This window comes from Patella vulgata, chromosome 8 (genome assembly GCF_932274485.2).
Source record: "Patella vulgata chromosome 8, xgPatVulg1.2, whole genome shotgun sequence".
Classification (NCBI taxonomy): Eukaryota; Metazoa; Mollusca; class Gastropoda; family Patellidae; genus Patella; species Patella vulgata.
In genome coordinates, this window is record NC_065886.2 from 15,259,658 (window position 1) to 15,317,806 (window position 58,149).

Sequence of the window (58,149 nt, forward strand, 5' to 3'; positions counted from 1 at the left end):
TCTAAATGACATCTTGATCATCAATAACTTCACACTTCATCAATTTATAGAGTCATATTATACCATCGGCTATCAATAAAAGATATATGGTGACGCTCGTGACAAACTTGTCTTTTGTGTGTTTATTTTTATTGGTTAATAAAATAAAACCCAGTACGAACATTCCAAACCATTAGACAAAATTCGAAGTCCTAAAAAAACGGTATAGGCAATATAGTGTAATCAGCAAATGGACTGTTCACCATGTATAAAATACACGACAAACGGTGGTAACAGGTGTCCGAAAGAGTAAGATTACCCGGCCTGGCGCCACACCCGCCATAGCTGCATCCAAACTATTAGACGAAATCTCGGTAAAATAGCGTGATTGGCCAATGGACTACCGGTATGCAAAATGCACGTGATGAACGCAACAACTGTCGACTTTACCAGATGCCTAGGTTGTGGAAATAACTGCGCTTCGACTTTCTTGTTGAACCCTGAAATGGCCAGAAGGTGTGGTTATCGAGGAAAGTTGATAAGCGTAGCCAGCCAAGATTAATCTCAACTTTCTGAACCCCATTACCAAACCTCCTCACCGAAGGTAGTCCACTTTCAGTCGTGCAAATCCTGTATTCAAATATAGTTCATTTGTATTTTCGGATTATCTTTATCAAATGCGTTCTTTTAGCCTGAATTCATCGATTAAACTGGCAGAAAATGGCGTATTTATAGCCATAGAACTCCCTTTACTACCCCAAAGATAGCATTTAACCCCACAAATGTATAAAATACGCATAATTTCCATTATTCTAATTATAATATGATTTAAATCGTTTGTTTTAATGTGGTTTAGAATAGATTGGCCTATTTACAAGTAAGTCTGAATATTGTATAATGACAGAAATGAAATGGGGTTACTGTTCTGCTCCGACTGGGCTAATGCAGACGGACATAAGCTGTGAGGGAAAGTTTGCCCGGACAGCGGCCGTATGGCCTACTCTTATATCGAATTCCAACTGCCAAGGGATCTTTTATGTGCACGTCAATGTGTACACGGGTCCTCGGGTTTTCGTCCCATCCGAACTACCAGACAGATGTACTTGTCATGCCCTCCGTCCTGCACCACTGACAAGGGGAAACCACGTAATACGTTAACACACTAACTTATAATATTTTAATTTGTTAGCAAATAGTTTATCATGTCTTAATTAGACACACAGCTACTCGTAGAATTGAAGGGACCAATGTCTTGTAAAATCTTTAGTATGAAATCTGAAGTCGAGTATATCTAAATGTCTAGGTAGATAATGTAAACTGTAATTTTGTAGTACCAAAGATGTATGTCATGCGCTTAAAAAGTTATGTCTGGATGGAACCGTAAGATAGTGTCGTAATGGGTATGTACAGACATTTAGCGTAAATACATGTACTCGTCTCCAAAATATGTTCATAAATCTAAAAGATAAAGAACTTTTAATATAAATGAATAAAACAATATATGATTCGTACAAATAACAATACATGATTCGTATGAATAACAATACCAGATATGCATTAATGACTCACATAAAACAATGTATGTTTAAACAAAATGATGTCTTTACTTTAATTTCGGAGAATGGCAGATATGGGTTATATTTAACGTAACAAAACATAATAACTTTAGACCGACATTATCCACATTAAGAAATTAAAAAAACATTTATAAGATGCCAGTTCTGGCCTGTTCGAAAATATGAACAATATAGCCCAACGAACAGTATAAAAATTGTAATAATAAGATTTTATCTGGGGATTGTTTCTCCATTCAATTTTGCCATTAACGTTTATCTATTTATACAGGTATTATAAAAGAGACATGGTATTTGTTAGCTAGACGGTTTACGAGAGTTTACAAAATAATTAATGGTGCTATTTATTTTACATATTTAGTTATTATGGGTGTTCGAAAAACAAACCCGGGCATCTGAAGTGGTTTATTATATTCTAACTTAATTTAGCAGATGTAGCAAATGATATGAGAGCGCAGTTAGGGCTAACGTAGGGTTAGGTTTAAGAATTTGGGGTAATCCTATATCATAAATAATGGGTTAAGGATAGTAGTCATAAATACGGTATTTAAGAGGTAATTATTATTCGTAATCACTGTGGTTACGTTTAAACGCTGTTCGAACCTAGGCAGTACCCAAAGGACAAATTAAAATGGACGGTGTTTCTTATTTCTAAGATCAAAAGAGTGGTTGTTTTGTAGTTAACAATAAAGAGAGGAAATGATAAAACAAAGAAATACAATAAGTAAACACAGTGAACAATAATGATATCATAATATATTTTATATAGCCACCATGAAGGACATGTTTGTCGTCTTCGTACTGTTTTCTATCATTGGTTTCTATCCTAACTCAGGTCGGTAACTATAAATATATTCTGTAAAAATAATACAAGAGCTTATTGAATCTGTACTTCATTGGAAATGAAGTGGGGTTTAACGCACTACTGTTCTGCCCGGACAGCGGTGCTACGGTCAACTCTTTTATCGAATTCCAACTGCCAAGGAATGTTTTACGTGAACACCAATGTGTACACATGGCTTCGGTTCTTTTTTGTCCCTGGTCTTTGCCAGCTCCTCTACCCTGCACCACTGATAACGGTGGAGGAGGGGGGGGGGCGTGGACCACGCCGGAAAATCCATTTGAAACTCACACCGGGATCGTACTTGGGGCTCCCTGGTTAGCGAGTTAGCGAATGGACACCTTACCAACTGAGCTCCGTACTTCATTGGTGGTATAGTTAGTAAAATACTGACGATCTTCTTAGATCTTTGCTCGGGGATCACGTGGCTAAGTGGGTAAGACGCTGCATTGGCCGAGAAAGTTCATTCAGATTTTCCGGCGTGGTTCTCCCTTGTCAGTGATGCAGGACGGAGGGGCTGACAAGGAAAGCTGTCTAGTCGTTCGGATGGGACGAAAAACCGAGGTCCCGTGTACACATTGGCGTGCACGTAAAAGATCCCTTGGCAGTTGGAATTCGATATAAGAGTAGGCCGTAGTGCCGCTGTCCGGGCAAAATTTCCCTCATAGCACACTGTATGGCGTATGCCCGTCTTCATTAGCCCAGGTTAGGAGCATAACAGTAGGACGTTAAACTCCATTTCATTTCATTTCATTTCATTTCAGATCTTTGCTCCAAGCTGGGTAATTTAGTAAAAATAAAAACCTTTAAGTTTATAAATTGTTCCTTTAGGTTATACAAGATATCAGATCGAATCGATGTTGAATTTCGGGCACTCTATGATATTATATTAGTGTTATATTACCTCTACCTATAATAAAGTTTCATTTATTTATTTTGTCCACCCAACTCTTTGTTTCCTCTATGGATGTATGTGCAGTATAATTGGTAAATCCACAGTGGAATGTATATCTCTATTATTTGGAACTCTAAAATAGACGTAAATTGATCTAAACACAATTGATGTAATTATGAGTGTATATAAAATGATTTACATTCAGTTTTTAAAAGAAATTACAATACTATTTTAAACATTGAATATAAACCACTTTGATTGATTCATATTATATTAATATCTACTTTTAGACCCACTTTCGTCTATTTCAAAGTCCCAAAGATTAGAGTTATACGCCCTTGAATGCTCATGCAATTGAATTTTTAAAAAATCTGTGAGTTACATGGCATAGGCTAAATCTATTTGTTAAGGCCAGCTCAATTTTTGCCAAGGTCGCTGAGATGTAAATAAGGTTAGGGCACGTGAGTGTTGGCGAGATTGTAGGGTTAGGGTAAGCATTGGGGCTAGGTCCAGGGTTAGGTTTAAGAATTTGGGGGAGAGATTGAGCCTCCACATAAGCAATGACCTAATGAAAATTCAGTTCGTGATATTTTCTGGTTTTATAAAAATACATAAAATACATTGAATTTTATATACAAAGTATTTCCCACTGTTTTTGGTGCTGGTGTCGCTGATGGTGCTTGTGGTATTCTGGTATTTTTGTTTCTGAAAAAAGGAATAAATTTGAGGCTCCCGGGTAAGAGCCATATTAGTGTGTTTTCTACTAAGAATTGGATTTTCTAAAAAAAATATGTTTGTTTCACTATCACCGGGTTAGGGCTAGGGATTCTTATAACAAGTTGATTTTATTTACTAAGGGTTAGGGCTAGGGTTTGATATATTGTTTATATTGGGTTAAGGCGAGGATTGGTCTTATTTGGTCCAATTTACTATGCACCGAGATGTCGTTCAGGCTTTTACTTTTAGAATATACAAATATAAGTTTATGTGTGAAGATTTTGGGGTGATTTTCCTGGGGATCAGTATAGTGTTTTCTGATGATTTTGGTCGCACTTGCTGCTGTTACGCTAAATGAGACTACAAAGGGGGTTATGGCGCTAGCCGTATGACTATTCAAACCGGGGAGGGGAGGGGGGGGGTGGTCTTTTCAATTTGTCAATCCAGAATTTTTCTCTTGTTAGTCGTGTCTGTGGAGTTTAATGATGATTTATGCAGTGCGAGCTATAGTTCTCCCCCTTCGGTCAATGTAAGTTGTAGTTCTTCTCTGTCGGCATTACGGCGCTTTGTCAAAATTTTAATTACCCCGACAAAGAGATATAAGACAATAAAATACAGTCATGCGGAACGACTATATTTAATCATTGATTAATGTTTGATTTTTAATCAAAGTTTGAAATTCATTTTTTCATCCTTGAATAAGCCAAATTCGAGTCAAATATTAACTAATCGAACTTTTGACAATGTCAAACTTAGTCAACTACTAACCTCTAACTAGCTAGTCACAGATTATTTTAGACACTAGTATAATAGTATAACATGGGAAGCCCAAAATAGACCTGCAAAAGACAGATTTATTTCCTACATAATGGATATTAATTCTACATCTAGATATTTTCTCTGTTTTGTTTTTCTTTTAGGGTATTTTATTTCTTTATTCTCTTTTCAGTGCTTTGTTGTAATAATACAGTATTAGAGGTGAAAGTTGCAGGTGAAGTCAAAATAACATTTGACTTAGATGCCACTGATAATTTGATTCAAATTAAACATGGAAAGAGTATATTAGTTACTGGAGCGAATGGAAGCTTTGACAAACTCAACAATACAAGATTTCAGATCGCAGAAAACAACAATGACAGATTTAGTTTTACGATAAGGAATGTGGGTACAAATGATCTTGGACCATATTGTCTAGAGCAAAAAAGTACAGTAAGATGCTGCACCAACCTGACAATAGGTAATACATCAATACTATATACGTAATAAAACTTACATGGATATATATGTTGATGGATTATATTTTATCATAACGACTTTAGAATTGCTCTAGAACCGAGGTGGCTCAGTGAGTAACACACTAGCTTGCTAACCAGGAGGTTTCGATTTTGCTTCCAGTGTCGGCCGAAAAAAATCCTCGAGATTACCCCCTTGGCAATGGTGCAAAACTGGCAAGGACAGTGTCTAGTCGTTCGGATGGGACGAAAAACCGAGGTACCGTGTACACATTAGCTTGAATGTAAAAGGACCCTCGACAGCTGTAATTCGAAATAAGAGTAGGTCGTAGCGCTACTATTCGGGAAAACTTTCGGTGTGTCAGTGCAGAAAATTGGGACGTTAAAACTCATTTCAATTCCTTTAGAATTGTTCAAGATTTCTACATTGCTAGAGATAATGTCTTTGTACTTAGTCTATACGCCAATGACTACGCTCGTGAAACATGTTGTACTAAGAAGGCTAGTGATTTGATTTTCGATGTTTAAGGATGTGTTATAGGAAAGCTATATCTGCCCATAATGGGGAGTTTTCTGTCTTTAATTGTTATTTAAATTCTTATTGAGACACGTATTTACATGACAAGCCTACAATCAACCGGTTAGCATAGACATTATGTGGAATAGACAATATCCGCCATATCTTCGTTAAACACTAATATTGCTGTCCAAGTCAAAATTTTCCGAAAATTTGTGACGCCAGTAGAACCATACACAGCTTTCTATTCTTCTATATAAAATTTTTATTTGGATTAAAAGTAATACAAATTTAGTTAAAATATAATTACGTCCGCTTTCTGAAACCCGATAAAAAAAAATGTCATTCATACCTTCGTTCTGAATAAATTAATGTTCAACATATTCATTTTTTTCATTTTCTATATTTGAACTATTATTTGAAGAAAGGGCATCTATTTCTCTCTTATACATGAGACTAGAACTATATGAGTGTTTAAAATACAGATGTGACGTCATCCTTTGATGTTGGAGTACCATTATTTCAAATAATCGTACGGGCAATGTGCCAAGCGTAACTTGGTAAAATATTGAACTCGAGTGACGTATTTCATTGCAAAGCACGTGCAAGTGTCTGTATTTTAAGTTGTTTAATGGTCTCGAGCTTAAGACATTGCGTAATATATTGTAAAAACATTCGGGCCTCACGGCCCTCATGTTGTTACAATATATTACTTAATGTCTCGCTCTCGACCATTAAACAATACATATTGAATATGATAAAAAAAACTGAATTACAATCATTCTCCTGGTGAAAGTGATAAAGGCTCTTTATGTATTTTACTACAAAGTTAGGAGCAGAACAGTAGGACGTTAAACCCCATTTCATTTCACTACAAAGTTTAAACTAGAATTTTTAAAGCCAAATAACCCTTCAGGCATCGCAGTCACTTACAACGAACAAGTCAATAGAAATGAAATGAAATGGGATTTAACGTGCTACTTTTCTGTACCAACTGAGTAAATGAAGACTGACAAACGCTAGGCAATGTGCTATAAGGGATATTTGTGCTATATCGAATTCCAACTGTCAATGGTTCTTTCACGACCTATCCGAACGACTTGACAGCTGCCCTCCGTCTGTGCCACTAACAAGGAGAAACCACGGCGGAAAATCCCGAGGACCTATCTCGGCCAACAATAGAAGCAAACCTGAGACCTCCAGACTAGCGAGCCCGCAGTCATACCCACTCACTTTATGCCGTATTACCAACAACTTATTTGATATTGCTATCACTGCTATTTAAAGAGACATTGTGACGAAAATCCAATTAATATTTGTCGTTATTATCATCTAATTATTGAACAGCACTCATTGATTCGTTATTTCAAATCAAGTTCGAGACCCACTGGTTTGGTTAGTGAGGAAGCGTCTTAACCACTAGGCCACAGTGGCTCCCCTGGTTGATACAAATCAAATACATGTATATTTAAAGTAACTACAGAGGCATAAAGAGTGTACCGTCAAATCAACTGAAGTAAATGTAAACTTCAAATTTATTCTGTTTTGATTTATATTTAACTCTATATTAATTTTTATAATTCCCTTATAAAAGGCCCCGATCAACTTTCCAATCTGGATATTTTAACTTTATGTTGTGAATCATGTGTTATCACCAATTGTTATTCCGTTTCCTGGTCGAATGCACGAAATAAAGAATAACGGACCTTTGTGAGTTAATATAGATGTATACTTATTAAACAGTTTGGCTTTAAAGTTTTTCTTTTCTGTATTAAGATAACAACACTCAAACTGTCACCAAGTCTTCGGAGCCTTCACGTGAGTCAAATTTTTATATCAATGAATTGCTATAGCGCGAGATGGAGGGGGTGGGGGTACCAGGACAAACCCCACGAGATTGTGCAGCCCGACCTAATCCCTGTCAAAAACAAACCTAATGATATAAAGTGTAAACACCTATACAACCATAAACCATCGTCTAGAGGACTAAATACTGGTGACAGATTTTAACTTTCATTTAACGTTTTGAAATGCACTTCATATATAAAAGTCTTACATCAAGTTTGACGTATGATTTCAATTTCATATCCAGTGCCATCGATCCCCTTGTTGAATTGGATTTCTTTTACGAATATATAATATTGATGCTGTTGATGGTAATCATATTTAACGTGTTTCCATTAGATTTGTTTTAGAGTCTTTCGGTTTTCGGTTATATTTTCTCTTTCAGCAACGTCAAAGTCACCTGTGAAGAATAAAAATGATAGTAAGACAACAAGACCTAGTGATGGTAACACTGGTAGAAATCAAACAAGATCTGGTGATAGTAAGAGCGGGAGTATGCCAGTAAGGCCTGTTGGTGGTAGCAATGGTAATAAGCCAATAGTTCCTGGTGATGGTAACAGTGGTAGTAAGCAAACAGGTTCTGGTGATGGTAAGGGTGGTAGTATGCAAACAGGTTCTGGTGATGGTAAGGGTGGTAGTAAGCAAACAGGTTCTGGTGATGGTAAGGGTGGTAGTATGCAAACAGGTTCTGGTGATGGTAAGGGTGGTAGTATGCAAACAGGTTCTGGTGATGGTAAGGGTGGTAGTAAGCAAACAGGCTCTGGTGATGGTAACAGTGGTATTATACCAGGTGTGGTGATTATGATGTTGACAGTCATAATAGTGATCATATCTATCGTCTTCTACAAGAAATATAGTAAGTTGTTTAAGTGAAACCATTGGTCAGATCATTAACAAAAGATTATGTGAATATACTAGAAAATATCTAGAATTTATGTCACCCGCCATTTTGATTTCACTCATTTGGCGGGTCCGAAAGCTATGTTCGATCACTTCCCTAGCAATTGGAATACAACTTCCGGTTACATCAACAGGCAAAATAGAGTTTTAACCCCTTTAGGTGCCCGTAGTTTATTAACTAAAATATATATATCTGGGACTGTCCCGTGATATGTAATCTGATGTCATATAATATTATTGTTTCAGAGTCAAGTTTTCTTTACAGGGTTAAGCTTTCTGATTTCACCGTTAAGTATTTTTATTTCTGAATCAAGTATTCTTATTCTAGATTCAGGTATTCTTATTGCAGAGTCACGTATTCTTATATCAGAGTCTCAGAGTCAAGTATTCGTATTTCAGAGTATCAGGGTTGAGTATTCGTATTTCAGAGTCAAGTATTCTTATTTCAGAGTCAAGAAAGAAAAAGAACACCGAGCCGTTAAACACAAAAACTGACGACCGAAATGGTATTTATATTACCTACAAAAAACAGATCAATTATCTTCCTGAATCAGCACGGCGTCATTTGGTTGGTTCTTTTTAAAACTAATATTCTAATTGTTAGGATTGATATCAGGGGTGTTCTATCGATCATTTCTTTGCTAGTAATGAAATGAAATGAAATGGGGTTTAAAGTCCAACTTGTTTGCACAGACTGGGCTAATGTAAACGGGCATACACTATCTAGTTTCCAATGAGGGGCATATTCGCCGGACACTGGCACTACGGTCTATTTTTATTTCGAATTCCATCTGTCAGGGGTTATTTTACGTGCGCGCCAGTGTGTACACGGGACCTAGGTTTGTCGCCCCACCCGAACGACTAGACACTGTTCTTTGCCAGGCCCGCGCCCTGCACCACTGACAGGGTGGAACCACGCCGGAAATTACCGAAGAACTTTCTCGTCCAAGATGCGGAACGAACCCGAGACCTCCTGGTCAACGAGCCAGCCGACGTTTTACTCACTGGGCCACCGCGGCCTCCCATTGCTAGTAATATGCTTATTATAGTGTATAGCATCTTATGCTATTAATACATATAGTATTTAGAATGATAACCCACCATCTTTAAACTTTCTATACAAATACGAGAAGTGTGTTCGATTTCCGCCAACTGAGTACACCGTATTTTCCGGAATGGCGTTATATGTTTTCCGGTAATGTAGATTTTAAAGGGTGTGCTACCAAAATAGATGTATATTGCTATACCCATATCGATAGCCTCTATGTTTAATTGGGCAAAGATTATAGTGAGTGTTCGAAAATAAGTAACGCTATCCTGGCTATAAATTAATGATTTACACTTGCTTTAGATCAAAATATCTAAAACAGTACGGCATTTATTTTCGAAAAAACACCATTGATTCTATCGCCCAATCAATTTATTTCTAGACTATTTCGTCGGTAGAATGTTATGGACATATTTATTCTACCTTACAGAATGTAGAGGAACTGATTTACTCCGATTTGTCATTGAGTGAAGCTAGTGCTATAATACACAGTAAAAGAGAGAGTGTGGAGTATGGTGAGATAGATTTTACAAATGTTCAGTACGATACTGATGATAGTTCTGAATCTGAATAAGTGGGAAATACGTTATTTCCCGATTTTATTATTTTTTTGTATATGACAATATCAAAGGCGGAAAGTTGGAAATGTTAAAGATGCATTATGTAAGATTTAGATAAAGAGCTTACCTCTCTTGTTTTAATAGTTCATAAACAGATAATGAAAAATGAATATATTGAAAATATCATTCAACCTACTTTATTCTGGACGAAGTTATAACTAGTTGAAGATGAAGCGAGTATCATTTATTATCGTAGCAACTGAACTTGACAACCGAGTTTCGATTATCCAACTGATCATTAAATTTCTAATATCTCCGCTCCAATAGTCTAGTGAGTTGATTACAGGCTTGCCATGTTAATGAATACCTAAATTATCATTTATGCAAGATTTGAAGTCAGACAGAAAAAAAACCCTGCACTAGACAGATTTAGCTCTTACATAATGCACAGTGAGCTAGTTCAAAAGTCAAACACATGCATGCAGTGTTCCAATGTAAAGATGTTTGCTATTATCTTGTTAGCTTATCTTGTATGAAAGAGAAACCAATTCAAACTTTGAAATTACCCGATTTAAATAATTTTTATTGTTTAAATACAATTATTTTAAATTTAACCTTAGTTCTGGCATGTTGGGGTTTCCGATCTAATGTGATGGCTTTAGGACAATGTTGATGAGTTTAGTCTCAAATAGTATTTTAAAATCCAACCTGGGTTTTTTTTATAATATAGTTTTAAATATTATTTGTTTCATGATATATTAACTTTTATTTTAATTGTCAATTATTAATTTTTTACAATTATTTTACCATAGTGAACTAATGTGATAATAATTATTAATATATTTTGTTTTTTGTTGTTTAAACTTATACAGCCTTCTTCAGAAATGTCAAATATTGCTCACTATTATCAATAAAGTTTATCCGCTAGCTTTCCGGTGGATTCGCTGTATTCTTTTTGTTTGATTTCTTTTGATATCCTTTCTATAAACTTGATTTCTATGTATCACTTTTCCGGCGTGATTCGCCCTTGTCAGTGATGCAGGACGGAGGGACTGACAAGGACAGCTGTTTTGTTGTTCGGATGGGACGGAAACCGAGGTCCCGTGTACACATTGGCGTACACGTTATAGATCCCTTGACAGTTGTAATTCGACATAAGAGTAGGCCGTAGTGCAGCTGTGCGGGCACAATTTCCCTCATAGCACACTGTATGGTGTAAGTCCGTCTTCATTATCCCAGTCGGTGCAGAACAGTAGGACGTTAAACCCCATTTCATTTCATTTCATTTATATGTATCACTAAAGGTGTTGAATCGTACAAATGTCGATTACGATTAGGTTTTGTAAATATGTTCATCACCAGGCTATGTATACAAAGCTTTGATTATCATTTTTAATAAATTAAAGTCGATGTAACTCATTGTATTTGATTTGGGGTGATGTGGTGTAGATATGTCTACATTCTAAGTCTAGTCGTTTGTAGGCGTGCAAAGGGAAGCTATTCTCTTTTAAGCACCTTAATAATAAGGTCTCAGACTAGTAATCCTCTTTGACTGCAATATGAAAGCCATGTCATTTCTTGGCCTAATAGATATTATTTGAACATGTCGATGATCTTAATCTGTATAACCATTAAGAGCCCAATTTTCATCTAATAAAAACATAGGAGTGTGATGACAATCTCGATTTTTTTCTACGACCTGTCAAGGAATCTTAGGCCCTGCACCAATTCCAGAGCAACAAAAAAGGCATTCAAAAGGGGACAAAGAGAGAATTGTATGAATAAGGGGTTACTGGTAAGACATTGAGTGACTGGGACTTCTGGTCTCTGATATAAATGTGGTTCTGAGTAGTTTTGTTCTTATCGTCATTTTATGGACACACTATGGAATAGAGGAATCAATATCGAACACTGCTTATTTGATTGTAGGTTATGAGGTTTTCCGAAGTAGCCAGGATAAAATTATACGACTGCGTATATAGTCAATGACAAATAGCGTCGGAAGTCTTATTTTGTTTTAAGCGCGGCGACCTAATTTCTGGACACGTAGAAAAATATTGTTCATAGAATTATTTAATTTTCTGCATACTGTACTTTCGTTGGAAATAGCGATCATTACTCCTCTAGTGTCCATTCTTAAATAGGAAATAACCTTCCGTTCACCATCAACGGCAGTGCATCCATCTGCATGGGGTCCAAGTCTATTTCGAACTCCTCGATTATTACCGGAATATATGAAACACGATTGATTATACGTCTCACGGCTCGCCCACCTACAATAGCAAGAGCTCGGTCCTCACTACTATTATTTCATCACAATGCAGAGGAATCTGCGAACAGGTAAGAGACCAGTTGACCTGTTCAAAAGTTATATAAATAGCTGGTGTGGGGGTCAAAAATGCAAATGTGGCGCCTGCCGTATCCATCCCGTGCTGCCTCACAGCTGATATGTTTTACTTTTCTCTTGGCTTTACCTACATATATGCATATTGTAATGCTTAATATATTGTAGTACTGCTTATTATTTCATGTTATGGGCTTATATGTGTCTTATCTACCTATGCATGGTGCTTGCTATTATGTTTATGTCTGTATATACTGTTTTATGTTTGTCGGTTTAAGAGCTCCTTAGAGCTCGTGTTATTTTGTTATTATGTATATATGTACCGACGTTAAATAAAGATTACTTACTTACTTACTTACTAGAGACGAACATTAAAACCAATTGACAAATCTATGGAGATCTGCGGCTAACTGTCACCATTTCTTTGGCGATGTGAAAGGGAGTTATTTCCCTTTATTGCACACAGATTGACACTATCGATCTTTTTTTCTGGCGATTTTTTTCTTAAATACACAAAACAAAAAAAAAACAAAAAAAAAAACGTGAAGCACGGCAAACCCCCGAATTACCGATATGCTCCATTTTGGGACTATAGACGTTTAATAATGTAGCTAGCTCGAGGATATGTATTTTAGCGAAATCAGCAGAGAGCACCTTAGGAACTGATAAGGAATAAGCCAATGGGGCTGAATTTCACAGGTAAGCGCTGAAGAGTCTGGTTCCGAACACAATGCTGCCTGCCTTGCAGCATATGTAGCAAGATATATCCAGTCACGTGAATGAGCGCTTTATATATGATTAACCGGACTGAAATAAGACGGCTCATATCGCGTGCTGTGGACTGTGTTGTGACCCATCATAATAAGAGGATCGACTGATCTATTATAAGGCAGTCAATGTGACACTCAATACCGTTCCTTAGTAATATGACAAGGGTGCGATCATTCGTATCGAAATAACCCATCGATGAATGGAAAAACCGCTATACTATACAGACAGTGTATAGGGTTCTATTGTTATCGCGTTACTAAGCGCTATTATTGAAGACATATCGAACAGAACACTGCGACAATCATTGCCACATTTTTTACATAGTGTATTTTTATTCAAAACGAACGAGGCATTTCAGTACTGGATTACAAAATTACTACGTAAATTGGAATATTTCAGGGAAACGTTTAAATTATTTGTGTAAAAGGTAGGTTTTGATATTTTTGATTAATCGATTGTTGATGGTTTTGTGTTTTTGACATTGTGTATTAATCGTAGACAATTCTGGTTATTATTAGTAGAGTCTGTGCGTCATCATTTGATGGGTCCGTCCTCTATGATAAAAAAAATGTTTTAATTTGTTATAGTCTCGAAATGACTTAGTTTGTGTTGAGTCAATGTTACTCCCCCCCCCCTCCCTCCCTCAATATCCTTGTCAGTGGTGTGGGACTGCGGGCCTCGCCAGGGACAACGTATAGTCGCTCGGATGGCACGAACAATGAAGGTCTCATGTACACATCGCTGTGTACGAACCCTTCGCAGGTGGAATTCGATGTAGTGCCGCTGTCTGGGCAAAATTTCTCTCATAGCACACTGTGTGTCGTATGCCTGACCCTCATTAGCCCAGTCGGAACAGAACAGTAGGACGTTAAATCCCATTTCAATTTTCAGTTCCTCTCTCAAAATGTTGAGACCTATAGGATATTTATTTAAATATTTAGTCATGCATATCATTTTTCTTAAAATTAGGTAATCCAATCAAGGAAATATATTTGATTCTATATTTCATACAAATCTTTGTGTTTGTAATGGTAGGTTTGTTATTTATGTTGAATTACTAAGTATCGTCTATAATTCAATTAATCTTAACCCAGTAATGCAAGGGATGTTTACATTAAAGGGTCGTGTGACAGGACACACAAGGACAACGTAAGAGTCGTGTTACAAGATTCACTAGGACAACGCAAAATGTATTGTTATATGAAACTATGCTATGTCTCCATTAAAGACGTATAATAACTTACAAAAAGAAAAGAAATTGAATTAATTTTATATAATAACATATCGTATGGCTTGATTTTGCATTCGCGTCATTTATTATACTATGTAGTATTGCAACTTTAAAGAATAAATTAATATTGTGCGTAGGGGTCTTTAGCTGTGGGAGAAAACCGGAGAACCCGGAGAAATCCCACGAGGTTGGACAGGGCAATTCAGTTTCACGCGAGGGAATGTGTATTAAACATACCAAGCAAACATTCTTTACCAGTTTTTGTTTTTTATGTCTTATACGCCTTCATTTTGTAGCATGATTTCGTCGTAACCAACATTAAACTAAAACCCTAATGTAATGCTTAGTTAATTGTGTGGATAGGCGACACTACTCCTTGTCACGTACAGGCATGGAATTAAAACCGTGCCAGTTGACCCGATGACCCCATCCGCGACTTCCGGAATTAATTTTATATAATAACATATCGTATGGCTTGATTTTGCATTCGCGTCATTTATTATACTATGTAGTATTGCAACTTTAAAGAATAAATTAATATTGTGCGTAGGGGTCTTTAGCTGTGGGAGAAAACCGGAGAACCCGGAGAAATCCCACGAGGTTGGACAGGGCAATTCAGTTTCACGCGAGGGAATGTGTATTAAACATACCAAGCAAACATTCTTTACCAGTTTTTGTTTTTTATGTCTTATACGCCTTCATTTTGTAGCATGATTTCGTCGTAACCAACATTAAACTAAAACCCTAATGTAATGCTTAGTTAATTGTGTGGATAGGCGACACTACTCCTTGTCACGTACAGGCATGGAATTAAAACCGTGCCAGTTGACCCGATGACCCCATCCGCGACTTCCGGTAAAACACTAAGATCCCTTCAAGTAGCGTTAGTTGTTACGTTAATGGGGTTAAAGTCCGCTTCCACTGAGGATGATATCGCAGACAGATGCTTCCATAGAAACTTGTCAGCGACCATGTCGTGGTTAGGTGTCATGTCTAGTGTAGGGCCGGGATTGAAAGGATGGAAAAAGGTTATTCGTATTTTCCATCCCGGTAATTAATCATGACTGACAAGTTTGTTACTCGCAGATTGTTTCAATGGCATTCAATATCTGAACTGAAATACATAGGTCACAATTGTATGGAATACAATTACTACTTATTACTGAGTGACGTAATCAAGAAATGTCATCCAGTAATAAACAGCCATTGTATTCCATAGAATTGTGACCGGTGTATTCTTCGGCACAGTCATGACTCTTGTGATACGACTGTGCCTTTAATTACGGTTGATTAAGACTCGTTAAGCCTAGCCGAAACGTCACCCAGTAATAAACAGTCATTATATTCCATAGAATTGTGACCGGTGTATTCTTAGGCACAGTCATGCCTCTTGAGTTACGACCGTACCTTTAACTACGGTAAGTCACACGGGTCAAAATTCTATGAAATACAATTACTACTTATTACTGAGTAACGTTTCGACGAGGCTTCTCTTATACTCATAATCAAGAAATGTCACCCAGTAATAAACAGTCATTATATTCCATAGAATTGTGACCGGTGTATTCTTCGGCACAGTCATGTATCTTGAGATACCACCGTGCCTTTAACTACGATAAGTTATAATCTTATATTCGAGTGAATAACTTAGTTAAATAAACATTTACATAGAAACTATGACTGATGAATGTGAAAATCAATACCGTTTAGTTATTTAATTTCTCTTAATTGGTTCCTATTAACTCATGTGTACTTCCGGTCCGAGGTGTATTAAGTTTATATTGTCTATAAATGATTGATGGCGATATTACATGACAATAAAACATATCGTTTATATACTCAATAGCCAATCAATATTCTTCTTCAGTCTTCTTAATAACCATTGGTAGCCATATTGGTTTCTTTTCATTCGCCGGTCAAAACCCATTTGTAGACACAATTAGTCTTAGTACACAATTTGCAAATACTACACGCATACTCAGGGTGAGCATAATATATGATTTCGTGCACCTTATTAGAATTAAATGTGTTATGATTAAATTGGACTTCGTTTTCGTTTTGGGGGATCACGTGGCTAAGTGGGTAAGACGCTGGCTCGCTAGCCTGGAGGTCGGGTGTTCGATCCCTGCATTGGCCGAGAAAGTTCATCCCGATTTTCCGGTGTGGTTTCCCCTTGTCAGTGATGCAGGACGGAGGGCCTGACAAGGACAGCTGTCTAGTCGTTCGGATGGGACAAAAAACGAGGTCCCGTGTACACATTGGCGTGCACGTAAAAGATCCCTTGGCAGTTGGAATTCGATATAAGAGTAGGCCGTAGCGCCGCTGCCCGGGCAAAATTTCCCTCATAGCACACTGTATGGCGTATGCCCGTCTTCATTAGCCCAGGTTAGGAGCAGAACAGTAGGACGTTAAACCCCATTTCATTTCATTACGTTTTCGTTTCTTTTCCCTTTTTTCGCTTAATTCTACCATTGAACAGCTTCTTTAACATCTTACATTTCTGAACGAAACCGGCTAATTAGGGAAATCCCGGGACTCGTTATCGGCCAAAAGTATGATCGAACATGTCACCTCGTGGTCATACACAGCAAGCAATCGTGGATCTGACCTCTTACCTGGTATGGGCAAGTCTGATTTTAGCCAATGGGAATCTATACCTGTAAATGGCAAGGGAATAATTGGATCTTTATGTCATGTAGACCATGGACCTCATTGTTCAGACGGTGACAGAACTAGAGAAGGCGTTTTACAAGGTTCATGTGGGAGGAAGAACCAAAACAATTCCTTATAAAAAGATACAATTAGGTTTAATTGGATTTACTTTGAATATGAATTTAGACGTCTGCTTTCAATATCTGTCGCACTGCAAATGCCCACTGACCGTTTTAATACATGCAAACCAAAGGAACAGAAACATATCTGGGAAATTGACACCAAAAATAACATTACCTGTGATTCGTATCTATTGACAACGCCTGTAGGCCCACATCAAATACAAAGATTGGATTCTTTATGTCTGTGTATAAGTGTTTTTATAACACAAATACAACATCACACAAAGACAAAACATTCTGTTCTATGGATGACAATGAATGTACTAGCACGTTACGTAAATCATGTGAAGACCAAGGGAATTAAACAGCTACCAATGCGGTTTACGTGGTATTATACGTTTAAGTTAAAACTCTTCTGCAACTGAGACGAATAAGTAGCATTTGTCAGGCAGAAATGTTCACTTAATATGACGATTAATAAAACCAACGAGGCTAGACAGAAGTTACACAGGCATGGGAATTTGACACAAACTCATACAGGATATTTTGAATACCTACATAAATAGTCGCTCCGGGTTAATAAGCAAAAATAACATTAATGAAAGGTCTAATCCTTCACGCACTAATGACAGAAAAATTAGGATACAATAGTGGCTTAATAATAGGACCCAGGCGAAGAGCAACTCTATTAGGCAATCTGTCGTAACTACTTATTAGTGTTTATTTCCCTCTAGACAATATGGATAATGCCATTACACCACCATTATGATAATATTAGCTACGAGTTATTACAATATATTAATAGCAGCCATGTAGGATAGAGGGGGCTTGGATGGCCGAATAGTTAGCAAGTGCGCGCTGCATCATAAGGTCTGTCATTGAGTCAACTGGCGTGGTTTCGATTCCCCGGTTGTTCGTGACAAGGAGTAGGGTCGCCTGTCCAGGCTCGTGGGTTTTCTCCCGGTCCTCCGGTGGAAATAGTATGTGTCAAGTGGTCGAGTGGACGTTTCTCCGATTCCCCCCCTCTCTCTCTCTCTTTCTCTCTCTCTCTCTGTAGGCATAGACGTATTTGGTCGGCTGTACTAGGGGCGCTGGAGGAGGGCTGAAACCACGCCCCCTATATTCTATTTTCTCAGAGCTACCACGCGTCCGCACAAAAGAGAATTTCAAGCAAAAATAACAATAATCAGAGAAAGTCGCACAGTGGCAGACGGACAATAGAGTCTTTCCTCATTTAAATATTACAAAATATAAGTTGTGAAAATTGGTTTGTAGCTAGCAATTTCGACGTTTAAGCATAGAAAGGGAAATGTAATTTTAAATTTGGTACCATTTTGGCCTCGATGTTCATGGATACAAATGATTTATTGTTCAGGCGAAATCAGTATAAAGTAATGACCAATTTTGATTGCCATAATTAAGTTTGGGATCGATCAATTCTAGATTGTTCTGTAAGAAAGAGAGAGAGAGAGACGGGGCGAGAGAGAGAGAGAGAGAGAGAGAGAGAGAGAGAGAGAGAGAGAGAGAGAGATGGGTTTTACCGTCCACTCGACACAAACTAGGTGATTTCAGGACTAACACATGGTCCAATTTTATTTCAATAATTCTCTTGTGCGTAGGGGTCTTTAGTAGTGGGAGGAAACCGGAGGACCCGGAGAAAACCCACGAGGTTGGACAGGCGACCCTACTCCGTGTCACGTACAACCGGGGAATCGAAGCCTCGCCAGTTGACTCAATGACAGACCTTATGATACAGCCCGCACTTGCTAACTATTCGGCCATCCAAGCCCCAGATTGTTCTGTAATAATGGGTTATTATTTTCCACACTTAACCTGAATGTTTCAATTCAAATAATTAGGATAAGTAGTAGATATTAACTGCACCATGACGATCAAATCAAACAGATTACCATTATTTAAATGGTATTAGTCAATAACTATAACAATCATGCACTAACATGTTTAATACAAAAGATAAAGAAACCTACTCCGTATTCTGTTTTACATTGCCACACACATGCTGTACAGGGGTTTTAAAGTTAATGTTTCTTAAGCAAATTAAATTCAGATTAACTAGAAATGAACAGTAATATTTATTGTAGTACGCCTCAACGAATAATACAATAAAAAAACAAAATGAATGTTCTCGAAACTAAACCTGTTCAACAAATAAAGTTCTTTGGGTTTAAACGTGACGCGTGAAAATAAACCACACTGCCTTTTGCCACATAACGGAAATTTGCTATAGCCCAATATCTCCCATGTAAATCTTCAGCTTCTGAAATCCAAGTTCAGGCTGTTATAATTACTCATGTAAAAAGCAGGGTTTGCTTACTCTTTGCACGCACCTGATATCACATGTATCTAAAATATAATATTGGTGGCCTTTATCCTCTACTATGTATTTTCTGCTGCTTAAATTAATGAAGGGTGTCGTGCTCTAGGTAGGGTTGGTTAACATTTCTAATATTTATAAGAGCTATATTATGCATTATAGTACGGTATAGAAGTGTTTGTAAATATTATTGCAATTGACTCAGGATTTGCTGTGTAGGTTAATATCGATACACGAGAAACAGGAGCTAAATTTTGTATAAGATTAATATTTTCAGTGTTCTTTAAAGATACATTATGTAAGATGTTGATAAAGAGCTAGCCATTCTTACTATAATATTTCGAAAATGGATAATGTAAAATGAATAATTTGAAAATTTAATTCAAGTTTCTCTATTACGAGCGAAGATATTAGCCTTTGAAGGTTTGACAAGACGTGTGCAATAATTTCAACCACCGTACTGGTTGTTCGAAGCCAAGTCTCGCTCCTCTATTTTAGCTTAAATCAAAATATGGCTGAACTGTTCTAATTTATTTAATATCCGAGATAATTAATGTCTAATTATTAATTTAGAAAACATTTCAGGCCTAAAGAAAGACCTGCAATAGGCAGATTTAGCTCTCGCATAATATATGTTTAATATTTTAATTAATAAATAGAGCCTCGATAACACGTTACTAGTACATGGCGCATAGTGGCGTGTGTCGTCTTGGGTAGGGTGTACTTCTGGTCCCACTCTTTCATCTTTGATTATTCCCTTACGTGTGATTTGGAAATAGATGTTACAATCAATTGAAGTATATATCATGTACATTGTTCGATATTGTAGAATAATGATATACATGTATATAAGTTGTATATTGGAGTGGGTTTTATTACGAATATATACAATAGCTTCTCCATACATACATATATTCAACAAAAGCCGATCTTAAAGTCAAATCCCTATATCCACTGTAGCTTCCAGGTCTCATAGTCCACCACACAAAAGCCTATTCTATCAAATTATAAAGCAGCCATGTTATCTGTAACACTGACAATAATATCCAGGTTTTTCAATAAAAACAACAACAAAATCTAGGTGTAATAAAGTTATTCTTTATATTTTACGCACATGTTATATTAGTGGCGTAGCTCACGCTTTCTGGCGTATGTAAAAAAACCAACATCTTAGCGTATAAAGTTATTCTTTATATTTTACGCATGTGTTATAATAGATGTGGTCGATATACCACGTGGTGCAACAACATCTAGGTGTAATAAAGCTATTTTTTATATATAACTTAAATGTTTTAATATTAGAGTTTTAATAAAGTATATAAAGTATACTAATATTAGAGTTTTAATAAAGTATATAAAGTGTTCTAATATTAGAATTTTGATAAAGTATATAAAGTATGCTAATATTAAAGTTTTAATAAAGTATATAAAGTGTTCAAATATTAGAGTTTTAATAAAGTATATAAAGTGTTCTAATATTAGAATTTTAATAAAGTATATAAAGTATGCTAATATTAAAGTTTTAATAAAGTATATAAAGTGTTCAAATATTAGAGTTTTGATAAAGTATATAAAGTGTTCTAATATTAGAATTTTAATAAGTATATAAAGTATGCTAATATTAAAGTTTTAATAAAGTATATAAAGTGTTCAAATATTAGAGTTTTGATAAAGTATATTTAGTGTTCTAATATTAGAGTTTTAATAAAGTATATAAAGTGTTCTAATATTAAATATTTAATAAAGTATATAAAGTGTTCTAATATTAAAGATGTAATAAAGTATATAAAGTGTTCTAATATTAAAGATTTAATAACGTATATAAAGTGTTCTAATATTAAATATTTAATAAAGTATATAAAGTGTTCTAATATTAAAGATTTAATAACGTATATAAAGTGTTCAAATATTAGAGTTTTAATAAAGTATATAAAGTGTTCTAATATTAGAATTTTAATAAAGTATATAAAGTATGCTAATATTAAAGTTTTAATAAAGTATATAAAGTGTTCAAATATTAGAGTTTTAATAAAGTATATAAAGTGTTCTAATATTAGAATTTTAATAAAGTATATAAAGTATGCTAATATTAAAGTTTTAATAAAGTATATAAAGTGTTCAAATATTAGAGTTTTGATAAAGTATATAAAGTGTTCTAATATTAGAATTTTAATAAAGTATATAAAGTATGCTAATATTAAAGTTTTAATAAAGTATATAAAGTGTTCAAATATTAGAGTTTTGATAAAGTATATTTAGTGTTCTAATATTAGAGTTTTAATAAAGTATATAAAGTGTTCTAATATTAAATATTTAATAAAGTATATAAAGTGTTCTAATATTAAAGATGTAATAAAGTATATAAAGTGTTCTAATATTAAAGATTTAATAACGTATATAAAGTGTTCTAATATTAAATATTTAATAAAGTATATAAAGTGTTCTAATATTAAAGATTTAATAACGTATATAAAGTATGCTAATATTAAAGTTTTAATAAAGTATATAAAGTGTTCTAATATTAAAGATTTAATAAAGTATATAAAGTGTTCTAATATTAAAGATTTAATAACGTATATAAAGTATGCTAATATTAAAGTTTTAATAAAGTATATAAAGTGTTCTAATATTAAAGATTTAATAACGTATATAAAGTGTTCTAATCTTAGAGTTTTAATAAAGTATAATAATGACTGATACTTCTTTCACACCAGGTTCTGCGACCTGTTCAATGGCAAACTCGGGAACCAATTTGTCCCTTTGTATTTATGGAATTTGAATTTGAATGGCCTTTTAGGATCAATGCTATAATATCGTATTAGTTATTCTCTGATCTCGGGTTGGTCTGTCGTATATTAGAAAAGTAATTTGTTGAAAGACATGGTTTTTCTTGTATTGAAACTCTTCACACATTAATTTGTACTTAGTGTATTAGTAATAAGACTGGTCGTCATTGTTACAATACGTAACCTGTCGAAATAGGTCGGTCGATTTATCATTTGAATATAAAAGGGGTCGATGGAAATCTATTTGTTTGTAATGTAGATCTTATTTACTGCCTTTTTAACAAAATATGTTCAAAGAACGGAATGTACGCAAGAATTCGGTCCATTTTATGGAAGCATTATGTATAAAAGGTAATAGGAGTTATTTGGTTGTTATAATTATTATGGATTGGTTGATATTTTATTTTCTATTCAAATCAAATGATATATTAACGTTTAAAACAAGACTATCAATTTAGATTTGAATGCCCACAATAACCGACGCTTCATCATCCTTGCATAGGTGAATACATTCAATTATGGCTAAAATACGGGGCATAGGAAGGCGATTGTCGATACTGATTGTATTTAACTATATTCAAATAAGGATAAATGGTCATTAATTTATCAAAAATCATTATCAGTAATAAACAAGACACTCATTAATCACCTCGTCAGTGTTTTAGTTTTTTCTTGGAATTTATAATGTTTACTAGCAGGATACCCGGCTTCGCTCGGGGGTCATAACTCCGAAACCGGAAGTGGTAGACTAACGCCACCTGGCCTATGTTACTCCCCGGTCCGAGCTACCCCGATACCCCAAATTTCAGACTCGGGGCAGACCTAGTGTAGCCGCCAACCCCGAACAGACCGGCTTCGCTCGGGGGCCATAAATCCAAAACCGGAAGTGGTAGACTAACGCCACCTGGCCTATGTTACTCCCCGGTCCGAGCTACCCCTATACCCCAAATTTCAGACTCGGGGCAGATGTAGCCGCCAACCCCGAACAGACAGACTTCGCTCGGAGGTCATAACTCCGAAACCGGAAGTGGTAGACTAACGCCACTTGGCCTATGTTACTCCCCGGTCCGAGCTACCCCTATACCCCAAATTTCAGACTCGGGGCAGATCTAGTGTAGCCGCCAACCCCGAACAGGCCGGCTTCGCTCGGGGGTCATATCTCCGAAACCGGAAGTGGTAGACTAACGCCACCTGGCCTATGTTACTCCCCGGTCCGAGCTACCCCTATACCCCAAATTTCAGACACGGGGCAGACCTAGTGTAGCCGCCAACCCCGAACAGACCGGCTTCGCTCGGGGGTCATAACTCCGAAACCGGAATTGGTAGACTAACGCCCCCTGACCTATGTTACTCCCCGGTCCGAGCTACCTCTATCCCCCATATTTCAGACTCGGGGCAGACCTAGTGTAGCCGCCAACCCCGAACAGACCGGCTTCGCTCGAGGGTCATAACTCCGAAACCGGAAGTGGTAGACTAACGCCACCTGGCCTATGTTACTCCCCGGTCCGAGTTACTCCTATACCCCAAATTTCAGACTCGGGGCAGACCTAGTGTAGCCGCCAACCCCGAACAGACAGACAGACAGACAGACAGACAAACGACAGTCACAAATATATATAGAATAGATAAGTGTAGATTTTTATAAACGAAAGGGCATGGTGATCAACGTTCTATTCTTTTGTACCGACTGGGCTGATGAGGGTGGGCATGATGTTAGACTGGACAACCTGCTCTAAATGACGTCCGGCTGGTTCCTACGTCACTGCGCTATTCTGACTTCAATATATGCAAGTCAGAAAAGGATTGAAGTAGGAGCGAGTGTGACGTATTAGAGCAGGTTATCCAGTCTAGCATGATGTATGCTATGAGGAAAATTGGAAAATAAGATATCTATTTCTTCTGATGGTACACTCCATAAAACGAAACAAATTGACGTGTAAAACGTCAGAAGAATAAACGAAACCAAATTATAATATTATTTTAATCCGACTGTCCTACGCTAAATGGACGAATGTATATTTTTTGGTCTAGTAAATCCAATTTTGTCAGCGGCTGAATTTAAATCGAAAATTTATTTCATTTATTATTGATAAAAAATTCTCTTTTATGTTTGGATTCCGTGTTTCGTGTATAAATCTTCCAGAAGATATCACGCCATTTTCAAATATATCAGGACTTTTTTTTCACACTTGTAAATTGATAATATTGCCATTGATGGTGGAAGTGATTAAATTATTAACTCTTGACGTTCTAAAGGACATTTTGCTGGAAATATAGCCGCGTTTTCCTAATCAATGAAAATAACAAGCTTATTGGAACTAATTGTGGAGGGGATTATATCATATAAGTGAAAAGAAATGTGTTTAGTTACAATATAATTAGACATTAGTTTAATATCGCCGACGAACTCCACACTACAAATCGATTGACTGACTGAGTGATGATCGATTGATTATGGTAAGATAATCCTGCTGTAATCATTATCTTAATCGTGACGATACCATGACAACATACCCAAAGTCTGTCAAACCCTTCCCAAAATACATGCCAAGACAATCACATTTCGTAATATCTCTAAACGTCTTTTAAAGAATTGGGAAATCCTTTGGATACTACAATATATTGTTAAAGTTGAATCTGAATAAATCTGAAAGCCAGCGCTACATTTAATCTTTAGGAAATTATTTTGATGTGTCTCTTTTTTTATTTCGATGGACTCCAATCCTAGCGATTATCTACCGTTGATTTTTGATTTTCTTGTGTTAAGTATCAGTATATTTTAGCATGGATTAAGTCATGCAAAATTTGATATGTGATACACATGGGCGTGCACGCAAAAGATCGCTTTTGATTTAGATAAAGCACTGGCCGTTATAGCTATAATATTTCAAAAATAGATAATGCAAAATGAATATATTGAAAATTTCATTCAAATTAATTTATTTTATGCGAAGTTATCAATGGCTCTAGTCTTGGCAAAATGTGTGCATTGATCGTAATCACCATACTGGTCATTCGAGTCTTAGCCTCACTTCTCCATTAATACATTAAATCATTAAATGGCCGAACCGTTATAATCTACTTAAAATCGGATCAATCCCATGGCACCGAGAGTTTATTATGGTCTTGTCATGTTAATAAATGTCTAATTTATACAACATTGAATGCCCAAAGAAAGACGGCAATAGGCAGTTTCAGCTCTTGAATAATGCTATTTTCAAGTATTATGTCTTTTTATTTTCTAATAAAGTTATTGCAAAATAAATCATTCATGCTTTACCCAACGATTATGCCGATTAAACTTTTCTTTATAACCCAATAACCGATGACTGATTCTAGCAACAGTTTCCTTTCATGAAATTTAAAAGTTAAAAAATAACCCAAACAGTCGAAAGTTGAACACAATATCTTAATTAATGAACTCGTGTCGCCATAGACAACCTTTCTTTTTAACAATGAATGTATTTAGACCTTCGAGACGTTTATTATTAAATTTTGATGCCAATCGATTGGGAGTACTGTTATTTGATAAAATCAATGAAATAGATGATTTTACATGCTGTTTATTTATGAAGCGATAAAATCAATGATTATATTAAGGAAATGAGTTTAGATTGATGTATTGTCATATAGATATAACTCCTTACCTGGATCAGTTAGCATGGCGCTGGCTCATCAACCATGGCTATCTTCTCGGAATTTTTCAACCCGGTGATACAGAATGGTGGGCACGACAAGAAAACGCGTCTAATCTTTCAGATGGAACCCAAAACCGTTTGGTAGTAAGTTAAAATATAAATTTCAGTATTCAAACCATGAAAATGTCCCTTTAAGAAATCCTGAATAAACATCTAAATTGTACATATGTTTTATACTGTATATATTGAAGTTTGTGTTATGATTACCAGGTGCAAATCTGTTAAAGATCCATTCTACGAAGTGGTTGTATGTAAGCTGATAAAGCATGTTATTGTATCCTATATCTATTACATAAATTCCGTAAATTTATTGAATAAAATGTTATAATCTTTAAGTGGCATTTAGCGATTGAGAAACACATTAACAGAACAGTTTTTATGGGAAACAATAACTGGTTTATTCTGCTTTTAAAGCAGAATAAACCAGTGATTGTTTCCCATAAAAACTGTGTGAATAAAATGTTGTTTAAATCAAGTTAAGGATCCCCTGATAGTCGGAAATCGAATTAAGAGTAGGCTGTATCGTCACTATCCGGGCAAAATGTCGCTGACGTATGCTTGATTGTCTGGTTAGTGCAGAAAAATAAGATGTTAAACCCAATTTGAATTAATTTTACTGTTGGTATAAGAGCAGATATCTTGATTCAGATCTCTCGGGCGTTTCATATTGTCCGAAATGGTTTGACTCAACACCTTATTCTTTTATTCACAAAAGTAACCGAGTGATCTAACCCGTTCACTTTCATTCCCATGCCTGTGCGTGACAATGGGTAGGGTCTCCTATCCAACCTCGTCGGTTTTTCTCCAGGTCATTTTCCTTCCCCTCCCCTCCCCCTGCTAAAGACCATATGTGCAAGCTACAACTTTAATGGATCTTAGTGCTTTGCCAGGAGTCGGGTCGGGGGTAGGAGGGACTGCCATCGAGTCATGTCGCGTGGTTTTGAATCCTCTCTTGTACGTGACAAGGAGTAGGATCGCCTACCCAACTTCGTGGCTTCCATCCTCCTGTTAAAGAGGATACGCCCAAGCTAATTATTATAATAAAATAGTTCCATATGTTAGTCCCGAAATAACCTAGTTTGTATCGTGTGGACAATATCTCTATAAAGTAGCGCTGTAGAATATAATAATAACAATAACAATACCCTCTTCGCAAAGCAAACTGTCTTGTAGTTTTAACCACTTTCCACCTGAATAATATGTGATGACCACATTGATTTTCATAATAGTTTTTTGTTCAGTGTTGATTTGTACCGTCTCAAAAGGTTGTTATAGATTTTCTACTTGAGTTACGAATGATATTTACTTTTACTTTCTAATACCAATAACAAACATCTCTAACAATAAAACCCTAATATAAATACACGACAGCTATAGATTTATATTTATTTATATGAGAGAGAGAGAGAGAGAGAGAGAGAGAGAGAGAGAGAGGGGGGTATTTGCCACTCGTCACAATCTAGACCCTTTTGGGACTAACATATGGTTCAGTTTTATTTTAATAATTCGTCTGCGTGTATGGGTCTTTTAACTGTCCGAGGAAACCGGAGGACCCTGAGAAAACCACCAAGATTTTACCGGCGACCCTACTCCTTGTCACATACAAGTAGGGAATCGAAACCACGCCACTTAACTTAATGAAAGACCATTTCGACCTAACGCACACCCCCCATATTTATTTTGAATTACTATATAAATCAACTACCTGGATCAGCTTGAGACAAACTATATACTGGTTAATACTAACACAACTTAATGGATTTACTACTCCTGTAACGTTCCAGTCCTCTTACAGTTATCTTTACTATAATGCAGTGGCACCACTGCCCCCGTCCCTTTCCACTCGTCAGTAAGTGCAGGACGAAGGGCCTGCCAAGGACAGCTGTCTAGTCGTTCGGATGGGCGGAAAACCGAGGTCCCGTGTACACATTGGCGTGCACGTAAAAGATCCCCTTGCAATTGGAATTCGATATGAGAGTAGGCCATACCGCTTTATCCGAGCAAGAATTTCCGTATAGCCTTCTATCTCCGTCTTCATTAGCCTAGTCGGAGCAGAACATTTCATTTTATATACCAAAGAATGAATGAATGAGCTGAAATGAAATGGGGTTTAATATCCTGCACCAACTGGAATAATGAAGACGGGTATACTGTGTGCTATTCGATAAATCTGTCCCGACAGCAATTGAATTCCAACTGGCAATGGTTCTTTTACGTGCACGCCAACGTGTACACGGGACCTCAGTGATTGGGGACCTATTGGCGTATACACGAGGTCACGATTATACAACTCAAGTTTGTTTATCCATTTTCTCCCGCGCCACTGAAACGCGGTAAACTATTCTGGAAAATCCCTGAGCTTTCTCGGCGAACATAAGGATCAGACTCAGGACTGCGAGGTTAGTGAGCAAGCACCTTACTTACCGGACCGCCGTTGATCTGTAAATGCAACTTTAGAGACAGTACTAAAAAAATATATGATTTAAACATATACATTATGCAAGAGCTAAATCTGCCTATTACAGGTCCTTCTTTAGACTTGAAATGTTATCTAAATTATTAATTAGACATTAATTAACTTATCCAGACGATAATAAACTTTACTGGATTATGATTCGATTTGCTGCCAAACGCCCATTCATGACCAAATAAAAAAACTGGATAATCGAAACTATGTTATTTATCGTATCGACTTTAGTAATGATGATCGAGGCTACTTCCAAAATTCAATCGCTAAATTCTTGTTTCAGAGTGGATCAATTTAACTGAAATTTCCAGCAAATTCCCTTTACATTATTTAGTTTTTAACTATCATAGTGAGAACTGCTCTTTATCTAGTCTCCCATAATGTATCTTTAATAAAGAATTAATGTTTCGTCAGCAATTTCCTCTCTAGCAGTTTTATTCGAACTCTGGGGGTGTATGTAGGGATAATAGGGATAATATTTCATATATAAGATATCAATATCGACAATTTGAAATAAATGGGAATGGCTTCGGAAAAAAAAACCTTTCAAGTGTTCATGAAATTCTCATAAATACATATAAATACTTAAACTAGGGCGTATGCTCATTATTGATTGCTAAATATATAAGCCACACAAAAGACGGTGAATGACATTCGTGACATATCCAGAAAAAAAATATATAATAAATCCATTTAAATCAATTTGCAATATTTGTTTAAGTAGACTAAGGCTGGGTGTTTTAATAATTCAACGAGTCAATATTCTCCATAGCAACTACGTGTATGCGTGTAGGAAAGCCTTCATACATGAACAAACACAAAGTGATATTTTATTTCGCTTGTTTGCATACGTGAAGTCTTTTTGTGAAATCAAATTTTAAATCAATAAACTCAATAGATCAATTCTGCCACAATGTGTGTCTACAAGTGAAATTTGTTTTATCAATTCCCTTTTAGATATAATTTAAGACTAGTATGGGATTGGCTTTCTTGGTTCTTCACCCTACTCTAACACCCTAGTCTACTGCACCCAATGGGCTAATGGAAGGAGAGAGAGAGGATAGATGACCCAATAACAGACCTTGTGATCTAAAGTACAAGCTTTAGATCACTTGACCAGCCAACATCCTTGGGTTAATGGAGACGGGCATAAACCATGTATAATATTCTAGGCGTTTTCGCTGCAAGATGTTCTTTCATATGCACGCCAACGCATAGACGCTTTTTCCTTGCAGGCACCACTTACAAGGGAAAACCACGAGGAAATACCTCCAAACCGGGATCGAACTCCAGATCTCATGGTTACTGACGAGATCATACTGACTGACATTCGTTTATTGTTTATCTTTTAAAATATAAGCTGTATTCAGTGACAACCACACTACCGTATATAAGTCTATATTTGTTGTACTGTTATATTTGAATAAATCAAGTGACTTGGTAGAGACGATAGAATCATCATCGACACATGGCAGTTATTTAATGTAGTAGTAGTTGTTATAGAATAATCGTCGACACATCGCAGTTATTTAATCTAGTAGTAGTTGTATTCTAAAGAATACTTGATCTAACAGAATACTTAATCTAATAGTGGTTGTTATTTAATAAAAGTTCCAGAACATTTATATGATTATCACCACAGTTATTAAATCTACTATAGGTGTTGTAATCTATAGAGGTTCTAGTAAATGTTTGTGATTATCATCTCGATTATCAAATCTATCAACAGTTGTTATCTGTAGAGGTTCTAGTAGATGTTCTATATAATTATGCCCTGTCATGGGTATCTCGATTTCAATTAGTAAATAAATCCTTTAGAAGATAATGAAGCGCCTTTAATTTTTTATCGTTACTCGATGTATATAAAGAAGAGATCGATATTCCGGGAGAATATAAAATGATATACGATGCTAATCGATATTAGATCCTTTTGTTAAAACTATCAAAGTGGAACGATGTATTGATCTATCGTACTATATGGACGTAACCTTTAACTCTATTGCTGTAAGTAAAGTGATAACAAATAACTTGGTCTTTTATTTTAAAGATATAAAATATGTATCATTTACTTGAAGGAAATGGATGAAATGAAATGAAATGAAATGAAATGGGGTTTAATGTCCCACTTTTCTTTTCTGCTCCGACTGGGCTAATGAAGAGGGGCATACTCCATACAGTGTACTATGAGGGAAATTTTGCGCGAGCAGCGGCACTATGGCCTATATACTCTTATACTCTTATATCGAATTCCAACTGCCAAGGGATCTTTTACGTACATACATGGAACCACGCTTTTTCGAACGACTTGGCAGCTGGCCTTGTCAGACCCCCGTCCAGCACCACTGACAAGGGGAAATCACGTCGAAAATCCCGATGAACTTTTTCGGCCAATTCAGGGATCGAACACGCGACTTCCAGGCTAGCGAGTCAGCGTCTTACCCACTTAGCACGGAAATGAATGAAATGGGGTTTAACGTCTCGATGTTCTGCACCGATTTATATTTAAAGGACCATTGATGAAATTTGTTTGGTATTTTATATTCCTTGTTTAACACCACACCTCCCTGTTTATTTATTTCTTTTATTTAGTCACCAGATAAATTTTCCTTTAAATTCTGTAAGTTACCGGTAAGGCGTTGCAAATAATCTATGTTCGCGTCATGACGCGGATATTACCAAATAAAAATGTTTTATTGTATTTGGTACATTGATATAATTCAAGAAGATATATAAGTCTCTCAAAATATTTCAGAGTTGTTATGAAAAGGTTAAAATGGAGGGAAGATGAAAGAGAGGAAGTGATAGAATAAGGCCACAGCTTGGGCCTAATTTGTCAGAATTGATGTGTTTTGTTCGTTTTGAGACTACTGTAAAATAGTTCCTATATGATGGAAATCGAAGAGAAATATCCGTCAATTCAAAATCTTCCAACCTTTTATTGAGCACAGAATTGCATGGCCTCAAATGAGTCTACGATATGTCTCTTGACTTCAATCTGATGGACTAAGTATAGGTATTTGTTCTGAATACATGTTAGATAAGTTGTCGTATAACAGAACTATAGCCAAAAAACAAACGAAACGAAAGACATTAATTGGATTGATGAATTAAAATATTCAATTCATTCTGTATTCCCCGTATGAATATGAAATTATCATTCCTCTTCTAGATACCATCTGGACTCAGCACATATATTTAAGCAATAGTCGCTCGGAATATATGTGAGATTCTATAAAGTGGTATAAAATCACAACCATAAAAAAAAACGAAACTAAAGACATTAACAAGATGGGCGAATTCAAGTATTTAATTCATTTTGTATTTCTGTGTCATAATAGATATAATAGGTATTATATTTTAAGATATGACTAAATCATATAGTTTAACAATACAATAATAAAATCTCGTATAATGATTTAATTGTTGCTCATTGTATAAAACGGATATCATTCTTAGATTTTAGACTATGTAGGTTAAGTTATATGTATATTCACACTATAAGTCATTGATAGTATATATAATGTATCTATATTTTATTGAAATACATAAGTAATATTTGATGTATATATGTCACACCTGGTAGGTAGCTTATTGTTGTGTTATAATTTGTTATGCATGTTTATACCTATATAAATGACATGACCAGATTTAAAGGGGCAGTATTCTGATTATTATTTTATGATAGTTCCGAGACCTAGTTTGTGATGAGTGGACATTAACTGACAGGGAATCTTTAACGTACTGCCAATCATAATCTTTTAGGTACTGCCAATGGGATTCTTTAACGTATTGTCAATGGGAATCTTTTAGGTACTGCCAATGAGAATCTTTAACGTATTGTCAATGGGAATATTTTAGGTACTGCCAATGAGAATCTTTAACGAATTGTCAATGGCAATCTTTTAGGTGCTGCCAATAAGAATCTTTAACGTATTGTCAATGGGAATCTTTTACGTACTGCCAATGGGAATCTTTGACGTATTGCCAATGGGAATCTTTAACGTACTGTCAATGGGAATCTTTAACGTGCTGCCAATGTGATCTTTAACGTACTGTCAATGGGAATCTTTAACGTGCTGCCAATGGGATATTTAGCGTATTCGTGAGCAAGCACCATACTCACCGAGCCTTTTGTTCGCGTTTCAATAAATAAAATGAAATGAAATGGAGTTTAACGTCCTAATTCTCTGCCCCGACTGGACTAATGGCGTTTCAGTAAAACCACATTAAAATATACGCACTTGTTTAACTCACCCCTATAGAGTACATAACCTTATAGGTCAACAATATTATTGAATTTAAAATATAATATATACTATAATCTGGTCTCAGATTAACAATCGATAATATCATATGAAATTCAATACAACTTGGTAAGTGTAAAACTCGAATTTGTTTTGTTTGTTTTTTAATATTTGTGTATATATAGTAGCCTATAGTCAAGGGATTATTATTGGTTTTCATGTTAAGAATACAGCAGACATCGTTTAATATTATTTGAAGGTCATTTTAACGGCTCGACCTGCTTAACATTTCAACTGTTTTTTTAGATAATAGAAATGACAGAGGGAATGAAAAGGGGGGAAGTTTTGCTCAGACAGCGACACTACGACCTACTCTTATCTCCAATTACAAGCGCCAGGGATTATTTTACGTGCACGCAACATTGTACACGGGATCCCGGTTTTTCGTCTCATCCGAAAAACTAGGACGTGTTCCTTGTTAGACCCCCAATCGGAGTCCATCCTGCATCACGGACGTGACGAAACCAGGCCAACACCGGAAGTTAACCCGAGACCACCTGGTTAGCGAACCAGCGCCTTACCAAATAATTGACGAACCATTTCGCGGGGTTATTTTAATATGTTGCCAGTGATTTGTAGCTATCAAACAACATTACGTAAAGTGCATTGTGGGTCAAGTATATTTTTTTTTTTTGAAAACTTTAAACTCGCTAACCGTCATTTTGTATTTTTCGGACAATATCTTCTTATTCCTAATCCAATCTATTATAAGTAAGTAGTATCTGCGTGGTGTAATCACTACATGCACATATGACATGTTATAATATACCACACCAGACATGTTATGATATACCATACCAGTCAAGTTATGATATACCATACCAGACATGTTATGATATACCATACCAGTCAAGTTATGATATACCATACCAGACATGTTATGATATACCATACCAGACATGTTATGATATACCACACCAGTCAAGTTATGATACACCATACCAGTCAAGTTATGATATACCATACCAGACATGTTATGATATACCATACCAGACATGTTATGATATACCATACCAGACATGTTATGATATACCATACCAGACATGTTATGATATACCATACCAGACATGTTAAGATATACCATACCAGACATGTTATGATATACCACACCAGACATTAATCTAATAACTTGAACTAAAAAGGATGTATTATGGATTATTTTGTTGAAGCAGCAGACATTAAAGAACTCAAGTACTACTACTACTACATAACGATGATATCTAATCCCCCTGCAGTTTAAATGTAATTACAATGCGATATGGTATATAAGACCATTAGAATCATAAAAGACAGAGAAGGGCAGAGGGCGTGGGTGGGACTCTGCTCGTAATTAATGACATCAGATAAAGATGATATCTAATCCCCGGTTGATTGAATATAATTACAATGCGATATGGTCTATAAGACCATTAAAATCACAAAATACAGAAAGGGACAGAGGAGGGGGCGGGGTCTGCTTAGGACTACTCCTCCTAGTTATGCACCATGAATGTATTGTATGATCATGTACACAGTATATTATTCGCTATGTGTTATACCCAACGTGTAGCCTATTCCCAGGTAAATAGAAGATCCAGTTCCACTCCAATGCTAATAGTATAATGAATCACTATGTAATAATTTTGCGCGTGACAATAGCCCGCGTGACAATGCACCGGAACTACTTTCTGCACATTTAAGTTTGTCTTATTATTTATTAGACAGGAACGGCGAGATTATATGTCTGCATTGTGTTCAAACGAATTAATCAACTTAATTAATGTGTACTAAAGTCCCACAATGGAATATTCTATCCGGATATTGGGCTACACCCTTAAAGGGAGCTCCTAGTTATATTTCAGTGAATAAAAGTTAATTTTGGGAGGAAGTAACAGCCTTTATCCTAGATCAGTGCAACTATTTGAATTTCTGTGATACTTTTTCAAAGAAATACAAACATTTAGCTGATGTGCAGGGTTGGCAAAATGTCCCCAGATAACCATGTTTATAGACGCGGTTTCAACGATTATCAAATTACTCAAGCCATCCAGGAACTAAATCCTTAAAGGCGTACCTATATAACCCCTTAAAGATGCATTATGTAAGGGTCAAATCTGCTTATTACATGTTCGCTTCAAATGTTATATAAATTATTATTTAGACATTTATTCACATGCCAGGCCTATAATCAACTCTCTAGATCATTGGATGACGGAGATTAAAACGGATTCAAACCCGATCGCCATTTAATGATTTAATTTAAAATGGAGAAGCGACTCCGAGTCTCGATAAACAAGTAAAGTTGCTACGATAATAAACAATTCAGTGATAAAGTCGCGCATAATAAAGTAATTTGAAAGAAAGTGTGTCGTAGACGGGGCGGGGAGTGATTATAATTTCCCGAACCCCTGATGTATCTCTCGATAAACAAGTAAAGTTGCTACGATAATAAACAAACCAGTGATAAAGTCGCGCATAATAAAGTAATTTGAAAGAAAGTGTGTCGTAGACGGGACAGGGTGTGGTTATCATTTCTTGAACACCTGATGTCTCTCTCATAAATTCATGATATATATTGTTTACAGTATTGGTTTATTGATGTTGTTCTGTTTAGTGATAGTTTAATCTGAGTAAATCTTGTGATCAATAATGTAAGCAATAATTACAAATCTGTCTGTATTAATACCAAACACGACACAACTTATATTGATTTCCATCCACAAACCATTTAACTTTCTATAATATCTCTTTACATTAGTTACCTTGACTACCAGAGTTTTCATCCTTCATTCCAATTAGTAATAAACAATGGCGACAGTCAAATGTTGTTGATCAGTTGACGGTGATAGATATTCATCCGCACGGGGAAACAAACGACCAAAATTTCAAAAGCGCGATGTTACGTGTGGTGCTTAAAACATAAATGCCGTTAGGTTTGTGACGTTAACTATTGGTGTCCAGCTGGCATCTTTAGCATATTGGCGGATTAAATGCGAATCAAACACTTCTTGGCCAATGTGAAACGTAGGAAAAGTGATGCATATGTGTGTATTATTGTATTGGATTTGATACGGATGAAACTGAAACGCACGAGAACAAGAGAATTTGACGAATTCCCGTGTATGGATATTATTACTTGCAAGTACAGCCCTGTTGATATTTTTGTATACAATAAAACAGTGCATAGATATCGCATTATTATTACTCAAGTTTGGTGAAGTATGCATGGTCACGAACAATTACAACCTATTTTTGTCCTTTATAAATACTGAATGATAATCTTGCATGTGTTTATAAGTATAGTATCCTATATTTATCTTTTTCAGAAAGGTGTGATTACGAAAGACATGATTTGATAGATTGATTTTATTGTGACATTCGAACAAAATAGCAATCATAAATTACAAAATGGATTTAAATAGTCGAGGGTCGAAATACGGCCGTACCATGTTTTTATTAGTGGTCCTTATATCTATGCATCTCGAAACCATAGGTAAGTTTACAGAAACTGGAACGAGTATTGTCGTCATAGCTGCAGGTGGTGATAGATTATCATCAGACAAGGATTGTTTAATGAGCACCTTGTACTACTTGCTACTGGGCTCTTCTGATGGAGAATTGAACTCTGTAGCTAACCGAATATTCAGATTTTAAAATGTATGCTTCGCCATAAATCATTACATTTGATTAGATAAGCTGTATTCATGAACTTATTTGATCTTTTATCGGACCTTCTTCTTCTTTATTTTGTCACTAAAATTCAAGTTAGCGACTTAGTAATGCAGTATGTTTCTGGCCGAGCAACTGAGCCACAAACGCCCTTCATCTTGGTGTTCTTCTTTGGGGTGGCGCTCTTCGAAAAACTCCCAAGGTTCCGCCAATTCAAGTACGGCCAAAATTATACGTGGCATGCTTGTTCATTGGGCGGGGGGTCGGATGGACAAATGGTTAGCACGTGCGCGCTGTATCATAAGGCCTGTCATTAAGTCAACTGGAATGATTTCGAATCCCCGGTTGTACGTGACAAGGAGTAGGGTTGCCTTGTCAAACCTCGTGGGTTTTCTCGGGGTCCTCCGGTTTCCTCCCACTGCTAAAGACCCTTACGCGCAAGCGAATTATTGAAATTAAATTAAACCATATGTTTAGTCTCGAAATGACCTAGTTTGTGTCGAGTGGACGTTAAACCCCATCTCTCTCTCTCTCTCTCTCTCTCTCTCTCTCTCTCTCTCTCTCTCTTTGTTCATTGGGCAATTGATAAGACAATTCCAAGATGGCGGCGATGTTCAGTCCCTGCTCCGTATATATATATATTATTATTAGTGTTTTATAGCGCACAACTTCCGCGAATATGCGCTCAAGTGTGGTTTACAAAATATGGTACAGAAATACAATTTGCATTATTATCGTTTTATTTTGCAGTTGCCGCGCCAACTATTATAACAAACGGTAGAGCCGTTGAAGGCCAAAGTTATACGTTGAAATGTCGAGACCTGTCAGCCACATCTCCACTTACTATAGAATGGTCTAAAATCGGTTCATCAGAGGTGTTAACGGGAGTATACACGACGAAGGTGATAGGTGGTATTCACGAAAGCTCCTCGTCGTTAACCTTAGCTGTCTCTAGAAACGATGATTTAGCGAGGTTCGTGTGCATGACTACTGATCAGAATGGTTTCACCGATTCCGCATCAACAAGACTATACGTTGACGGTAAGATCTAAATTCTTTTACATGGAGTTTAATTCATTCCACAAAATTAGGATTTGTCTACTGCGGCACCAAATATCAGAACATATCGCAGCTGTCGTGCCGGGTTACCTACAGGCTTGGCAGGCTAAAGCCTATGACCTCAGAATCTAGGGTTCTCCGGTTAAGTTGTATACTATTTTGAAACAGGTCTATCTTACACATGCATTGACGTCTTAAACATCACCCACCCTCGGCTTTGTTCAGTTGTGTTTAAAGGACACTTTCCTCTAGTCGTGAGGGTTGGGGATTGGGAGGGGCCATTGAGCGAAATAACCTAAATCTGGCAATGCGTAGATGATTTTAGTTGCTACTTTTGTGCAGAACAGCAATTGATCTGGCAGTTTTATTACATGAAAACTGTGTTCATCTACGTGATTTGCTACGGGTTTCACCACAGTTTTGTCGTTTTTCGGGGTTAATTTCGTGATGTAACTTTAAGACATAATCAGATTTTCCTATCTGGAGGCATCATACATTGTCAACGGTCATACATTGTCAAACCCCCTGATTGGTGGATGGTAGATCTGGGTTCGTCTTGTTTAACCAATCAGCATGGATGCCAACTTGTAATTGCCATGTTTGAAACAGTTTGTAGCTCACGAAAGCAGGGCTCGATGTCTGTCGATATCCTAGGTCCAATTTATTGAGTGAAGTAATTTCTTTTCATTGATATTTGTGCACTACTCTGCCAAAAAAATTGACCAAACGCCTTTGTTATCCGATGCATTTAACATTTATTACAGTAATACCCCAGCCACCAGTAATATCTGGGCCTACAGAGGTGTCGGAAGGTGAAACTGCTACCTATAATTGTACCCGTGCAGAAGGTAGACCGCCTGCTACCATCAGTTGGAAGTGGAGTACTGGTGAATCTATCTACAATGACGTCACACCAACTGCCAATCGGGAAGCTGACAATACATTTACGGTTGTCAGCGAGGTCAGATTTGTCGCATTGCAAAGCTACAATGGCCGAAGTCTCATTTGTGAAACAAGTCATGCGCAAGAAGATCAGAAGCAAACAGATGATATAACGATTACTGTTGTATGTAAGTGAAATTTATGGAAAGTTCTTCTTAAAACGCAGCCACGGTTGCTCAGTCAATAGGGCGAAATGAAATGAAATGAGGTTTAGCGTCCTGCTTTTCTGCACTGACTGGGCTAGTGAAGTCGGGCGCACGCCATACTGTGTGCTATCGAATTCCAACTGTAAAGGGTTCTATTACGCCAACACCAGCAGCGAACTCGAGACCGTCTGGATAGTGAGCCAGCGTGTTACCCACTAAGTCACGGTGGCGAGGAGTGCGCTGGCTCGTGAACCAGGTGGTAGCTTGTTTGGTCCCCGTTGTGGTCGAAAAAGTTCTTCGGGATTTTCCAGTCTCTTTTCAAGCAAAGGCTGGAAATGTAATTGAATTTCCACGTAGGGGTCGTTAACAGTGAGAGGACCCATAGAAAACCGACAGCGATAGGCAGACGACAATTAGGTTTTTCATTTAGTAAGGTGGCGTGTGTAACAAGGTGTAGGGTCACCTCCTGGGTTTTCTATATCTTATCTACCGTAGCTGTTGATTTAATGATCTTTCACTTTTTTTGTTCCACAGATAAACCAAGTGTTACAATAGGAAAAATTTATTATGAGCAAACTGTTGGTTCATCTCTAACACTGGAGTGTACCGTTAACTCTAACCCACCAGCAACGTCTGTCGATTGGTTAAAAAATGGGACCGCCATTACAAGAAGCTCGCGGTATAGTAACGGTGACGTCAGCACACCATCACTAACTATAAATAGTGTTGTAGAAAGTGATACTGGTACATATGTATGTACAGCATCTAATAATGCTGGAACTTTGAGCAGTGATCCTACGCGTGTTGAAATCAAATGTAAGTACTGATTTTTGCACAAAAGTCTCTGTTAGTTAAATATGTTTTACACATTATAATGAAACATTGAACAGATAGGGGTTGGGGTTGTTGGTACTTTAGATCGCCCTGATGTTGTGAACAAATTTGAAACTATAAAAAAGAAACGGGAACAGGGCAGTACTTCACATACGTTAACAAGAACAGTTAATATTTGACTGTACGACACCTCTGATGCTAGATAAATAATGGATCTGACTTCGACCAAGTCGGTAAACATATTTTATCGGTATAAATAAACATATTTTATTGGTATAAAGTACCATATTTGTTTCGTATAAATATCCATATTGTATTGGTATAAATATTTTTATAGGCATGAATCACTATATTGTATGAGTATAAATAACCATACTTTAATAGTGTAAATAACCATTTGTTATAGGTATAAGCTATACATTAATGGTATAAATTAATATAATTATTTGATTGGTATAAATAACTCTATTTTTATTGGTATAAATAACTGTTTAATATTACAGCATTACCAACAGTCACTATCCCTGGTCCATCAACATACACACAGGATCTAGGAGAAGACGTAACTCTTCCTTGTACAGTTCAAGCTAATCCTCCAGCAACTAGAGTCATCTGGTCGAAAGGACCAATATCTCTGGTAGCCTTGAACGCTACTAAATATGGCGGTAGTAATACCACAGATCCCAGTTTAACCATATTTAATTTAGAATTATCAGACGCAGCGAGTTACCAATGTACAGCCCAAAATAATTATGGAACTGGTTTCAGCGATAGGACCATTACATTGATCATTAATTGTAAGATTTCATTTAAGTTTTTCTAGTTGCATATTTGATGTAGTTAACTTCCATATTTTATTTGAAATAGTATATGCTTGCAGATCCATTGTGATCCAGGTATACAACCAACAGTTCACAATAGTATCAGTGTTCTCCTTTTTACAAATGTACAGATTCGTATAGTCATAAACTATCTCTTTAGATATAGAACACAGACTTATTCAGTTCCTAGATCATCGGAGAAAATGGTGTCAACTTCGCTACGAGACAATGACGCTATAACCTGATTGGTTGACGTCTTGTTTATACGTCATACCGATTGACGTCCGGTCCAGGTCAATTCCTAACTAGAGTTCACTTTTGTCCCAAAAGGATTATGATTGGTATGCATATCGAAGCGTCTAGTGAAAGATTTACGCATTAAATGTCTGGTGAAATTTGCATGTCATGGCATACTACTTTTCATTTTTATGGTTTAAATATATCATTTTGGTTTTAATTTCGCGAAACGTATTTTGTTTTAGTGAATCGGGAAGATCCTAAAATTTCATTGATTAACTGTTTTTTTTTTTCTTTACAGATGCCCCATCTTTTATCACTGTGACACCACAAAGACAAACTATCACAGAAAGGAGTCGATTAACGTTAACATGTTCGTCAGATGGTCAACCTGCTCCTAGTTATAGCTGGACGAGCAATGGTAGAGAAGTGGGAACAGCTTCTACCTATACGATAATATCTGCTGGACCAGCAGACCATGCTAATTTTACTTGTAGAGCTTACAATACTAAGGGAGAACAATCAAATACTGTAGAAATTGTAGTTTTGTGTAAGTATACAATAATACTGTGATATTAAAAAATACTATAATATTAAAGTATTAAATCATACTATAATATTGTAGTGTTAAATCATACTATGAAAGTGTAGTGTTAAATCATATTATACCATGCTATAATACTCGTGAATTCATACTTTAGGATTATAGTATTGAATCATACTATACGAGTGTAGTATTAAATCATACTATATTATAGTAGTATTACATCATATTATACGATTCTAGTATAAATCATACTACACGAATGTAGTATTAAATCATACTATGCGATTTAAGTATTATAACATAAAACAAATTTCTAGTATTAAATCCCACTATACTAATGTAGTATTAAATCATATAAACGACTCTAGTATTAAATCCTAATATACAATTGTACAATTAAATTATACTACACTATTGTAGTATTAAATCATACTATACGATTGTATTAAGTCATAATATACGATTGTAGTATTAAATCATACTATGTGATTGTAGTATTAAATCGTACTATACAATTGTAGTATTAAATCATACTATGTGATTGCAGTATTAAATCATACTATCTGATTTTAGTATTAAATCGTACTATACGATTGTAGTATTAAATCGTATTATACAATTGTAGCATTAAATCATACCACGCGATTGTAGTATTGTAACATAAAATAATTATTATACCATTATGTATTTTAAATTGAATTTTGTATTTCAGATACGCCCGTGGTTACAATACCTCTGACATCTTACGGTGCTGACGAGGGACAATCAGTGACCATTCCATGCAACTTTACTTCCAATCCAGTGGCCACTGGTGTAGTGTGGTCAAAAGATGGTTCCAATTTAGACATCCCTGCTTCTGGTGGGAAGTATTCAGGAGGAACCACATTAGCCCCTTCCTTGACGATAACATCTCTGACTAGCGCGGATGCAGGAAGTTACATCTGTGGTGTGACAAATGCACAGGGAACTGGAACTGATACAACAACAGTCTCAATCGGCTGTAAGTTATATTGGACTTCAATCAATTAAAAAGAAGCAAATTCGGATCAAATTTAAAATCATTGGACTATCATGCTCAGCATGATTCTTCTTTTTCGTATCTTACAGAATTTGCAAAACCATATGTGCCAAATCGACCACACCGTTTAGAGAATATGCTGTCCGCGATTATGGATGGACGTATAATGATAGTGTTGCTCAGTTCAAATCTAGACTTAAAGGACAATATTGGTGTCAGCCATTATTACATGTGTGATAGAACTGGTTAAACACGTTCCAAATATAATTTTAACACACAGAAATCATTGCTGGAATAGATGCCCAAGAAAGATTTCAAGAAACGGAAGTGACGAAAGCAAATCGAAACACGAGTTATCCTTCTATATATATGTTATACGAGACTTTATAGGATCTGGAACGTGTTTAACCAAATATGAGATAATGGCTGACACTAACATTGTCCTTTAAGTCACATCAAGACATTATCCACTGTAGCCATTGACCTATTACAGCACATGGAGCATGCACCTTGGATGGATTAAGCGGTCTATAAATGCCAACTTCTGACAACCATTACAGACGTATATATTTATATCAATGAATCTGGGGCACGTTTCTTTCCTGGTTCAAAATTCGACTCTATTAATTGGAATTGAATCTTGCTGGTACAAACACTTCTTTCTTTGTCAGAAAATGTAATCTCCACAAATTATCAACGGTATAAGATTATCTCGAAAGAGTAATCATGGCCTATCTCCTACACGACACACATCACTGCTGACAGTTAACTGGCGTTTAGGTTTAGATTTCTATGAAGTCCAAGATAATAATTAGTGCAATAATACGTGGACGTTACCTTGGAAACGTGTTAAGGTACCTAGCGTGTTCATAACACAGAAGTACCAGGTGTTTCTAAAAGAGTAACAGAAGAATATTCTTTGACTCATTGATCTCTGTCATATAGATATTTTTTTTTTACATTTAGATGCTCCAGTGAGTGGAACTATCAGTAACCCCAGCCCTAGGCCTGTAGAGGGCAGTGCTGCTTCCTTGTCCTGTGCTGCCTCGGCGGCACCGGAACCAGTCTATAAGTGGTATAAAGATGGCGTAGAGATATTTACGGGGAAGGTTCTACAGTTATCTTCTGTCAGTGTGTCCGATACAGCGACATATACATGTATAGCCACCAACGATAAAGGTTCAACTAATGCGACTACGACACTTGATGTACTATGTAAGTCAATTGGTTTGTAGTATTGGTATTACGGGGTGGGTATATCGTATACAATGTATTAGATAAGGTTCCTAAAATCTCGATCCTGTATGTCTAGCAGCTTGCCATTGTATATCACAGCGGTGCGCATGCGTAATACGCGTTAACTGGTCTGAACAAAATGTAAAAAGTTTTGCAGTTATCCTAAAGTTGTATCATTACACTGAACTGAACATGTTTAATTAGTGATACTAGCTTAACAGTATCGTATGTAAAGACGTTACAGGCATTTGTTTTATAAACAATATTTTTACTCAGGATGTCTGAATGGGATTGGGGAACAGGCTTAGCCTATGTAAAACCCCTCTCCCTAAATAATATGCATACATCGTATTAAAACAAAAGAACGTTAAGGGCATTGATTACAAAATGAGCATGCAAGGTGAGAGTAATTAGATGAAATCGTAGCTAAAAAAACAAAATCATCCGAGATATCGCAACGTTTTAGCCACTTTCTCATAGCTGATCGTATATGAGAAAAGTTACCGAAAAGATCCTGAACCTGTTCTCCTCATATCCTAAATAGTTATGGGCACCGTATTAGGCAGACTTATTTATTTCTTTGAGAGTGCGGTGAGGAGCTTCAGTCCGTCAAAATGTTCCACCCTCTATATCCTGATTTTACCAGTTCTTCCGTCGAAGTGAATGCTTAACATCTGATCAAACCACACCCTAATTTGTGACGTCACAAAAAATCAACCCAAAAGTCCGGAAGTTAAAGGCAAGGAACCAATTTTCATAATTACTCTATTTCAGTATCCCTTGCTGTTGAGAAAGTGAGACCACTGGGGTTAAGCATTCAAGAGAACTATTTTTTATAGCTAAATTGCCTAATGCTGGATCTGATTGCTGCCTGTTCTTACGGGAAACTCATATAATGTATGCTGTTCCATCTCATTATTTTTCTTCCATCCTTTTCCACAGATACACCCCGATTAAGTTTTGAAGGTGATGTGAAATCTGTCGGAGGTGATGACGACGCAGTGATACCTCTAGTGATCAAATCTAACCCAGCACCTACACGTATCACTTGGTCTAAAGATGGTCTGCCCTTTGATCCTACAACCAATACCAGAATCAGTGGTGGAACCCCGGCTAACCCTCAATTAACTATCACCAATCTAGTACCCGGTGATAATGGCGTCTATCAGGCTGTTGTTGAGAACTCCATAGGCACAGTGAGAAGTCCGACAATAAACGTAACCGGAACTTGTAAGTTATACAATTAGCTCATCTGATTATTAACAATCGGCTGGATATACTTATTCCTTCTAGGACATCCATTTGAGCTGCTTCATCTAGAAGGGAGTAGGGAGACGAACTGTAATTTATTTACAATGGTCACGTTTGCAAGTTCGGTAAAACAACCTTTGGCACGAGAATGATATTTTCTCGCAACCACGTCTTCGTATTCCAACTGCTAAGGGTCTTGTGCGGCATTGCATGCCTTTTGAAACCCACAAGTGCAAACTCGGTTTGAAAACTCCCCAACGTTCTTCTCGGCGGTGAGAGCAATCCGTAATAATCCGGAAAAGTCATCCCAAGGATCTGCTTTGCAGTCAATCTCATGATCGAAATGAAATGAAATGAAATGGGGTTTAACGTTCTACTGTTCTGCTCCGACTGGGATTATGAAGACGAACTCATGATCGAACTGCTGCGTAAAACTTGTGGTTCTTTCCAATCGTATCAATATTTCTGATATTATTTTTATATAGTTGCGCCAAATACTGTAGTGATACGACCACCTAAAGTAACAACCAACGAGGGTCGTCCAGTGATTGCCGAGTGTTCGGCAAATGGCTCACCAACACCAACTTATGTCTGGTTTCGAGGCTCCACCAAATATTCTGTAGGGCCTATTTTAAGTATTACGTCAGTGACTTTTGCTGATAACTCCACCTTTACATGTAATGCTACAAATGCAGCTGGATCATCAACGGCTCTCGCTAGTATAGAGGTCTATTGTAAGTATATTTTTGATACTTACAGTGATATTAATCTGAAATGTTATTAGAACAATGTAATTAGTTTCCTTATTTGTATATTAAATGTATGTGATTGATATATACAGTGATAATATTAGTTTCCTTATTTGTATATTCAATGTATATGATTGATATTTACAGTGATAATATTAGTTTCCTTATTTGTATATTAAATGTATATGATGATAAAATGAGACGACAATCTGTGTTGAATATGTGGAAGGGTAATTGAGGGCGGGGGAGGGGGGATATCCCACACGCTGAGATAGACACCAAAATGATTACCCCTAGCCAGTCTGCCTGATCTACCATCTATCCATATCGCAATGACCTCCCCAAGAGGCCCATTCCCCCGTTAGGGCGCCATGTCGTATTTTAGTTATTCCTTCTTTTTACATGATCGTGTGACAAAATAAAAATGGTTTGTTACTCGACTTTGATGAAATTCGTACACTGGAATATATATTTGACCATTGATTACCATCTATTGTGTTTGATATTTTTGTATTCTTCATATAAGTGTTACATTATTGATTACGCGGCCATGTCGTCGAATAATGACGCCTGTTTTCGTTTCCACTGTCCCGGTTTGTGAAGAAAAGTATTATGATCCGCTTCTGCCCAGCTTTTTAAGGACACAGAATGTATTTTATAAGAAGTTTCAGTGCTTCTTGTGTTTTCAGGGGAGACAACGTCGTAGGAATGTGAATATGCCTTAATAACTGATCTGTTTACACTGGTTACCACCAGACGGCTTATTCTTTCGTCTCGTTATTTCAGACCAACCGAAAATAACATTTGGAGGAGCAGTGTATAAAAAGGAAGGAAGCAATGATGCCATCGTTCCTGTAGAAATTAACTCTCACCCAGCACCAATGGCATTAACCTGGTATAAGAACGGAGTTCCGTTTACCCCTTCCCCACCGAAATATAGTGGAGGCACCCCGAGTAAGCCCGAGTTAACCATCAAAGATCTGGATGTAACCGATGTTGGATTGTATTACGTTGAAGTACAGAACGACGTTGGGACCGCCAAAAGTGATAACATAAACGTCACAGGCCTCTGTAAGTGACAAATTATACAGCATTTTAGACTGAAGCTCGATAATGGTAGAAACGATTGGTTCAGAATCAAATAGAATGACGCTGGGGGGGGGGGGGCTGACAAGTTAAAATAGCGTCTAGTCAATCGGATGGAACAAAATAAAACCCCACCTGTATGCATGCATAGGGCTTCATTTATTTCTCTGATGAATTATTTGGTTAACGGTACTATTAATTTAAATAGCACCAGATACATTTAGTGTTATGGCGCGCAATCTGATTAAAACACGGATCCTATTTCGTTTCGTTTTTTATAGTTCAAAATTTCTTTTTACTTGTCTTTACTACACTAGAATCTGGAAGAGTTGTTATATTACAAGGAACGTCAACGCTGATTGATTAATCAATGTCTGACCTCATAGGATCAAAAGCCGCTCGTACGACCCCTAACACGACCTTCCAGTACAACTTATCAGATCTTCATGTAGTGTAGGCCATCGAAAGTATAAAAAAAACGAAACGAAATATAGATCAGTATTTTAATCAGATTACATGGCGCGCGCTTGTTGTTCTTTTCAACCATAATATTGTGAGTTAAAGATCGACATTAGATAATTAGACTACTGTGTATTAAGTGTATCTGGCCACTGGGCTGGACATCTGAAAGTAAAAAGTAAAAATGAAAGAAATAAAAAAAAATAAAAATTACTAGGAGAGGTGAATTGATTAAATGGTTATTGACCTTAATGTGAGTGTCATTGTTGTTTATCTTTTTGTTCCCTTTTTTGCCAGTCCCACCATCTAATGTGGTAGTCACACCATCGTCAATTAATGTACTAGAATTTGACAATGTTAGCATCGACTGTACAGCTACCGGGGAACCCACACCAACATTTAGCTGGAGTCGTGGTGGTGTACTTTATTCTAATGGACCACGACTGGCCATCGCATCAGTAACACCGGCTCATTGGGCTAACTTTACCTGTAACGCTGTCAACAATGCTGGAAGAGGCACGGCTGTTGCTCTTATAAACGTTTTGTGTAAGTATCATTCGGCTCATTCTGTCGGAAATACCTTGCTTTACGCTGCTGAACAAATTATGGACCAGCATCAGGGCTCGAAACGTCACTTCGTGTTCGTGTTCTTGGGGGCGATGCTCTTCAAAAAAAAACCTTAGGGCTCCGCGAATTCAAGTTTAAGTACGACCGACATAACACTTGCGCATCGATTGAAGGGCTTCGAGTTTTGATATGCCGTCCACAAAATTCCAAGATGATTGCGATTACGCCATGCACGGTTCCTGATTCATAGTACGTTTGTACTTGTTTTCTCTGGAATTTTTTTAACTTCACTAAGAAACAGTCAGACATGTGAATATATGTCATTGTTTCTGAAGGAGTAGAGGCCTAACTGACGTTTTGGTCGATAGACATCCGTAGCTATTTCACATGAATCGATTTAAACAAAACCCATTTCGTTTGCATTGTTTCTTACATGTTATGATGTTATGTACGTTTTTGTAATTTATTTTGATATCGTTACTTTAGTAGCCATTGTGTTAGCCGAGAAAGTTTCTCTGGATTTTCTAGAGTGGTTTCCCCATATCATTTGCACAGGACGCGGGACCTGGCAAGGAGGAGCTTTTAGTCTCTCGGATGTAATGAAAATCCGCGATCCTGTGTACACGTTGGTGTACATGTACACGTAAAAGTACCCCAGACAGTTGGAATTCAAGTCCCTGATAGCATAAGCCTACCGTATGACGTACGGACATGTTGGACTTAAACCTCATTTCATTTTCATTCATTTCATTTCATTCATTTCTTGCAGTTAAACCAGTTCATAACGTACCTCAAGATGGCGACAATACTGAATATGCAGCAGACGTGGGTGAAACAGTAAATATGACGTGTAACGTAAAGAGCAATCCCGCGCCGACGATCTATCGATGGTGGTTTAACCAAACTCAGTTACCTGAAACAACCTCCACTCTAACGGTGCTAGTTGATACAAAAAAGTATGGAACTTATACTTGTCGAGCTTTCAACCCTCAAGGTGAATCTGGTGACATTCGCATAACGCTGAAAGATAGAACAGAACCAGGTAAGAATAATTATTTTAAAAATATTTTAAAATATCACTTTTAGAGTTTATGGCAAATACAATCCCTAGTACTTTCATGTATCTTAGGCCTGCTTCCATGTACGTGTTTTCGCCCACGAAAAAATCCGTCTTATGCAAATGAAATGGGGTGGTTTCCATGTAAGCCTCCTCTTGCGCACTGAATAAAAAATTGCTCGAGCAGCGACTTCTTTACAGCTTTTCCGCAATTGTTTTCTCGCTTAGAGTGTGCACATGCGTGCCGAACCGGATGTTTACTTTCACGCGCACAAACACGGGATTCTTTCCTACTAAATAAATCACCAGCTCTTGTTGCTGCCAATTCAGCTTGCAAATGGCAGATTTTTTAGACATGAACGTTAAAAAATGTCGGGCTCCGTGCTGTCAAAAGCAATCCTCACATCTGTCTTCATTTACGTTAGGTTCCTCAAACTTTTCAGCGAATGTTCTGTACACACCGAAACACGTACATGGAAAGTTGACCTAAGATAAATAAGTATGGTTTAATGGTCGAGAGCGAGACATTAAGTAATATATTGAAACAACATGAGGGACTTAGTCCCGAGCTGTTGTTTCAATATATTACACAATGTCGTAAGCTCTTAAATAACTTAAAATACAGACACTCGCACATGCTTTGCAATGAAATAAGTCACGCGGGTCCAACATTTCAACTAGTATTGATAATGTACGCTTGGCACATTGCCCGTATCATTATTCGAAACAATAATGGTACGCCAACACCAAAGGATTACGTCACATCCACATTTTAAAGTAACAATAATTATGCTATAGCCCTCCACGAATTTTGTTTCATACATTGCATTATGTGATTTCGGTGTGCATTTCTTTATAGGACTATTTCTATGAGTTTAGTTTGTGCTCATAATACCCATAGAATCTTAATCCGTATTTAATTTCGAGGATTGATTTTAATAACAAAGTTATGACCATTTTAGAGTAGTCTTTATAATGCTATTGTCTATTCCATTGCAGGTACGGGCGCGTCAACAAGTGGCGGCTTGTCAACCACATATATAGTCTTGATTGTCCTTATAATTATTATCATACTGGTTATTATTATAATAGCTATAATATTCTGCTGTACTCAAGGTAAGCGTGCGTTGAATAAAGAATTATGACGTATACAACTAGTTGTAAATTCACGTCTATAGGACTGTTTGTCCGATAAGTGCGACAATAAATAAAGCCGCAATCCCCATGGTATGGGTTATCACGGAATAAAAGATATTTAGACATATCCAAGAGAAAACGTTCAACTTTTTGTTGGTACATGACAATGTACAATGTATTTGAATAAGTATTCGCAAATTAGTCTGCTTTAATATGAAACCAGTATATCTCACTATTACTTTGAACAGATCCTGCAGGACGTGCAACTCAATGCCGTCAAATAAATCCACTCAATGGATTTTTTTGAAAAGGCCACAGCGTTTTTAGTGGTCTAAGGTGCGCACTTTAAGGATTAAGTTCGCCCATCTAGGTTTTCTCCTGTTCCTCCCACAGCTAAAAAACCCTACACACAAGCGAATAATTAAAATAAAAATACATGTTAGTCTCTAAATAGTTTGTGGTGAGTTTACATTAAACCCCATTTTCTCCCCTGTATACTTTTTGGATATGATCTTCATGTTTGTTTATTTACTAGGATTATGCGCAGCCATATGTGGGAAAGGCAAGAAGAAATCTTCGAATGGTAAAGTAGAACCAGCACCAGTAATAGCACCTGCTACTAAAGTTAAACCTTCTCCATTTATCAGTAGTGGTTATACGTAAGTAGCATTAAAACCACTTTCAAAAGTATTGACATCTATTCTAACGGCTGTTAAAGAGGGTATTCAAAAATACTGTGACAAAATATACTCTCGTAGTGGTATAAATCAAATGTGGATATTGAAAAATTCCAAAGAATTACTTGATGGTTTGCAATCTAGATCCCTTGCTTCAGTCTCATCTATTCAAACGTTTGACTTTTCTACTTTGTACACTAAAATTCCCCATAGTAAATTAAAAGCCCGGTTGAAAGACATTATTCACAGTGTCTTTTCGTCTAAATCAGGTACTGCTAGATATTAATATTTACTTGTAAATTACAATTCCACATATATCGTTAAGAATCACAGTGATTCCAAAAACAAATTCACGGCCATCAAGATAATTCAGATGTTGGATTTTTTAATTGATAACATCTTTGTTGAATTTGGAGGGGAAATATATCAGCAACTGGTTGGCATCCCCATGGGCACCAACTGTGCACCTTTGCTTGCTGATCTATTTCTCTATTCTTACGAAGCCGATTACATACAGACGCTCGTAAAAACTAATAAACGATCAGTCAGACTTTTTAATTTCACTTATCGATATATCGATGACGTTTTATCACTTAATAATCTTAAATTTAGTGATTATGTAGAATTCATATATCCTGATGAGCTCGAAATTAAAAACACTACTGACAGTGACAATTACGCTTCCTACTTGGATCTGCGTCTCGATTTTGACAACTGCCATAAACTTAGTGTTAAATTGTACGATAAACGTGATGACTTTGACATTCCGATTGTTAACTTTCCATTTATTAGTAGTAACATTCCAATATCACCAGCTTGTGGAGTGTTTGTGTCTCAGCTAATTCGTTACGCGAGAGCTTGTTCCTTTTATTCTGATTCTTTAAGTAGATCGAGGCATTTGTCATTTAAGCTTCAACTACAAGGATACTTGCGCACTAAACTTATTAAAACCTTCATATTGATTTGATTGGTAAATATAACGTGTCTCTCTCGGCTATTATTCTAGATATATTAAATTGACACGTATACTATTACTATCTCCCTGATAATGTCTACTACATCGTTAACACAGTTCATCGCGTGCATTTTGCATTCCGATAGTTCATTGGCCAATCACGCTATTTTGCTTAGATTTCGTCTAATAGTTTGGATGCAGCTATGACGGGTGTGGCGCCAGGCAGGGTAAGCTTACTCTTCCGGACACCTGTTACCACTGTTTGTCGTGTATTTTGTACACGAGGAGCAGTCCATTTGCTGATTACACTATTTTGCTTGAATACACTATTTTGCCTATAACGTTTTTTAGGACTTCGAATTCTGTCTTATGGTTTGGATTGTTCGTACTTTGTTTTATTTTATTGGTGTCCAAGGTTGTGTGTTGTTTTATTCCAATATGTGATGGTTTGCAACGCACTTCACATGACAAATAATTAAATTGTAGAAGTCTTAGTTAATTAGGGATTTACCCCCAGGTGACTGTTAGCACACACCGAAAGTATACCGGGACAACATTTCATACAAAATACACCATAGGAAAAAAATCAATTCCCAAACTAAACAACAGGTCCTTACAGCAATTTCAGACTATTGCATCAGAAATATATCACAGACAAAACATGAAAGAGAAAAAGGGATTCCAAGACAATTACAAGTGGGCAATACAGCGAATACGGACGTGACCAACGTGGGGTATTCTCCGGATGTATCCACAACGGCCGCACAACCTGTATCGTCTTGTGTTGGGGGTGGGGTGGCTAAGTGGGTAAGACGCTGGCTCGCTATATAGCCTGGAGGTCGGGTGTTCGATCCCTGCATTGGCCGAGAAAGTTCATCCAGACTTTCCGGCGTGGTTCCGCCTTGTCGGTGAGGCAGGGCGGAGGGCCTGACAAGGACAGCTGTCTAGTCGTTTGAATTGTACGGAAAACAGAGGTCCTGTGTACAGATTGGCGTTCACGTAAAAGATCCCTTGACATTTGGAATTCGATATAAGAGTAGGCCGTAGTGCTACCGCTGTCCGGGCAAAATTTTCCTCGTAGCACACTGTATGGCGTATACCCGTCTTCATTAGCCCAGGTCGGAGCAGAATAGTAGGAGGTTAAACCCCATTTCATTTCATTTCTGTAGCATCTTGGTTTCAAACACTACATTATCAGTACAATGTTTTACCACAGCGGTAATACTTGCCTATCCTTTGTTGTTCCGTCTTCATTAGCCCAGGTTAGAAGCAGAACAGTAGGACGTTAAACCCCACTTCATTTCATTTCATTTCCTTTGTTGTATCATTGCGTAAAAGTAGACTGTGTTTGCAATTTGATTAAAATACAGATCCTATTTCGTTTCGTTTATTATAGTTCAAAATTTCGTTTTACTTGTCCTTACTATAATATAAAAAAACGAAACGAAATAGGATCTGTATTTTAATCAGATTGATTGTTTTTGTGTAATTGAACATCGACTGACTGATGACGTGCGATCTTTGTTTTATTTTTTACAGATCATCTGAATCAACAGTATCTAGACAAGATGTTTTAGTTACCGTGAATGGAACAGCTGGTGGAAGATCTAAATCAACTAGATTAAGGTATGTCATTATTATGGATGTTGTCCTATTATTAAATACACGCAGTTAAAGTCACTTATGAAATAATCCGTTGAGTGTGTATTTACACAGCGAGGGAGATGTATATTGATGCCCATTTATATTAAAAACAGCATGAACTTCATATTCTGTTGAGGTGATGACATATAAGTATATGTAGATTGATGCCCATTTTTTTTAAAAGATGCATGAGCTTGGTATTATGTTGGGTTTGTATTTACACAGGGAGAAAAATCGATGCCAGATGCCCATTTATATTAAAAGGTGCATGAACTTCATAATAATATTCTGTTGGGTTGGTAATTAAAGAGCGAGAAACATATATAGATTGATGGCTATTAAAAGTTGCATGAGCATGAAACTTCTTATAACTAGACTTAGTTATAACAGAGATCAAAATTCACAGATGTGAATGCTACGATGTCTTATAGTTTACACATACATGTACTCTGACCCGTTCACTTTGGTTGGACGTTTAAATGTTTGATCTTAGAGTATGAGTGTAAGTCCTGACGATTCGCATAATAAAATCTAAATCTAAATTTTAGTAATATTTTATTTTTAATGATTCTATGATCATAGTTGATCATACTGACATGTCACGCACTCACATAACTCTAACTCTAGGATGCAATGGCATTGTGTTGCAATAATTAAATCTAAATTTCTCAGGTATTCTAGGGGAATCTATGCAACAAATATAATCAGTAATATATTATTTCTAATACCATAATTATTCAAACAGGCATGATACACAACCACACAACTAAACGCAGGACTGTCAAAGCACCAGATTGGCATAACTAGATCTAAATTCTCAAATTTTCTATGGAGAACCAATGCAACAATTATTATCAATAATATTATAATTTTGAACAGTCTATAATCATAATAATTAAGCATACGGGCATGACACAAGAGAATCGTATTGGCATGTTTCACATAATCACTTGCATGTTATCACTGCTATAATTTTTGTATTTCACGTAGAATTGAGGAAGATGCACGTGACTTTGGTATACAAGGTACCGGTCCTATAATGTAAGTAGAATATACGCCCATATACTATAAAACACGGTGTGAATCTTTTACGTAATTTTTATTGAAGCAGAAAGTGCCCATGGTTGCATTAATCCCATAATGCTAGTTGCCAGGGTTTTTTTTATTGAAGTGGAAAGTGTCCATGGTTGAATTGATCCCATAATGCTAGTTGCCAGTTCGCAATCAAAATTCCCATAAACTATATAATGCAAGGGTAACTCATGCCAATAATTTGGAACGGACTTTGCACGGAGGAATATCTAGCTATTAAAACTCCAAGACATAAACGTGGATGTACCTATCAAACGTAAATGTCCGTTTCGTTTAATCCGTGTAGCATAAACAAAATATAGCCAAAACACTAGGCGTTTTTGTGAGTCGATTAGATTAGGTTTTGATTTGCTAGTACGATTTGGTATGATTTCGATTTGATTAGCTATGGTCCACAAATGTGAAATTTGATAATTACGATTTGGTAAGATGGCTGCCATCACGGACACCGATCAGAAAAAAAATTGTCTCTGCTAACATGACGAGGGGGGCGTGTGTTTCACGTGTAGTCCAAGTTACCTACAGATTACAGTGACACTGCTGGCACCCAGAGGGCCTAAAATTGCTTAGAGCCAGAGGTGATCTAACATTCTTGTGGACTATAAAGTTAACATTAAAGGAGCTAAATCGCTAACATTTGGGACCTAGAAATTGACAAAAGTGGGTCGCAATGCATATAATACTGTAATATGAATGTATATACACTGATTTACATTCAATGGTTTCCGTTTTTACTCCAATTTCAAATCCGTTATGTTCGGCGAAATAAGCCAGCAGTCTCAAGCGAGTGCAAATTTCTAGCGTCTGGTTATTCCAGTTTACATACGCCGTTTGATTTGGTGCAATGTGTCTAGCCTCGTCCTTCGAGTCTCTTGATACAACTAGGGCTGAAGCGCATTATGGTGCACGATTCGTATACCAATGGTAAAATGTTTATTTTGTCTTAAATATTGTATACCAAAAGCCCATCTTTTCCCGTTAAGATCACAACATGAATGTTGATATAATTTGACAAATAAATCGTGTTTTCAATGTTGAAGATTTTGGATGATATTGAGTTAGAGACTTAGCTACTTTAAACACATCAAATGCGTTTTAAAAAAAACATTTTTTATGGAGAAAAACAACAATAAGCATTAAAAATTACTTACGATGTCGAACATTCCGCCATTTTGAAAACGTCAAATCTAATCGCCTAAACACCTCCTGGGACGATTAGGTCGATTTGCCTAATCAGTTGAGTTAAATCGTCTCACAAATGTAACGATTAGCATAATCAACTTGGTTCACAAATGCGTATAATAGCTAATCGGTCTAATCTAATCGGTTCACAAAAACGCCTACTGTGTACACATTGGCTTGCACGTTGCAATTCAATTGTTGTCTGGACAATTCCACTCATAGCACATTGCAGTGCGTATGCCCGTCTTCACTAGCCTGGTTGGTGCAAAAAAAACCCAGGATGTTAAACCCCATTAAATTTATTTATCCTGTGTAGCATACATTGTAGTAATATCGCCTTAAACTATATTACAGCGTTATAATTACGTAGTATGTTTGTCAGGTAATCTACCCAGATTTTAAACCGCACTATTCATTGTCATATATTTCAATGATTCCAAATCTTAAACATTATTACCATCTTTGTCTTACAGTTCTATAATGGAAGGAGAAACAAAAACACCACGTCCACATCAGCTACCTCCATTGGGCTATGAGCCATCGTCGGAAACGCCGGTTAAAAAGATGAAAAGAAAGCGAAAACGGCGACCAAAACCGGAAGCGATAAATGAGAGTGAAAGTGCAGCCTTAACAGCGAATCAAGCCACAGAACGGACGTCGCCAAGCAGTGATGTTTAGTAAACTATTTTAAGACTCGAAAAGATTCACCAAAGTTTAGTGCTATATACGAAGAAGTCATTCGCAGTGATAGTTAATAATGGGAGACAACTCTATGTTTTTATTGTTTCCTATCTACGAATCAAAACCTTTAAAAAATGTCTTAACGGTTTGTAAGATTTATTCTACTCTGCACCAGGAAAGTAAGATGGTCGTGTAAAAGATACAGGGATCTGTGTCTCTCCCTCTGTCTGTCTCAGTCTGTCTGTCTCTGTCTGACTCTCTGTCTGCGCTCTCTCTCTCTGTCCCTCTGTCTGTCTCTCTCTCTCTCTAAAACAGGGGACAGCAAAGCTGATAAAAGTAAATGACGTCGTATTCAAAGTGATATAAATTGATACCAAATACTCCACTACTTATAAACTGTATATCTGTATATACTTCCAGAATATTTATTTATTTATTTTTCATTTTTTATAAACACTTTTAAATAGCATATTATATTTTTCAAACATTCAAATGTTCTGTGTTTATCGACTAGTTGTTTTATTTTAGAAAAAATCATTTGTTTATAACATGCTTTAAATATTGTTTACTCGATGTTGTTATATATAAAGTGCCTTTAAATGGATATTTAATGAAATAGTGCTCACACGTAGGCTAATGTGTAACCGATATTTTTAGATATACGCAACGGATGTACTATCGTCTCATTTCTGTATGTACATATTATTTCAATGTGGTTGTCTGTTCTTCATGCGTTTTTCTCTACACATTTTTTGTTATCATTCTAGAGACAACAGTTATTACTACTGGAGATTTGTTGAGAGATTTAATAGTGGCGTTAAAAATATTCAGCGCAATTTCTAGAGTTATCCCTCTTGATTACACAATTTTGCTTATTTCCACCGTATGATCTTTGCGATTTTCAGGGGAAAAAATGATGTAACGTCACACCGTAGAACATCCGGAAACCTCAAAAGTATAATTGGAATAAAATATTCCCTCAAGCAATGCGAATATCCATAGAAAGGGTAGACATATTGATCTACGCACTTGAAATCCGGGGATCGCAAAGGTACAAAAAAAAAAACATCGTGGCAATTTTCTGCAATTTTCGACGACTGAGTTCAGATAATTTATTGTGAGTCTTGGCCGATATATTCGTTGCATGGTAATCTATGTTTAATTTAAATATTTATTTTTTATTCTGTGATATATTTTAATATATTGTACACGTAAATATACGACATCATAGAACAATATAAAACATCCTGCACCACACCTACCACTAGTTGCTCTGTTATCCTTCCATATGACAAGTGATATCAGGTGTTTTGTAAGCATACCCAGCATCATGCACTACACCCACCACTTTATTTCCTAGTAAACGAGAAGTAGTGTCGGGTGTTGTTTTGTTTTCTTTTTTTTTTTAAAAAAAAAGGGCAAGGGTCACCACAATTTTCTTTTCTTTTATATTCCTACATTAAATCTATTGCCAACATATTTTAAATTTTAGGGTTTTTAATTTGGCAAATGACTGCTAGATAGAATTTGTGGTCTGCTTTGTTAATATTAAGAAAGCTATTCGGAACTATGAGAAATCGACGCACCACTCCAACTTATTTTTAAAAATAAATATATCCAATTTAACAACTGTATGCATATTAAGATATATTTATTTTAGTAGTGACATTTTGTTGGTTATATATAAATATATATTCACAGTTAAATTATGTTACAAATTGTATTATATAATGTCCATACTATTGAAATAAAAGTTTACAATAAAAATAATTGATAGTAGTTTCTAAAAAAAAAATGGGGGGGGGGAGAGAGAGAGAGAAATGGGGTTTAACGTCCACTGGGGACTAACACATTGTTCAATTTTGTCTTGAATAATTCGCTTGCAAGTAGGGGTCTTTAGCAGTGGGAGGAAACAGGAGGAATCGGAGAAAACCCACGAGGTTGGACAGGCGACCACACTCCTTGTCACGTACAACCGGGAAATCGAAACCACTCCAGTTTACTCAATGACAGACCTTTAAACTCAAAATATTGTGTCGTTTGGACTTGAACTTCAAAATCGCTTATCCCGACACGTAACCCTTTTAAGATTTCGGGTCAGTTTTTTCGTTGGGTCACCTGCTAATCTATTACCGTTCGTTTAGAGGTCTAAACAATGCGTTGTATGCATGTGTTGTACTTGATAACGAACGGAAAATTTCACCAACACATTATTTTTAGAAAATAATAGCCTGGTTTTATCCAGACACAGGGGCGGATTGGGTCATCGGGCGGTCGGGCGATCGCCCGGAGGGCCGGTCGGAAAA

The 58,149-nt window shown here is 36.6% G+C and overlaps 2 protein-coding genes across 2 annotated transcripts; both read left to right on the plus strand.

Annotated features, from left to right (window-relative positions):
• The first annotated feature begins 2,327 nt into the window (after positions 1 to 2,327).
• LOC126830701 (uncharacterized) lies at positions 2,328 to 11,057 on the plus strand. Its single transcript, XM_056102872.1, has 5 exons — positions 2,328 to 2,388; positions 4,956 to 5,243; positions 7,532 to 7,573; positions 7,986 to 8,456; positions 9,979 to 11,057. Exons 1-5 carry the CDS (start codon positions 2,328 to 2,330, stop codon positions 10,017 to 10,019), a joined length of 903 nt encoding a protein of 300 aa, XP_055958847.1. The 3' UTR covers positions 10,020 to 11,057.
• Positions 11,058 to 13,491: 2,434 nt separating this feature from the next.
• Positions 13,492 to 57,613, plus strand: LOC126830694 (hemicentin-1). The gene is made up of 19 exons (XM_050561105.2): positions 13,492 to 13,650; positions 36,124 to 36,290; positions 37,217 to 37,507; positions 38,290 to 38,595; positions 39,148 to 39,429; positions 39,951 to 40,244; positions 40,807 to 41,055; positions 41,765 to 42,052; positions 43,037 to 43,285; positions 44,249 to 44,536; positions 45,043 to 45,291; positions 46,093 to 46,377; positions 47,149 to 47,397; positions 48,188 to 48,460; positions 49,475 to 49,591; positions 50,148 to 50,271; positions 52,784 to 52,870; positions 53,879 to 53,929; positions 55,636 to 57,613. Exons 2-19 carry the CDS (start codon positions 36,206 to 36,208, stop codon positions 55,838 to 55,840), a joined length of 3,972 nt encoding a protein of 1,323 aa, XP_050417062.2. The 5' UTR covers positions 13,492 to 13,650; positions 36,124 to 36,205; the 3' UTR covers positions 55,841 to 57,613.
• Positions 57,614 to 58,149: the final 536 nt, after the last annotated feature.

Coding starts and splice junctions, on each gene's coding strand:
- LOC126830701 (XM_056102872.1), top strand. CDS start 2,328: ATGAAGGACATGTTTGTCGTCTTCGTACTGTTTTCTATCATTGGTTTC. Junction 2,389..4,955: donor TGGTTTCTATCCTAACTCAG/GTCGGTAACTAT, acceptor TTCTCTTTTCAG/TGCTTTGTTGTAATAATACA. Junction 5,244..7,531: donor CTGCACCAACCTGACAATAG/GTAATACATCAA, acceptor TTCTGTATTAAG/ATAACAACACTCAAACTGTC.
- LOC126830694 (XM_050561105.2), top strand. CDS start 36,206: ATGGATTTAAATAGTCGAGGGTCGAAATACGGCCGTACCATGTTTTTA. Junction 38,596..39,147: donor TATAACGATTACTGTTGTAT/GTAAGTGAAATT, acceptor TTTGTTCCACAG/ATAAACCAAGTGTTACAATA. Junction 45,292..46,092: donor CGCTAGTATAGAGGTCTATT/GTAAGTATATTT, acceptor TCGTTATTTCAG/ACCAACCGAAAATAACATTT.